This window comes from Triticum urartu, chromosome 5A (genome assembly GCF_056163025.1).
Source record: "Triticum urartu cultivar PI428250 chromosome 5A, HENAU_Tu73, whole genome shotgun sequence".
NCBI lineage: Eukaryota > Viridiplantae > Streptophyta > Magnoliopsida > Poales > Poaceae > Triticum > Triticum urartu.
Window position 1 is genome coordinate 465692476 of NC_141877.1, and position 70176 is coordinate 465762651.

Consider the following 70176-nt stretch of genomic DNA (forward strand, 5'->3'; position numbering starts at 1 on the left):
TTCACCCCTTGCCATGTTAATCAACATTTAATATTGTTGGGTACATAAACGAGATCGAACTATAACTTGTTGTGGTGTTTCGTCAATATGCAACTCGTTGCATATTGGGCTCCATTTAATTTGTAGGATTGCTTGTGCACTTCGCCATGCCATGCCTCATTAAACCGGACATGCATCATACTTGTTGTGCATCATGCCATGATTTTGTGGTGGTTGTTTACTATGTTGTTTGCTCCTTTCCGGTGTTGCTTCTTCGGGTTGGTTCCGATAACATCGCGTTTGTGAGGATCCGTTCTTCTACGTCCGTTTGTCTTCTTCATGGACTCGTTCTTCTTCCTTACGGGATTTCAGGCAAGATGACCATACCCTCGAAATCACTTCTATCTTTGCTTGCTAGTTGCTCGCTCTTTTGCTATGCCTATGTTGCGATACCTACCACTTGCCTATCATGCCTCCCATATTGTTGAACCAAGCCTCTAACCCACCTTGTCCTAGCAAACCGTTGTTTGGCTATGTTACCGCTTTGCTCAGCCCCTCTTATAGCATTGTTAGTTGCAGGTGAAGATTGAAGTTTGTTCCTTGTTGGAACATGGAGATGTTGTTCCTTGTTGGAACATGTTTACTTGTTGGGATATCACAATATCTTTTATTTAATTAATGCATCTATATACTTGGTAAAGGGTGGAAGGCTCGGCCTTATGCCTGGTGTTTTGTTACACTCTTGCCGCCCTAGTTTCCGTCATATCGGTGTTATGTTCCCGGATTTTGCGTTCCTTACGCGGTTGGGTTATAATGGGAACCCCTTGACAGTTCGCCTTGAATAAAACTCCTCCAGCAATGCCCAACATTGGTTTTACCATTCGCCACCTAGCCTTTTCTTTCCCTTGGGTAGGCCTGCCCAAGGGTCATCTTTATTTTAACCCCCCCCCGGGCCAGTGCTCCTCTGAGTGTTGGTCCGAACTGAGCTGCCTGCGGGGCCACCTCGGGGAAACTTGAGGGTTGGTTTTACTCGTAGCTAGTCTCATCTGAGTGTGCCCTGAGAATGAGATATGTGCAGCTCCTATCAGGATTTGTCGGCACATTCGGGCGGTGTTGCTGGTCTTGTTTTACCATTATCGAAATGTCTTGTAACCGGGATTCCGAGTCTGATCAGGTCTTCCCGCTAGAAGGAATATCCTTCACTGACCGTGAGAGCTTGTGATGGGCTAAGTTGGGACACCCCTGCAGGGTTTTTGAACTTTCGAAAGTCGTGCCCGCGGTTATGGGCAGATGGGAATTTGTTAATGTCCGGTTGTAGAAAACCTGAAGTTGACCTTAATTAAAACACATCAATCGCGTGTGTAACCGTGATGGTCTCTTCTCGGCGGAGTCCGGGAAGTGAACACGGTGTTGGAGTTATGCTTGACGTAGGTTGTGCTAGGATCACTTCTTGATCATAGTTTCTCGACCGTGCTTTGCCTTCTCTTCTCGCTCTCATTTGCGTATGTTAGCCACCATATATGCTAGTCGCTTGCTTCAGCTCCACCTCATACCTTTTACCTTACCCATAAGCTTAAATAGTCTTGATCGCGAGGGTGTGAGATTGCTGAGTCCCCGTGACTCACAGATACTTCAAAAACCAGTTTGCAGGTGCCGATGATACCGTACAGGTGACGCAACCAAGCTCAGGGAGGAGCTCGATGAAGATCTTGTCCTTTGTGTTGTTCCGTTTCCAATTGATCAGTAGTGGAGCCCAGTCGGGACGATCGGGGATCTGTGTAGCATTTGGGGTAGTCTTCTTTTATTTTGGCTCCGTAGTCGGGCCCTGATTGTATTTGGATGATGTAATGCTTTATTCCTGTATTTGTGTGAAGTGGCGATTGTAAGCCAACTATGTATCTTTTCGCTTATTGTATTACATGGGTTGTTTGCGAAGATTACCTCACTTGCGACATTGCTTTCAATGCGGTTATGCCTCTAAGTCGTGCTTCGACATGTGGGAGATATAGCCGCATCGAGGGCGTTACAGAGGTCTTGAAGCATGAGGAAGCGCTAATGTTGGAGGCCACAGAGCGCAACCTCGAGCTTGAGCGGTTGGAGACAAGGGAGCGTCAGGTTGCTCAGGCAGAAGATGCCGTCAGCGCACGCGAGGCCAGGATCCAGGAGGAAGTGGACCGTCGGGCGGAGGAGGCTCGCCTGACCTTGCCAAGAGGTACGACCTAAAGCTGAAGCTCGTGGAAGCCGAAACTGAGGGCAGGACCACCGCCCTTAGGTCAAGGTTGACTGAGGCGGAGCAGCGCCAGGCCGCTGCATCTGCTTTGATCTCCGTGCAGGTTGAGTTGGCCTCCGCCCATGCTGAATTGCTTCCGCTTTAGCAGCGAGTTACTGCCGCCGAGTCCCTCGCGCAGCAGAGTAGGAAGGAGGCGATCCACCGACAGACATTGCAGCACAAACATGCCCCCATGCTCCATGACCTCAGGGTGAGGGCCAACCAGGCGCTGGGCATCATCTGCGATGAATACGCCCTCATCCTCATGCAGAAGACTATACCGGCCACCTTCGCTTCTTCACCGACGTCCTGACGCGCCTGGAGGACAGGGCTGAGAGGGCTCGCGAGCTCATTGACGAAAAGAGCCGCGGCCTCCTCGGGCGCGCGTTTTCCTGCGTCTTCAGCCATCTTCAGAATGCCGACCCCAACTTAGACTTCGACGCCGCCATCACCCCAGTGCCCGGGGCTATTCGGGGCAACCTGGCGCGCTAGGTGGATGATAACGTGGATGCTCTGGTCAGAGCTTTCGCTTTCGATGATGATGTTGTGGTGGTCGCGGCGAATGAAGGTGACGTGGTCGATGATGGTGCGGACGACGCCGGCGACGACGCCGGTAGCGTGTCCGGGAGCGATTCGGGAGATGTTGCGAGCGACATGTCCGATTGAGCCCACGCTCCTTGTTCTGAACCTGCGCACAAAAAGCTTGGGCATGGCCCCCGACGATGTGAGTGTATTTTGGAGAGGGGGAGCCCCTCATGTAATCAGACTATTGTTTTATTCCCTGAGCCAGACTTAAGGCGTGTTTTAGCGAGTTCTCAAGTTCCTCCGCGAGCTCGCCATAGTAACTTACCTCAGTCTAGGCGGGCCCCAAACTGGCCTTCTAGTTGTCGATGTGTAGTCCTCCTGAGGGGAGTCCTCCGCGGACTTGCGAGGTTTCAGGCTTCTGCGGAGCCCGCCGGTCCGCTTGAGAGGGCCTTGCGAGAGACGGGGGTTAGATTACGGTGAGATGCATGCGCATACCACGCTCAACCCCCGCTCGGGAGGCACTCATGAGGAAGGGGCAGCAGGTGCCGGTCTCAAAACAAGGCACGGAGCCGGTAAACTCAAGAAATCAACACGAACGAGAAGAGATGCCCCCATGCTTTGCCAATGAAAATACGACTGCGAGTTCAAATCCAAAAGGCGGCGAACCAAGCTACAGAAAAAGGGGTTGAAAGCAAATGGCCGCGTCCGGCACCTACCTAGTCTTCTTGTCTTCTCACCAGCACGGAGCCTAGTGCTTTTGCTGGCCGTGAGCTTATCCATTGGGGGACAGTGTCGACGGCGATGAGCATGGTGCTTCCATTAGGACATGGGCGGGAGCCCCCGAGGCCCGAGGGCGGCTCTCCAGAGACTCCGGGGCGTGTACAGCCCCACTCATTATTACGTGAGAGTGTCATGGACGGAGAACTTCATAGGCGCGAGCCTTGCTTCATATCGCCAGACGAGGGCCTCGCCTTGCGCCGCCCTCGACCACCATTGGGGCTTCCGGAAACCAAGACGAGGCCAAGGGGCAAAGGGGACGCCAGTGGCGCCCTCGGCGACCATGGGCCCTCTGCCGGGGGAGGGCTCGCCGACGCCTCCCCGGCAGAGGACCTACCTCTGGGTGACGCCTTGCCCCGCGCGACACGGGGGAGGGCCTTGCTCCAGACCCCTTCCGTGCAGCCCCAGTGCGCCGCCCCTGCCTGGAGTGGGGCTGCAATGCTGGGGTCGCCGCCCGCCACTGCGGCTCGGTCCACCTACGACCCATGGTTAGCATAAGCCTGCTCCTGAGATATCAGTGGTACCCTGGGGTGGTTGCCATCGGCTGGATCGGCGAGGCTCCTGGGTGGCTTATAGAAGGCCTCGGCCTCCAGCATCTCTTCTTCCCAGCCCGGCTCATGGAATGTGCAGGGGTCGTCCTAAGCTGCCTTGCCGGAACCTCCGCTGAGGCGCCCTGTGCCCCACGCCGCCGAGCCCGGCGCGCCTTTCTGGTGGTTGTGGGGCCGCGCCCGACTGGGACCGTGAGGAGCAACGCCCGCACCTACACCACCCGGGGGAGGCAAAGGCATGGCTGGATGTCCGGTACCGCCGATTGTGCTAACGCTGGCGAGCCCCCTGGTGCACCTGGGAGCACGTGGGCGTAACGAGGCCCGTCATGTGACCTGACCACAACTTGAGATGTAAGTAGGGAGCGGAAAGGCGGCGTACCCCTGGCTGCAGCATCCAACAGCTCGGCGACGCGTTGCGCGGACGCTCTCCATCAACCGGCACCGCAGCAGCTCCCGCGCCACCACGAGCACGACTCGCATGTTCGCCTGTTCTCGTCGGGTGTGTGGCGTTGTTGCTGCCGCGTAGCTTGCGGCGGCCCGCGCATGTCGCGGCGTGAGGGCGGTGGACGTCGATCCGCGCTACCCGCGCCTGCGGTTGTTGGGCGGTGCGTGGGCCGCTTGGAGCGCTGAGTTGAGGTCTTCTGGAGCGGATGGAGGTGCTCGAGCTGGCCGGGCCGCCCAGCGGTCGTCCTCGGTCCTCGTATCGTCAGACATCGGAGGCATGGGGCGACAACAGGTCGGTCGATGGGAAAGAAAACCTCGGTGCACCCCTACCTGGCGCGCTAAATGTCGAATTAGGGTTCCGGCAAACCCTCGAGGTTCAAACACTAGTGTGCGCACGAAGATCTCTCTACCCCTAGCTCACACTCTCGCAATGATCTCAAAGTCTAGCTCGCCGAACCCAAGGAACAAGGGACACAAGAGTTTATACTGGTTCGGACCACCGTTGCGGTGTAATACCCTACTCCAGTATGATGTGGTGGATTGCCTTGTAGCCTGGGGATGGACAAGTACAAGGGAAGAACAACCTCCTGAAGAGAGGTGTTCTTGAGCTCGATGAGCTTGTGTGGTTCGGGATGATCTGAATGATCCATCCCCGGAGAGATCTCTCCTTCGGTGGTGGCTAGCCCTATTTATAGAGGCCTGGGTCCTCTCCTCAAATATTAGGCGGGAAGGGATCCCACAACGGCCAATTCGAAGGGGGACAACGAGTACAAGTTATCCTGACAAAAGGTGGTCTTCGCCTGCCAAAGGCTCTGGTGGTGACGCCGGCGTGGGCTCCGTGGTGACCTCCGTCTTGCCGTCCTGCTGGCCTTGGTCTCGTTGCATCGATATGAAAACATTTACCTGACGCCTCGGGACTCCTCGCCTGCGCCTGCCTCTTTAGCACCAAAGAGGAAACTGGCACTCTGCGCCCGCTGGCGCCCGCCTGACCTTGGTCGTCATGGCTCACGTCACGGAAACCTCGCGAGGTGCCCCTCGCCTTGATCTCTCCGCTCCTCGCGAGCCAGCCTAGTGAGGCTGCCCCTGAGGAGGTCTTGTGTCGTCCGCCTCGCGAGGCTTGGCGCCTCACAAGGGTCTTGAGCTTTGGTTGATGAAGATGGGCCGTACCAGGCCGCTGGTGGAGCCACGCCTTGGGCCACAGGCAGACAAGTCTGGGTAACCCCGTTCTCAGAACGCCGACAACAGGTGATGGCGCTGTTCATGCGCAGGGGGTGCAACGAGTGAAAAAATTCCCACCCCCAGGTCAAAGTTCTCGCCGGCAGCCTTCGAGGAGGCAAAAAAAATGCCTCTTGAAAGACTTAACGACTGAAGATACTCTAAAGCCCCACCTATCTACTAACCGACCGAGGCATCAAAAACTGCTCTTTTTAGGCTCGGGCCTACTTTTCCGTTTTTTCGCTCGGGCCGGGCCAGGCTCGAGCGTAGACTTTGCCCGTCGGGGTTGAGCCTGGCCCGAACCTGGCCTGAGGAATGCCCAGGTTTAGCCACGGCAGTACTGCGCGCCTCGCCGGTCGCCGGCCGGAGTCCGGCTGCACCACCGCAAGCAGAAACAGAGCGCCGCCGCTCATGGGAACCGGAAGTCTCGTGTCGCCGCGCCGGAGTCCGGCTGCGCCAGTGCGTGCACAAACAGGACTCGTGTACGGCAGTACGACCGCGCCCCCCACGTGCGGTCCGACGGAAAAACACACGGCCACCAGAACGCCACGTAAGACGCGCCATTAGCATAAAGCCCCCCCCAAAATTACCAGCCCCGGTGCAAAACTCTTCGCGCGGAGGGAAACCGACCTTTTTCCAGGGGGCAAATCGGAAAAGTCTACTTCCTAAATTTCCCGATCCCCTTGAACCCTACCTGCCGCCCCGCCCCCCGTCGCCCGCCCCAAATCCTCATCCGATTCCACGCCGCAAAACCTTCCCGAATCTGCCTCCGGCGCCCCCAGGCACGCCTCCGCCCGGCCCCGGGCTGCTCCGTATACCCTCGGATCCGTTGGCGCTCGGTCCCGCCGCGCCGTTCGGATCTGGGGGAGGAACTCGGCTGATTCCTAGGGTTCCTCCGTCTCGGCGCGCCAGCCGGGTCCATGAATCCCATGGGGTACCGCCCCTATGATAGCAGCGGTGAGTCGCCTCGAATCTACGTGCTTTTTTGGCCGGGTGAGCTTGGCCGGGCGGAAAAGCCCAATTATTTCGCGCAGCTTGTTGGATTCCTGGAGGAAATTGGCATAAGTTATACGAAATAGTACCTAATTACGTGAATAGACACAAAGTATAAATTTTTACTCTTGCTTTCTAGCAAAGCTGAGCCCATAGATAACTGAAAATCTGTTGAATTTATCGAACAACGTGTACATTTGCACGGCCCTGAAGAGACAGGAGCATAAAGTAGTTCCTTTTACCAAACCCTTGGTACTACAGACTCAGATTAGTTGATAACTAAAAATCTATTCTTCCCTGCGCTGTTGTGAGCTTCTCGAACCTCTTGCCCAATTGTGAATTTGTCATAGTTGCCGTGGCAGTCGCCTGACCCTGTATTGCACAAATTGTTAACAGCATCTTTTATGACCTCTGAGGTGCTTTTGCGTTATGATGACTTGCAGTCAAATTGTGCATTTGATTATTGATCCCTTGCCCTGAATCAACATGTTGTTTTGACTTTGACCCCGTAAACTTGGCCGGGCAGAAAAAATCCATTCTTTTGCATGGCTTGTTAGATTCCTGGAGGAAAATATCTGGAGGAGATTGGCATACGTTTATTGCCAAATAATTGGAATATGCACCAAGTATATATTGTGCCTCTTGCTTTCTAGCAAAGCTGAGCCGATAGATAACTGAAATTTGTTAAATTTATAGAACAATGTGTACATTTGCATGGCCCTGGAGAAGTAGTGCCTTTTGCCTAGCCCTTGGTACTGCAGATTGATTAGTTGATAAATAGAAATCCAGTCATCCCTGAGCAATTGTGAGCTTCTCGAACCTCTTGCCAAATTGTGAATTCTTCATGATTGGCTTGTCATGCGGTTGACCCTGCACTCCACAAATTATAAACATCATTTTTTATGACCTTTTATGAGGTGCTTTCGTGTTATGAGTACTTGCAAGCTTGCAGCCAAATTGTGCATTTGAATATGCTGCAGTACTGATTCCTCGCTCTTGCTTGCAGGGACGGACGATGATCTCCCCTCGTCACAAAATAGAGGACTAAGAGGACGATCTTTCAGTGGGAATGGGAGAGCATCAGCTGGACCGTTTCCTTATGCAAGGCCACACAATGATTTGGAGAGCCAAGTACATCTGGTTGAGCAAGAGGCGTACACTGGTGTTCTTAGGGCATTCAAAGTTCAATCTGATGCATTGTCTTGGGTGATTATCTGCACACTGAAATTAATGGCTACATTTTCAGTAACCACTGGTTGTCCTGTTGCTGATTTCAGCTGAAAATTAATTAATACTCATGCTTTTGTGCAGGAAAAAGAAAGTCTGATTTCTGAACTCAGGAAGGAACTGAGAGTTTCTGATGAGGAACACAGGGAGCTATTAAACAAGGTTAATGAAGATGGGGCCATCCGTGGAATGAGGTCTTTGCATACAGGACCCATTTTTCCGTAACATGTTATACTTAATCGTCATATTTACCTAATCATTTACTTATCTTAATTTTTCAATAGGGAGCTGAGACAGGGAGGTGGGACCCCGAGTGGGCTGCATCGTGGCAGCAGAGTTCTTCACGATGGAGAACCTGGGCCAACTGCTAAAAGGCAACGACCATCTCATTTAATGCCTTCGCATTCTTCAGGCCTCCAGTCCCCTGTTATGTCTTCACATTCTGTCCCCTCTTCGTCAAAGTGGGGACCATCTTCAGCATCAAGGGGGAAAAGAGCAAAGTCGGTATGTTTGGAATGCTGTACGCCATGTTCTTCTGAATTCGGGTCAATTTTATGGCAATCTGTTGATGCATGTACAGACTACGCCACTGGCATTACCATCCATGGATCCGACCTCATTGATTAGCCGGAAAGTTTTTACAAGATGGCCAGATGATAACAACTTCTATGAGGCCACTATAACCCGTTACAATCCTGCTACGGTTTGTTCCAACTTTACCTATTTTTCTCCTTGATGCAGATATGCATCTGTATTAAGTAATATTACCTACTCTCCTGATCCTTTTCAGGGCGAACATGCTCTTGTCTATGACATGGGCAAAACAACTGAGTCATGGGAGTCTGTCAGGCTTTGTGATGTAAGCATCGTTCAAGCCTTTGATGCTATTGTTCTTTATCTTTCTTTTCTTACTCCTTGCTCCTCATTTGTACACTAATTATGTATTTTCTTTAAGAATTTGATCCATTTTTTTTCATGTTTTCAACCCTTTGCTATGAATTATCCACCCTTTTTTATATGCTACACGTGCCATAATGTGCTGACTTACTCCAGTAGTGAAGCAGAGGCTGGTTGCTCATGTGCCCAATACCATATACTCCCTCCGTTCGGAAATAAGTGTTTGAAACTTTGAACTAAAACATCGCACTTATTTCCGAACTGAGGGAATATAAATTAGTGGGGAAATGATTTGCAGTTGAGAGTGGTATCATGGCTTAAAATTTCCCAATATGAATATCTTTAGTATCCATAGGGGCCGATATTCGGCACTCTAGAGTTAATCTAGTTGACCATTAGTTTAGTCTACATGGAGACTTATGCTTTGTTTTTTCACCGGACTATGGAGATTTGTTTAATCAGTTGTCCACTCTGGCATGGAATAATTTTTTACTTGCTTATTTGCTCAGAATGTATGATCGCCACCTTTTAACTATATAATTAACCAATAGGAGGTGAACAATTCTTTCACAGATGAGACCTGAAGATATAAGATGGGAACGTGATGATCAAGGCATCTCAAATCGAGATGGTTGGGGCCCTTCTGGTCCATTGTTGAACAGGAACCAAAGCAACAATGGTAGAGGGAGACTATCTCAGAATGAGCATCCAAATAAATATGGTCCACCTCAAAATGGCATCAACAGGAATATTGGTGAAATTGACGTGCCTAACACTCAGAGTGTCGTGATTGAGGTAAATTTATATTGAAGGATCGGACATCACAGGGTAGTCAGATACTGTTTGTTGCTCACAACTTTATTTTCTTGATGCAGGTCGAGAGGGTATTGTCAAATCCAAGTGTGCATGAAATTGAAAAGGCAAAGAAACTGCTAACAGTGAGTTGACTTGTCTATCTTGAGGTCGTTCCCTGTCGAAAGCAGTGTATGATGGGGAAAGGCTTGCTTGTAATTCCTTAAGTCTATTATTTGAGAACCGTAAGGCAAAGTAATTGTCCTTGCAGGACCAGGAGCAGTCATTACTTGATGCAATTGCCAGTCTTGATGATGCATCAGATAGCGAAAGTGGTAAGTTATTTGCCAATGCTACCTTGAAAAAGCACTGTAAAAGTAATAATATCATTAATGGACAAATTACATTATCTGTATTTCTTTAGAGGTATTCTGGACAATTTCCATGCATTAACTAATGATTACTCGCAGCAATCAGGAATTTATATTTCCATGGATGATACACAAATCAGTTACATTACTACTTTGCCTATTTCACTAACCAGTCTTCATATAACAGAGGATAAGGCCATGGAAGCCCGAATGGGTTCTGGTGGTGATCACACGGGTAGGAACGGCATTGCCTGTTAGTTGATATGAGAAGTATGTTGGAAGATTGCCACCTTCCTGGATCATCACTGGACAAAGAAGCCATGTGATGGAAAACTGGACTACCAAAAGAAGGTGGATTTGGCAGTTGCTGCTCCATGAGATGAGTTTATTTGCCTGCTCAAAATTCGGACCTGGCAAGGATGAATCCAGATGGAACGAAAAAGCTTTAATGGCGCCTTTCCTCTCTGATGGACTAGAAGTGACTAATTTTCTAGAAATTGTTGTTAACATAAATCAGCTGAAGATTCTTTGTGTTCGGTGCCGACAGCTGATTAACCTTGGCCGAAATCTCCGTTTTTCTTTGCCTCTCCTATGCGCACTGAGTTTTGCAGTGGGCATACTGGCTGTACTGTAGTGTACTCCCTCCGGTCCTTTTTACTCTGCACATTGGATTTGCCGAAAGTCAAACTTAGCTAAGTTTGATCAAATTTATATTAGAAATTATTAGCATCTATAATATCTAATAAATATAATATGCAAATATATTCCGAGATGAATCTAATGATATTGGTGTTGTTATGTAAATGTGAATAATTTTTTATATAAACTTGGTCAAAGTTGGATAAGATTGACTTCAGATAAACCTAATATGCAGAGTAAAAAGGACCGGAGGGAGTACAAAATAATGTATTTTTCCCCATAACAGTTCTGTATTTTGGAATAATTAGTAATCAGTAAACTGAAGGTCCTTGAGAAAAACATTCTCTGTATTTCTTACCGGGACGATAACTCTGAAAAGAAATGTTCCCTATCTTTTCTTTTGAAACTGGTGTAACGAGGCGAGCACTTGCCCGATAACAAAACACGCCAACAGGCCACTTGACAGCTCGTTTACGTGTATCCCTCACAAAAAAAACATAGTTCAAATCTGGACAATTTAACAGTACTTGTAAAGATTATATGTGCTACCGAACATGTAAGCGGGGATAGCTCAGTTGGGAGAGCGTCAGACTGAAGATCTGAAGGTCGCGTGTTCGATCCACGCTCACCGCATATTACTTTTTAAAAAAAAATTATGTTCATCACGGATACATCGTTCAATTAAACAAGCTGTCGTTCTTCCAAACGGCTAAACTCGTGACTAAATTTATATTTACAGCTATAAAATTTATTTCTCTTTCTCTGTTGAGGAATTTCTCACGTGGCTTGTCACTGCCATGCAAACGAGCAATGGAATTCTGTGAGCACAACAACGTACAGAGAGGTTTTGACTCAGTGGTCAACTTAATTGCGTGTAGTCTTTGAAAGCAGCGCAACCCTAGGGTGTTTCATAATCTGGCGCAACGTTCAATCATTGCGTTTGTGGTGCAAAACATTAAACGAATTGCTTAATTGAAAGGGTGTGGGTGCAGGATGTCTTAGCTCTTTTGTGAGAGTAGTCTTCTTATTTTCGGTGTGGTGTGTACCTGTAACAATGTTTACAGTGCGGATATGTTCTCTTGTAATTCATAACTTCTATATGGTATGTACTTTACATATTCTCAAAAATAATGATTTTGTGAGCGCTTCACAACATGAGCGATGTGCTCAAGCAACATAGTACAAATCTGGCGCAAGAATGTTAGAGTTTGAGTTGAACGGTTGAATCCATCGAGACGCGCACTTACATGAAGCAAAGTAGGTGGGCCAATTCTTATGACTGGAAACCGCAAGAAACTTATGCACGCAATTATGATGCCTACACCACACTTGTTCATTAGTTGGTTGTTGCAGAGACGAGAGGACGAGGAGCACAAGTCAGAGAGTGTCGAGTATCATGGTTATTTAGGAAAGTAGGATAGCATATGATTTATTCTACACTGCCTTGTACTCTAAATGGTCATGTAATCCTATATATCGAAGATAATTTTTCCTGAGCATCAAAATGGATCCTAACCTCCCAAATGTCATCATACAAACTACAAATCAAAGACAGTTTCAAGTAATTAGTAGGCCTAATCCACAATCTATCTTAACAGAACACAAAAGAATGAACAGTTAACCCTAATCCACAATTTGAATGAACAGTTAGGCCTAATCCACAATTTGAGTTGACACGCAAGGAAGAACAATGATGCCTAACCCTAATCCCCATTTGGAGTTAACAGAAAAAGGAAGAAAGTAAACCTAACCCCAATCCCCATTTTCAGTTAGCAGAGAAGGAGGAAAGGATAACTTACATCACACTTCCGATCCATGCGTCCAATGATGGCTAGTGCTAGGGTTCACCACCCAAATCTGTGCCATCCGCACCCGCTGCTCCATGGACAACGCCGACTCCAAAAAATCATCAGCATCGCTGGAGTAGCCGCCACCGTTGTCGATTCCTCCTGTCGCGGCGCTACCTAAGCTGGAAAGGTCTCCACCGACGTTGCTGCCCTCGCCGCTCGCGCCACCTACCGGAGTCGCCGACGCCATTAGCGCAGAGCAGCCGAGCAGGAGAGGTAGGGTTCGAGGGGAGAGGTAGGGGGCGACTGACTGAACTGGTTCGAACGAGCCAGGTTAAGACCGACCGAGGCGGACTCGTCCGAGTCAACACACGGGCACGCGCGGATTGGCCATCGTGGCACCTGACGGGAGGGCCCCATTGGTCAGTTTCAGCATCAATACCTATTCATACGGCGTTTAGATCGTCCTGTCGCCGCATGCCCTATTCTTGATACTAAACGTGTAAAGATTACATAAAGTGGTACCAATCCGCACGCACTGCCCCAATTGTGGCACCTCCATGCAATTACCTCGGTTATATGAAAAAAAAAATCATGACTTGCAAAAGAGCAAAATGGGCTTAGCTTCATTTTATTTCTTTTCATAGTTGACCGAGCCGCCGCTGAATAGCATAACCCATTATTAAATTTTTGTTTTGCAATAGAAGGCAGCGATTCCCTGATGCTAGACTGCCAGTCATACGCGCAGAAACGCCTCGCTGAAATCCGGCATCGACGTGTTCGGTACTGTTTGAAATTGGCATGTCCCGCCTTGTCTTTATTCTTCTGTCATGGACTGGAAGATGAGGTGGGCCGTGGTGGATATGTGGCTGGTTTGCAGGCCGACAAAAGGGGATCGGCCAACCTGAGAAAAGGCATCGACGATGAACTGACTGTAGGATAGCTACTTTCCCCTTCTCCTCTGCTCTTCCTCCTCGAGTTCCCTGTTGATTTTGTACCCCTTTTACATCCAAAGTTTGATCTGAATCCTCTGTGCGTGGCGCCAGCGGCAAGGATCGTAACATCTTGGTCATCTTATCCGTTCCCAGCCAGCAGCTAGCAATCCTTGGTCATTTCATCCTCCGGATATCTCCACTGCTGCCCTATTCCCTCGGTATGTTGCTTGCTTGCTGCTCCACGCCCTGCTTCAGTTGGCTGTCTCGTACGGCCGTTCCGCTCTCGATCTGCTGTATTTCTCCGGCTCTCTTTGCGTCTGATTTCTGTGGGTGACCAGGCTGATGGGACGGCCTTTCATTTAATAATAGAAGTGGGGAATAGTACAAATTGTTTGCAGCCATTGCTAGCACCGGTCTCGTTGATCTGAATATAGCTTTGTAATTTTGTATTTCTGGCAGTGAACTTTTAGATGTGTTTTGCGGTTTCTGAGTGTCGACAGGGACCCAAAACGACCAGAACTACGACACAAGCTATGAACTCCCCAATGCGTGCAACAAGAAGCGACCCCCTCTAGCTACAGCCTTTTGACCTCCCTCAAATGCAATAGGCTTCATGGCATAATCTGCACGCGTGGCCTGCGGTCCAACAATAGACAGTGGTAGCAATGTGGTTTTGGCTACTTCTTTCTTAGTAGCTTTTAGGCTTTTTTTTTTGGTATTTTTGGTTCTTTCTGGCTTTGTCGGTTTACCCTTGTAAATGTTTTGTCCATCTTTGTGTGTGTACTTCTAATGGGAAACGACACGCATTTCGCCTCATGTTCGAAAGAAAAACAAATTGCCTAAAAAAAGGGCAGCTCCAAAAGGAAGCTATTACTGTATTTTATAGCTCTTTCTGAAGTATAAAGAGAGATTTTCTTTGCAAGGGGGAATATAGGGACATCAATTGAAGTTGAAGCTCTGTATATGTTTAAAAGATGTAATGATGGGGTTCTAGCAGCTAGTTGGTCATGTGTTAAAACTATATTCCGGACCGATGTATGGTTAAATAGATATTTGCATCAGCTGGATGACCTATAACCATTATATGTACCAGCAGAAATGGAGAATAATCTACCAGTCAACATTCGTGAGTATCAAGAACTGGCCAAAAAAGCACTGTCAAAGATGCACTATGATTACATCAACGGAGGAGCGGAGGATGAACACACATTGAGGGACAATATCGCAGCATATGGAAGAATTTTGTACTTTCCTATAGACTTGAATCTTATAGGTAAAATCTTCATTGACCTGAAGAGTTTAGACTTGAAGACTTTCTTGGTGTGTATTCTGCAGGTTACGACCTCGGGTTCTTGTAGATGTCAGCAACATAGACATGTCGACAAGCTTGTTGGGATATAACATGCCCTCTCCCATAATTGTTGCACCAACGGGGTCACACAAAGTAGCAACCCCAGAAGGTCCCAAAATTCTAAAGTTATTTCAGAATGTTAAAATGTGGCATCTAAGCTCTGGTGATATCCCTACATCTCAATGCTTATTTCAGGGGAGGTGGCTACAGCAAAAGCTGCAGCATCATGTAATAGCCTAATGGTTGGTGACATCTGATAACAGGATCTTTCGCTCGACTTTTATTTCTGCTGTGGATTTCTATACATGTTTGTATTTTTCAAGTACAGGTGCTATCCTTCTCATCCAATTGCAGAATCGAGGAGGTTGCTTCCAGTTGTAATGCGATTCGTTTTTATCAGCTATTTGTATGACATCTAGGCCTCAAGCTCCAGAAATAATTCTTTTCATGATAATGTCATTCTAATTTTATTTTTTACAACATCATAGGTGTTTAAGAAGAGAGATGTTTCATCAACATTGGTACGGCGGGCCGAGAGTAATGGATTCAAGGCAATTGTTTTGACAGTTGACACTCCTGTGTTCGGTCGACGTGAAGCTGATATTAGAAATAAGTACAATTCTATTTTAAAAGTTCTTTGTACAACATTTTTTTTCTACATATACTAGAAGAATTTGGAGATAAAATTATATTTTTGTTCTAGAACTTTAATGCTGGCATATAGTTAATAGCTCAAATATATGGCTGGTAAATCTGCATTGTTATAGTTTGAACCCACCAAAATAACAATATGGGAATTTCTCTCTTAAAGTGAATCTGGTGGTTCTCTTACTACCATCTTAATAATATGACATAATCGATTCAGTAAGGTTAAATTTTGATAAGCACACAGATGCCTCAATGCCAGAAATTAAACCTAAACGATATTTATATGGCATTTCAAGATCTTAAACAATCGCTACGGTTCAGACTTCTTATGTTCAATTTGCTGATCCGATTGGTCATGCAGGATGGTTGCTTCTCCGAAGCCAAACCTCGAAGGTTTAATTTCAATAGATGATCTTAATACCGTGAGTAGATTTACTAGAAAATAATTTGTTCGTTCTGGACAAAATGTTCATGCAAGTACAAACTCATATTTCGCATTTCCAGACAGGCGGCTCGCAGATTGAGAAATATGCGCGTGATACGCTGGATCCATCTTTATCATGGAAGGTACTGAAAAATTTGGACCCATATGCAAATTACAGTTGTAGATCCTATATCATGTGCTTCAGTACTTCATAAGACATAACTATATTCAACAGTAGTTTCAAGGACAATTCTGCAACTCTGCATCATCCATAGCCATAGAACATGCTGATATACACGTGGAGACCTACCCGGTATGTCTATATAGGAAGACAGGAACCTTGAACTGCTCCAGTAGTAGGCTGCTGCACTGATGCCCAAAAACAAGGAGCCAATCCTGCAGGAGTATATTAGAAGTTGGAACATGAATTCTGACATTCTGTCTGCGATAATCCTTTTGTGCAGGAAGTGGAGTGGCTGAAATCCATAACCAGCCTGCCGATTCTACTGAAGGGCATTGTCACGGCCGAAGATGGTAAGTCTGTAACCACTGTAAAGCATCTTGACTGGAATTGAGAGAATAAATTTGTGTTAATGTTGCAACTTGTTAATCATCATTTATTTCTCCGTGACACTGAACGCCGTGGGGCACAAACAGCTAGGAAAGCAGTGGAGGCTGGGGTGGCCGGTGTGATCGTGTCCAACCACGGCGGTCGGCAGCTTGACTATGCGCCTGCCACCATATCCGTGCTCGAAGAGGTATACTGAAGCATGCTCATCGGTTTTCCCTTCTTCCATTTTGATCAGCAGGGACAATCGAGTAGATTTTATGTCATATATTCTTAAAAGGGGTGTGCATCAGTCGATGCAAAGGGCGAGCGAGGCGATAAAACTTTCCTTTCAAAAAAGACATTTTAAGGCGGTGCCTCTGTCAGTGAGGCTTCCCTAATGCTGACAGGCATTGCGCCTCGCAACAGGAAGACAAAGGAAGATGCAACCTAAAGTTACAGTATCAATGTGAAGTGTGGTGTCGGTATTTATATGGGCCATGTTGGGATGGGAGTGGGTGAGCTGTTGAGGCCCGTGATACAATCGTTCAAATCTGGTAGCAAATGGATGAACATTATTGGATCCTCTACTCCTCTATTGTTTTTCCTTCTTTCTTGCTCTTTCATGATCCCGAGTTCTCTCCAAGACCTCATTGGATCGTGATCGCTTGGAGTCCAGAACATCACAAGTTGGTACCAGAGCCAGCGTTGATCTGACGCGCTTCATATCCTTGCGATCGTACTAGTAAATTCTTAGGAATGTTGTTGGAGGCCCGAACTAATGTGGAGTTTACGAGAGTATGAGTAATAGAAAGTACATACATGCAAGTTTACTAGAGTATGAGCAGCAGAAACTAATGACACGCTTTAGAGGCAATTTTAGGCTTTTCTAGCAATCTATCAAGCACCGTAAACATGCAAGTTTGCATGTTTACGAGAGTAGGAGCAGCAGAAAGTAAAGACATGCAAGTGAAAGTAACAGGTAGAGTTAGAGATATGCAAACACGGATTGGCTCAAGGAACTAATACCTACTACAAGATTATTAACTATCAAAATCCACCAAGGGGATTAGATGCAGTTTTACATTGCCTTTGTTTTAGTTGTGAAGAAAAATGAAAGTAGGGCCAAGGCGTGTTTATGGAAAATGATAACCTGCTTAGCTATAAGCCATTGAGACATGTGAGCTTCTTTCTGATGAAATGCTAGATGCTATGGTTGCTCAAGAAGCATCAATGGATGAGCTTCAACTTCAGTAAATGTACTGTCAGGAGGTGATCATTTAAAGACCATCACACTTAAAGCTCTCATTAGTAGTCAAGTGGTACCCATTCTTCTTGACTCAGGTAGTTCACATGGTTTATTTGGATTCAGCTTTGTTGCCCAGATTTGTAGTTGAACCATAGTCACTACCGAGCTTTGATAGTAGACAATGGTGTAGTGCTCTCTTGTATACAGAAATCAGGACCTAAGCTACTGAGTCCAAGAGCACACACTCACTTACTCGATGAAGGTGGTGGGCTTAGGAGGCTATTACATGACCTTAGGCATAGACTGTCTGGAGCAGTTGGTGGCTCTGACCTTCCACCAAAAAGGGGAAATGGGTGCAATTTCCTTATAATGGTGTTTTGATCATTCTACATGGAGTGAACAACGAATCTCCTTTTGAAATTCATGTGTTATTCCTGGAACAAGTATTTTGGTGGAGCATACAATAAAAAGATTCTGCAGCCACACATATGGTGGTTCAACCTCTTCTATAGCATTGTGTTGACATTTTCAGGAACCAACTACATTGCCTCCATTGAATGTTCTAGATGATGATATACATCTACTTCCTGGTATCTTTCCTATGAATTCAAGACCATACATGTATTCTCCTTTATAAAAGGATGAAACAGAACGACATGTAGCTTAGATCATTATTGCAAGCATCATTACTCCCACTCTTAGTCCATTTGCTTCACCCGTATTGCCAATTAAAAAGATGGCTCTTGAAGGTTTTGTGTAAATTATAGGAACACTAGTAATCGTGTACGTGCAAATGCACGTATTGATGAGTACACATAACTTTTCAGTTAGATAAAATAGTACAATACTATCAAGCTTTTTGTTCCCTGTTTCTTGCTTCGAAGGTTTTTTCTCGTTACAAGATCCCATCAGATACAAAAGATACTAATAGACAGGCCTTTGGCTGTCAGAGGAATTTACGTAGCTAAAAGTAATATATTGATAGAAACCACTGCGTAGATCATTTTGGCTTATTATAGACTCATTCATACTGTAAGCGTAGTCAATTTATTTCCATTATCATAGACTCATTTTGGTTTATACACTACGATCTAATCACAAATTTAAAACCTGAGAGGCCTTATTGATAGATCATAAGAAGCTCAACCGAAACATGGAAATTGCAAAGTATCATAAAAAACTGTTTTTCAGCAGAAAAAATCTCATATTAATTTAGAAGATTACTCAACATTGTTCAGTTATGGTCATATGTCAATATATATAACCGGTAAGTACAAAAACTCTACCTATTGTTGAATCTTCCTTCAGTAACATCCCTCCAGTGTTTTCAACACAACAATATAAGCTAGAATAAGAGAAAATGGCAATTAGGGAAACTGCAAAAAATAATCACACCGCTACATGATCTTGGAGAGAACAAATGTAAATATACGATTTTTCAAGCATTCCGCTAGCCTCAGTCAATCTATCATTTTTAGGGATTACTAATTGCAACCAGCTTCAAATTACATGCATGTCGTCACGTCACTTAAATCATCTCGAATTATCTGCAAACAAGAAATACAACCAACTGAATCGAGATCGAGAAAGATAAAGGGGGATAGAACCTATGGACTGGAACATTATGATGTGCATCCTATATATGGAGTCTTACATGCACCCAACACATGTTGGCCTGTATAGCGAAATAGATCTAGCACACAAACAAGAGGTTTAATATGATAGACCATGCTACCATGTTGAGAAATCATGCAAAAAAGAAAAGCAGTGAAACCCCCACAAAAAGCATGATGCACAATGAAATTACGACTTGATATCTTTATCCACATCTCTTCAATGGCACTAAACAAAATAAATCATTTTCTTGAAAACTTTAAGACCAAGAGATAGGATGCTTAATAATTAATATCAGAAAGGAATTAAAGAAGACTAACCTCATGTCATATAGATGCATTCTTTGTGCGAGAAATCATATGGATCAAAATTAACACCACGTGGTGAGGAAACTCTCTTGTGAAAATAATACATACTGTTTAATATTAAGATGTCTTCGACAGCGGCAACGGCTCGGGGTTGGTGAGCTATGGCATGGAGCGAATACATGACTCTCCCGGCTATACTTACATGTTCAGGAGCACTCACTGTCAAACAAATATATGTTCAGATTTCATGTCATCAACGCATACATGTAAATTCGAGAAAACAAACTCATGAATTAAATTGATAAAACGATGGTTGATATAAAACGTAGATAATTGCAGTTGTGAGGTAATCAGGAAAAGATGCAAGCAGATCACATACCAGGCCAGTGACTGTAGACAACCTCCCAGGCTTCTTGGCCCAGGCTTTCTTGGCCTATCTTTTTTCCTCACAAGATCGACATAATCACTTCACTGAACAAAGAAATGAGATCACTTATTGATAGTTAAACATGATTTCTTGATCATCAGCTCACTTGCTAGGTAACGGAACAAGCCTGAAAGGTAATCTTGATTAATTCTTAAATGGCACACCATGATGGATGCCGGTGAGCTGCCTAAACTAACGTAAACATTGTTCATCACAAAAATTCAGAAATTTGTCATTCACCAATGGAGCACACACATGCCAGCGATCCAGGCACAGAACCCGCACAAACTGAACACCCACGCAGAGCACGGATGCACACAACGGAAGACACATGTGAAGAGTGGAAGGGGTCCATACCAGAAAGAACAAAAGCGACACTCGTTCAGCTGGTTGGGGAGGCAGAGGTTGAGGCGAAGGTCCGCTGACGCGTCGAGCCGGAGGTCCTTCAGTCCGCCATCGCGTCGGGAAACAAGTTAGGGCGGGAAACATGTTGGGGGCGGAGGTCCGACGGTGCCTCGAAGCGGAAGTCTGTCGGCGCGTAGAGAAGGTGGTCGCCAGTCAGGCGAAGTGTCGGGAAAGAGGTGGTCGGGTGGAGGTCGTCCAGCTCGTGGAGGCGGAGGTCCGCCGGTCCGCCAGCGCGTCAAGTCGTCGAGGCATGGGGCTTTGGCGGGCGGTAAACTGCCGAGGCATCGTGCGAGGTGCGTGGGGAGAGGATAACCGGAGCCAACATTTTTTTCCTTGTCAAAGAGAGAGGTTAAAAGCTAATGTCATGGTGGGTAATTAAAGCATAAAACATATTTAGTATGTTGGAATGATGTAAACCGTCAGATCGCAAGATTGGATGGATATGATGAATTGGTTCTCCGCCCTTTCATTCTTTTATAGTTGTAGTAGATAAATAAGATCATGGTTAAAAAATAAGTTTTCTCTGGTATTATTAGATGAATTGCTTGACCGTAGTTGGTTTTCTAAACTGGACCTAAGACCTCGGTATCACCTAATAAGAATGGCTCCCCTGGATGAATATAAAACAACTTTTAAGACACACATGGACGGTTCTAGTTCAGGGTGATGCCCTTTTGGGCTTGCCAATGCTCCTTTAACATGAAAGTGCCCAATGAAATCCTATTTGATCATATTAGTTTGTCTTAATTTTTTATGGATGATATATTAGTGTGCAACAAACACATGGAACAACACTTAGAACATCTGCAAACAAGGTTCATGATTTTGGGGAAACACCAATTGTTTGCCAATGGAAGTAAGTGCATGTTTGCTCAACCTAAACTTGGACACTTGAGCCACATTATCTCTGATCACGGTGTGGCAACTGACCCTGAAGACCATAGCAATGCTTCAGTGGCCTGTTCCAAATAACATCACTAAATGAACTTGAAGGAACTCCGCCTCCTATTATAGGGAATTATTTAGAAGTGAAATTGAAGTTACGCCTTCGACGCAGTGTGCGTTATTTAGATGGGCCATGTTGGAGCGGGAGTGGACGACCCATTTTGGCCCGTGGTGCGGTGTTATTACTGGCCATGTTTGGATACTTTAACTTAGTTAGAGGTTAGAGTTAGTTTGTAGCTCATGATTAACCCTGAACTAACTCTAGCCAAAGAGGTGTTTGAATGACAGGGTTAGATTGGCAATAAATGCACTAGAAGAACTGACTTCAGTTAGCACCTTGGTGGGATAGTTTTTATGGGCGGGTTAGATGCAACTAGCTCAAACTAGCCCTCATGTTTGGATACTTTAGGGCTATTTGAGCCCAAACTAGCTCAAACTAAATCTAACTCATGAATCCAAACAGAGCCAACATATCAGTTCGAATCCCCCTCATAAAAAAGCATGTCAGTTCAAATGTGGTAAACTTTATGGCTAATGAAAGAATTCTAGGCCTCCTCTTCCCAGTACCCAAATCTCTCCAACTCCCCGTTGTATATTGTGATCTCTCGATCAGAGTCCAGGACATCACGGTGCCGTCGTGTGTGCAGGTAGTGAAGGCGGTGGCGGGGGCGGTGCCGGTGCTGGTGGACGGCGGAATCCGGCGGGGGACCGACGTGCTCAAGGCGCTGGCGCTCGGTGCCCGGGCAGTCATGGTACGTACTCCCTCCGTTCCGAATTACTTGTCACAGGTATAGATGTTTTTAAATGTATTTTAGTTCTAGATACATTCATTTCTACGACGAGTAATTTGAAACGGAGGGAGTACCTACGTCCGCAAGCATTGTGCATGCAAAACCCAAAAAGGTTTTTTATTCAAGTGTTGTGTGCGTGTGGTTTCAGGTGGGGAGGCCGGTGCTGTACGGGCTGGCGGCGCGGGGCGAGGCCGGGGCGAAGCACGTGATCGAGATGCTGAACAGCGAGCTGGAGCTGGCCATGGCGCTCTGCGGCTGCCGGAGCCTCGCCGAGGTCACCCGGGACCGTGTCCAGACCGAGGGCGACCGGATCAGGTCGCTGCTGTGAGCTATTCCTGCGTGCCGGTGGCAAAGGCGAGTTGTTAACTTGTTATCTGCCAGACGCGCCCTTTGTATTCGTGCTTGAAAAATAAGGAGCTTGATGAATCCCGGCTATGCCATTTCTCATCGTAACCACCTCACATCAGTGGGGACGAACGACGGAACGACGGAGTGTGAGGTTTTGTAGAACTTTCAAGCATACTCTTTGGTTTTTTAGATGATCCGGAGTATATTTTTGTTTGATCCATTGGACGTTTGACCTTACTCTTTACTACTACTCCCTTCATTCCGAATTACTCGTCACAGAAATGGATGCATCTAGATGTATTTTCTAGATGCATCCATTTCTGCGACGAGTAATTTGGAACGGAGGAAGTAGTAGACTAGAAAAATAAAAGTTGCATTTGCTTATTTCAGAGGTCGTCGCGTGAACCCTCCACTCTATCCTTTGCTCCAAATCCGGCGCCGCTACCGGATGCAGCTCGCCGCTCACCGTCACTTTGCCCGCATCTTCTGCGCTACGCACGCGAGAGAGAGCGAGAAAGAGAGAGAGAGGGACGTCGTTCGATCTGTCAGTCCGATTACAACATGTCGTCAGTTCAGTGGTGAGTGTCCTAACAGTGCAAGCACACTACATGATTTACACACAGCTGAAGCTATCACACACTTCCTAATACTACTACGTAAGCTCTACCGGCTACATCTAGCTTGCGACTACTTCCTTCCTCCTCGCCTCGACGACGACGAGGACCTCTCCGACCTGTTCACCTTGGCCCTCTTTGCCGGCGGCGGCGTCGCCGGAGCAGCGCCCCGTTTCTGTGGCCGCCCGACGCTTTTCTTCGTCGCGCTAGCCTTGGCTCCTGCCTTGGAGCCACCGCGGCCGGTATTCTTCCTGCCTGCCCCCCTCCTGGCCTTGGGCTCCTCCTCCTCCTCCTCCGGCGCCGGCGCCGACCGCTTCCGCTTCGTCAGCGGCGACCCTCTCTTCTTCGGGGGCGACGACTTGCCCTGGTTCAGCCGCTTCAGGAAGTCCACGGCGATCCGCTTCTTGGGCAGCCCACCGGCGGCCGCCCCGTCCGAGTCCCCGTTGTCCTTCTTGTCAGCCGCCGCCGCAGCCGCAGCCGCTTCCTCCGCAGCTGCCGCCGCCTTCTTGCGGCTCAGAGCGGAGTTCTTGCCGGGTCCCCGGGTCTTCTTCGTCCCAGTGCCCCACGCCTTGCCCTTGGCCGCCGCGGCCAGGGCGGCCTTCTTCTCGCCGTCGCTCTCCGCCTCCTCCTCAACGTCCCGCTTCTCCGCGGCCTCCTCCTTCCTCGCGACGGCCGCCGCCGCGGCAGCCTTGGCGATGGAGCTCCTCTTGCGGCAGAAGATGAGCGGCTTGGCAGCCTTCTGGATCAGCGGCCCGACGATGTCGGCCTCGGCCCTCCGCGAGTCCGGCCCCGCCGCCGGCGCAGGTGGGGGATTAGCGCCGCTCGGCGGCTCCCGCTTGGCCGGGGCCTCGCGGAGCGAGGCGGAGACCTGCGCGGAGACGAGGCGGAGGGCGTTGAGCGCGGCGGCGGCGTGGTCGGGCGCGTGGCGCGGGAGGTAGACGGCGGCGTTGGCGCAGAGCAGCAGCAGGTCGCGGTAGAGCTCGGCGCTGCTGGCGTAGCCCGCCGCGCCGTCCAGCTTCCGGCGCATGGCCTCCAGGTCCACGTGCCGCCTGATCGTGCCCCGGTACGACTCGCTCTCCTGCAGCTCAGCAAAACCAAAGCGGACCCACAGCACGTGAATAAACAACAAAAATTATTAAAAAAACACAAATGAAAGCGTAGAAGAAAAAAAAATATCTCCGCAGCATCTCGAGTCCTCGATCGGCTGCTGTTGAGGCGGCATGCACCCACGGGCCACGGACGGCCGCCCATGTGGTGGTGACCGCAACGCGGCACCCGACTGGCCCGTGCGACAAGGAATCGAATCGCCGGATGGATCATCATCCAGTTGCAGCCCGCAGAAAGCAGCAACTTTTCTCCCTTCTCTTCCGCGAGAGACACGAGCTCGAACGAACAGACGTTATCGCTCGGCTAGAGATGACACTCGGTGGCTTTGAACGGCAAAGAATTTCTCCCGCATCATCACCCAACCCGTTCGGCCGGCGATGGTCCATGCCGGCCGGCTGGGTGTCCTAACGCGGCACTCGAGGCGTGCGGCGTGCGTGCGTGCGTGCACCGCGATGACGCGCTGGCTGTGCTCCGGTCACGTAGATCGGGCCGGCCGGTCAGTGCTCCTAATCGCAGGCCATCATGCCGCGTGCGTGCGTGCGCGCCAGCCTAACCATATCCGTATCATGAGACGGACGAACACCTAGATTAAGCGCGCGAGGGTGGGACCCAGCATCTGACATGCTCCGTGCTCTTTGGTTTTCACCGTGTACGTCTACGTTCTCCCCTCGTTTTCACCCCTGGTAAACACGAGTTTTGACCTACTCCGGCCGACGGTGAGGAGGAGGGACAAGACGGGCAGCGCGGGGGCGGTAACTCTGATGGAGGTTTTTACCTGGCTCTCCTGTAGCTGGTCGAACACGGGGCCGAACCTGGCGGCGACCCTGTCGAGCAGGGCGGCCAGCGGCTCGTCGGCCTCCTCGTCGGCGCTCGCCTTCCGCCGCCGGCACTGCAGGCTCACCGCGCTCTCCTTGGACTCCCCGGACAGCTCCTCCTTGGCCGCCTCCTCCGCCGCCTTGGCGGCGGCGCCGGGGCGCTTCAGATCTGTGGAGTTGGACTCCCGGCACGACCGCCCGGGCTCCTCGCTCGACACGTTCTCGTCGCGGGTCACCCCCTCCGGCTTCGCCTCGCCGCTCGACAGGCTCCGCTCCCGCTCCTCCTTCATCAGCTCCACCTTGCTCTGCAACGTCCTGTCACAAGTAAAAACAAAACCAACAAGTAAATAAATAAACATCGTGCTCTGGAAAAATGGCGGCCGCAGGATCCGCCATCGGACGGGCCACGAGGCGCGCGGTGAATGGTTTCCCTTCAGTTCAAACGGTGGTTTTATCGGTTCGGGTAAACTACTGGAGTATAATCGTTTTACCCGATGGAGAGATCGCATCGCTCGACCTCGCGCCGGAGCTCGGCGACGCGGAGGCGCCGGAGCTCGTCCAGCCACCCGTCGGCGGCGGAGGCCTCGGCCTCGGCCTCAGGGCCGACCTCCCCCTCCTCCTGCTCCTCCTCCTCCGCCCCGCCGCCGGCGGAGAAGCGTCGGTGGAGCTGGTGGAAGCGGAGGCGGCAGCTGCCGGGCGTGAGGCGGGGGCGGGCGGCGAGCGGGCACCGCGCCTGCACCTCCGTGGCCACCGAGTCCCAGCTGGCCGTGCCGTGCCGGCACACGGCGAACGCCAGCAGCAGCTCCTCCAGCGTGCCCCAGATCTCGCCGCCGGCCGACACGTCGGGGCCGTCTGATCCGCCCGCCATGCGCCCCAGCCCTCTGCACCGTGCCGTGCTCTCTCGCGAGGAAGCCGCCGGCGGTGGTGGTGCCGTCTCAGGCTGGTAGGTTCCCTCCCCCACGCCCTCCTCCGTCAAATTTTTTTCCCGTCGTCAGCCTTTTCCTTTTCCTCCTCGTCCCTCCCTCGCCTCCGATTTGATTTTTATCGGAAGGACGGATACGGCCCAGAGTTCATAGCCGCGCGCGCAGGCGATTTCCTGGTTTCTCAGGGGCGTTTTCGCCATTTGGGCAAATAGAAAAGAGGTGGGTGGAGCCGTAGAGGGAGGGCCATTTTCAAACCGGGGCCCACCGCGGGCCAATTCCTGCGTAATGCCCATACTGCCCCCCCTGATCACTGATCGGCCACGCCACTACCGCTAGCCTGACGTGCCAAAGCGCGCAAGGTTACAAAGCACAGTTGAACTGTTGCAGCGCGTCACTGAGCTAAACTGATCCAAAGCAGTGGTAGTATCTGACCGTCGGAACGCCTGATGCTCAGAGTACACACTGCAAACTTCCAGGGCATGGAAATTATTTGAATCTGGCCAGCGGTGTCCATTTGGTTCGCTGGCTGACAGGTGGGGCCTGACTGGGTTGCAACCTCCTGTTTCACTGCAAATGAGTCTACGAGTGCATATCTACCGTCAATCTTTGTTCTGGATGAAAGAGTGATGGAAGTATTTTTTTTTTCAAGTAGTGAGTTCAGGATTCTAGCACACCAAGTTTTAAACCAACTTGTTTCTAAAATAAGAGGTTTTAAACGAGCCGCCCATGTCAGACCAGTATTTGCATCAATTTTGTATTTCAGGAGGAACCTTCGTTACTGGAGGAACTCTTTGGATGCCGGATGCAAAGGTAAGTTTCAGATTTTACCAGCAAGCGGATGAAGGCGACAGGAGCATCGACTCCTTAAATACTACACTCATCAAAGCATAGCAGCACACAAAGAAGCATCTTACTGTTGAAGACTGTTACATAACTCTTCTACTTATCTTCTAGTAGTACCACTGAGGACCATTCCCTAAGTATTTTGAAAGTGTTTACTGTGGAGTCAGATCATTCATTTTCCCTGTTCTCGCTTTCAGGCTCCTTGATTCCTGCCACTTTCTGAGGCAAAGCAAAAGTTGGCCCCAGATTTTAACTGCAACTAGGCACACTTGCACATAGATGCCGGATCAAGATTACCAAAATGCCTCCACTTGCACAAAGCTATCACAGCAACCAAGTTTACCAAAATGCCTCCAGAATGGCATCTGGTCAACAAAAGGATTCTGAACATCACAATAGAATTTGAAACCTCTACTAACAGGAAGTTGCAAAGACAGAAAACAAAGGTTTATACATGATGGCATATCCTAACACGAGCGACATGGAAAACATGGAAAATTACTGAATCACCTTATGAGAATGTCGTTTGGTTCCACTCAAGGATGCAAACTGCCTACCGACCTACATTATTAAGATCAAAATATATATGTAAAATTGCAGAGCTTGCAATGTCAGCAAGCACTAATGCAGTAATGGCTCACTTCCTCCGGGCCTCGAGTGCCTTCTTCAGCTCCTCGCTCGCATCATTCGGTCCACCGGCCGCCAGCTCCTTCCCATTTCCATGGAGATCAGGCTTCACAGGGAAAGTAGTCTGCAGAGGCGGCGACAATGCCGGCATCCTTCGAGCGTCGCCTTTGCTGGGAACTGAGATAGCTCGGTTGACCCCAATCTCAGCACGCAGGCCCTCCACAGTGTGCCGCAGCATGATGCTCTCATCGTTCAGGGCCTCCAGCTGCCTCTTCAGCAATGAGAATTCCTCTCCCTGGGCTACAGGCGCGCTCTTCCCCTTCTTGTCCTCTTCAGACTTCGGATGCTGGCGTGGTGTCTGTTCAATTGTGATCTTGTTCATGACGAGCAGCGGCAGCTTGCTGACAGCCAGGCTCCCCGCCTTCCGCCCATATCCATCGTCTGCGAGTGCGGCCTTCAGCTCTGGTGGCACACGCAGCCCCCACTGGAACCTCAGACTCGCCCTGTTCCACAGAGGCAGCATGCTCCTGGTGGTGAGGCGCATCCCGGACAGCAGCATGCCCACCCCTCCGCCGGTGTTCCCGGCGGCCGTGGTGTTCGCCGCGAACCCGTTCCCGTTGAGGGAGAACTCCTTGTGGCCCTCATGGTCGTGGTCGTCGCCGTTGGTGAGGTCGGACAGCTTGTGGGACAGCGGCAGCGCGGGGGGGTCGGGGACGGGCGGCGAGCGGACGGAGTTGGCGAGGGAGAAGTCGCCGAGCCGGGGCTTGAAGAGGAGCGAGAAGGCGGGCGGGTTGGAGGAGAGGAGGTTGAACTCGGCGGAGAGCGCCAAGGGGGCGCGGATGGGGGAGCCGAGCACGCCGAGGCCCGTGCGGATGGAGAGCGCGAAGGGCTGGAGCGGGTCGTTGGGGCGGTAGGACAGGCGGAGCCCCGGGCCGGAGGGGAAGGCGGTGGAGAGGTCGAAGCGGAGGTCCTCGGAGTCGCCGCCGGCCGAGACGCCGGAGAGGAACGGCAGCCCAAGCACGCCGATGGGCACCTTGGCGCGCAGCAGCGGCCGGTCGTCGTCGCGGAACTTGATGGAGGCCTTCATGGTGGGGGAGGGGGTGGCTAGGGTTAGGGTTCGGGGGCGCCGGGATGCGGGGATCTCCGCGATTCAGGGATGGGGGGTGAGGGGTCGCGGTGGACGGGGAGGTATTTGAACGGCGGGGGGCGAGGGGAATCGAGGGCGGGGATCACGCCATTTCGGGTGCCGGAGGGGGAGTCGTCGGCGGCGGCGGTCGCGGCTGGTCTTAATTGGGGAGAGGACCGGAGGAGGATGAATGGAATTGAAACGAAATGGGTGGAGGGGGAACAGGATTGGGTTGGAGCTGGGACGGGCCGTTATTTTCTCTCCGTTTTACTCACCCACACGTTTTTACCGCTGATTACGTCGATTTTTCTTTTCCTTTCTCAGTCAGGTAAATCGGTGGAGCCAGTACCTTTTTTTTTGCTATGAATGTACCAGATCAGTACTGCTCAGCATGGTATGAATGTGTAACTGATCGTCCTCGATCTCCTTGGATCCAACCTTCTGCGATGCAATTGGTCTGACATTCACTAGCTCCACTGACCTGGGCACGCCCGCGGGTATTTGCGGGGCCGGATTTGCAAGATGTGGGTGTACTATGGGCTACTATGGACGAGTTTGGTTGCCCACATCGAGCCCAACCAGGCCTGTGCAGTGCAGTATCTTTTTGAACCTCGGTTGTTTCGTTCCTCGCATACACTGTTGAGCCCGCACCCCTCGTTGGAAACGACCGAATCGGCAGTTTCCCGAGAGCCAGGCCCGAGCGATGCTTCGAGGCGCACGTGGGTGGCTCTATGGAGACGCGTGTCTCGAGTTAATCCATCTCCCCTCTCTCTCTCCCCCCTAATCCTTAATCCCTTGAGGGAGCTGCTGGTCGGCGTGTGCGCGCACTGCCTCTGGGAGCGCCGCTCCTTGCCGCCAAGTCCAACAACGGCGGCGGCCGCGCGCGCCCGCCAGTCAACGACGCGAGCTACTTGTCGACGTGGCCCTATTGCCGGGCGCTCGGCCGCCGGACGGCAACATCTCCAGCTCGCTTCCCAAGGTGTCCGTGCTCGGGTCCTTCCTCCAGCGCCTTGATTCCTCCCGCCGCCACCACCACCCCGACGAGGTCGTCCACGACCATGATGGCGGCGGCGGTTGTGAGGACAAGGACGCCGAGGGCGACGCCGCCGCCTCCGTTGCCAGCCTCGACAGTAAGTTGCCACTCGTACGGCGTACAGATGCAATAATTGGTTGCGCTTTGGCTCACGGGCGGATTGATCGGTCTGCAGATTCCTTCATATCAATCAAGTTCGAGGAGAACGGCACAACAACGTGGGTGGACAGCCAGCAGACGTCACTAAAGCCGGTGCACGAGGCCACGGCGACAACGAAGACGACGGCGTTGGTGGTGGAGCAGGCGAGCCGGCGGGGCGACGTGACGGCTCCGGAGGTGCTGCCGTCTCCTTAGGCGCTGCCAAGGTGTGTTTAGCTGCCACGGCCGGAGCCGGCGCCACGCCCGAGTTGGACCGCGACGCGATTTCCGCTGTTGCTGGCGACGACGACGAGAGCGCGGGGGGAGGCAGCGAAGACGAGGCGGCCAGCGCAGAGGCTCTCCGAGAGGCGACGGGCGCGGCAAGATCCTCAACAACGGCCAGCTCTAGCTTGTCCACGACCGCGACGAGCCGGGTGCGGCCACGACCACGGCAGCGAGTCGGGTGCGTCCACGGTCGCCATGAGCTGGTGGTAGGCACGATGGGCAGTGGAAGCTCCGGCACGCTCAAAGTGTTTGACGAAATGTCAAGCCCAACATGGTGGCTGTTAAGTTTTGTTGTTAACGCTGGTAATATATGCATGTATGCAACCAAACGCCGGGTGAAAATTGCATCTCAATGACAAGACGCCCAATGCAGGCAACCAATCAACTGGTCATCTACATTTTTTACCCTATTTTTGCTTACCCAGGCCCTGCTCAGGCTGACTCGTTTTTCCCCTCTGAGCCAGGCCCGGCAGCGAAAGCAACCAAACACGCCCTATGTGACTACTCCGCTCCCTAAAATTTAGCTCCACTTTAGAAAATGCCATATGCATGTTGGTACGTATCGAACGAGATGGTTCATGATAAGGTACCTCCAACCATTGATGTATCTCAATAGTTTTTTTGCAGTGACCTCAGCTTGCTCATGATGATTGATCGACATCCAGAAGAAGGTGTGTTAAAAAAGAAGGTTGTTTTATCATATGTGTCATGTTTGTCCGCCATAAAGAATGTCCATAAGAGAGCTATTGTCAATGCAAAAGTCCGACGAAAGCCACCTTTTGAATGGTTGGTTAAAGCTAAACGTAGACGTCTCATTTGTTCTTGCTGATGGACTTGATGAAGCGGGTATGGTTTTGAGGGTCGCCATGTTGGGGTGGAGGGTATCTTTAGCTCCTGCTGGTACTTACGCATTTGCTCAACCGCAGTTGAATCATGAATTGCGACGTGTCTTGAAAGTTTATCATTGGCCCTACAATGGTGCACCACTTTGATTTTGATTGAAGCAGATTGTCTGAAATTAGTTAACATGGTTACCAACAATGATTAGGATAGGTCAGTGTATTCGGGTATGATTCATGAAGTCAAATCTTTTATGCTCACTAAAGAATCTTGTATTATTCATATTAAGAGATGTCGGAACAATGTAAGTGGCTGGCCATAAAGGGGAATGACTAGATTGATCCATACTTCCTCACTTTTAAGGGTGTTACAATGGGTGATACATTATCCCCTTTATTGTTTAATATCATTGTTGATGGGCTTGCCATGTTGGTTAACAAAACACGAAGGAGGAGTTTGATTAGTGCTATGGTTCCCAACTTGGTGGGTGATAGTTTAGCATTACTTCAATATGATGATGATACCACCTTCCTCCTGGAAGATAACCTGGAGAATGCTAGAAACTTAAAGATCGTCCTCTGTGTTTTTAGCAAGTCTATGGTCAAAAGATAAACTTTTATAAGTGAGTTTATTGTTTGGGAGAAGTTGTTAGTAGATACTCACTTTAAATGCTAGATTGTTGCTTATGAAATATCTTGGTTTGACATTGGATGCTAAGAGATTGAGCAATTCTCAAGAGAATCTTGTTGTGTGAAAAGTTGGAAAGAGGATGGCTGGATGGAAAGAAAATTTGCTGTCTATTGCGGATAGGGTCCCTTTTGTGAACCCCTATCTTATTAGCATTCATGTGTTCATGCTTTGTTTCCTGGAAGCTCCCAATGGAATACTTAAGAATTTTTATACCTGCAAAGCAAGGATGGTTGGGTAGGAAAGTAACAATAAAAAGAATATTTGGTTAACTGGCCCACCATATGTATGCCAAAAAGTTGTGGTGGATTGGGTGTGTGGACCTAAAATTGATGAATTAATGCTTGCTAACCAAGTGGCTCTGGAAGTTAGAGAATATTGATGGGTTGTGGCGAGAATTTCTATCCAAGAAATATCCGAGTAGGAAATCCTCATCCCACCAGACAGATGGTTTGGATGCTCAAACTTTTTGCAAAGCTTGGTGAATGTTAACCATACATTTCAACAGTTTACGAAAATGATTTTAGGAGATGGGTCCAAAATAATGTTTTGGGAAGATGTGTGATAGAAGATTTATTCCCTAGATTTTACACCCTGAAATTTACAAAAATGGTGTTTATCCAATATGTCAAAATTGAGGGTTTTGAGGCTATCCATTTTAGAAGAAACATACATGGTGAATTGATGCCCAATGATAATTGAAGCGGCTAGTGGATTCAGTTCAAGGATTCCAAAGCTAGAGTCACACGGCCTTTCAATAGCAAGAAGAAGTTTGTGGTGAATAATTTATACTTGCATTTGAAAGCTTCTAGACTAGTTGGATACAAATCAATTAAGAAGATTGAAATACCTCATAAAATAGATCCTCATACGGTTGATGCTCAGGAGTAATATATTGACCAAGGACAATCCGTTGAGAAGAGGCTGAGCTGAGAATGATCAATTCCATTTATGTTTCGAGCTAGTTTGAAATATGTGTTTTCTCCTTCCAACAACCCTCTTGACACAAGTTTTGGGAGAGCATTAATCATCTATTTTTTGAATGTGGCCTTGCTAAATTGGCCTGGTAGGTGATGACTGTTGGGGAACGCAGTATGCAATTTCAAAAAACTTCCTATGCTCATGCAAGATCTATCTTTTTTTAAGGTAACTGGGGATTTTATTCAAGGATCATCCTATCCGGAATACAAGCAATGTCTGGTAGTACCCCTAGCCACACATGGCAGCCCATCGGCAGAGACGCAACTCCTTTTGCTACCGAGTGGGCCTTGAAATTATTCTCTCTACTTTCAAAATGGAAAACAACAAAAGTAAAAAGGTTCCTGGTAAGAAAGATCTCATGCAATATTGGCGCATAAACTGGCGAAGCTTCTCTGTTGATGTTTGTAATCACCTCTAAGCAATCCGAAGCGATCTCGAGATTCCGCAAATTCAAGTCACGTGCAAGGGCAAGAGCCTCGCTGCAAGCTTGCACCTCCAAACTTGACGGGTCGATCAAGCCATCAAAAACCACCGCTGATGCCCCTAGAAATTTTCCTGACCTATCTAGGCACACTACAGCCGATGCTCCTTTCTCCCCCAGAGTAGAGATAGCTCTGTCACAATTTATTTTTGCTGATTCTCCTGTTCGTGGCAACCAAGCTCGCACCTTCGTAGCTGAGTAGCGGCCCGGCTGCACACGTGATGCTTGAATAGTTGCGATGTCTAGTTCCTCCAGAAATCTCCTGATGAAGCTCATGGTTGACAACGGACTCTGGAACTCGTTCTCATGAATGGCTTTCTGGCGAGCCCACCAGATTGCCCACATTGTGATGAGAACTCAGGTAAGATCTTGGTGATTTGTAGTTTCGAACAGCCAGAGCAACCATAGCTTCGCATCAGCATTCTGATTTGATATAACGTGCTCAAGCAGCTCCTCATCACCCAAAGCCCACACACACCTAGCCATACGGCAGCTAAGTAAGGAGTGTCGCCAGGTATCCTCGTTGGTGCCACATATAGAGCATATTGCAGTATCAACCATCTTCCTCTCGTGCCGCACTGCACCCGTTGGAATCGATGTATGCGCCAACCTCCAAATGAAAACTCGGATTTTGGACGGAACCTTCACTTTCCATAGCTGAGACCACGATTTCTTATCTGCTGCAATATTTGAGTGACCCGATCGGTGATCCAGCCAGTCCTCCCTTTGGGCTTTAATAGCGGAGATCATCCTGTATGTAGAACGTACAGAGAACACTCCTCTTTTGTCATAATGCCATGACAAAAATTCATCTTGTGTCCGAGTGCTAAGAGGCATATTTTGTATGACTTCAACATCAGGTGCAATGAAGTGCTCCATGAGGATTTGCTTATTCCACACCCTGGTGATGGGATCAATGAGGTCCGAGACCAACGCTGGTGGATTAGTCGAGCGAGCACAAATGGGTATGAGCTTATAGTCCCTTGGCAGCCAGTTCTCATTCCATATGCTAGTCTGGAGACTAGAACCGATTCTCTTTATTAGTCCTTGTGCCAGCACGTCCCTGCCCTCGAGGATAGACCGCCAGACCTGGGACGGTGCCGCTCCCAGGGTGGCGTCTAGCAAGTGACAGTTCAGATAATATCTAGCTTTAAGTGCACGTGCATTGAGCGTATCCGGTTCCTTCAACAATCTCCATGCTTGACGTGCGAGTAGAGTTAGGTTGAACAACTCAACATCTCTAAAACCCAGACCGTCCATGAACTTGGGTTTCGACATGGTCTTCCACGACACCCAAGCAGTTTTCCTCTGGCCATTCTTGCTTCCCCACCAAAATTTCCGGATTATGCTATTGATGTGATCACATAAACCCCGAGGTAGTTTGAAACATGACATAGAATAAGTAGGGATGGATTGAGCCACCGACTTTATAAGAACTTCCTTCCCTCCTACTGATAAACACTTCTCCATCCACCCTTGGACCTTGTTCCAGATTCTGTCCTTGAGGTATTTAAATGACCCTTCTTTCGCCCTACCCACATCCGTCGGCAATCCCAAGTATTTTTCTGACAACGATTCATTATGGACAGCAAGGATATTCTTGATGGAGTTACGAGTAGAATCAGGTACACCTTTGCTAAAGTAGATAGATGACTTGTCCATATTGATCCTTTGCCCAGATGCATCACAATATGTCCTTAAAAGCTCTTCCACACGTGTATCACTCGCCTCACTAGCCTCGAAGAATAGTAGGCTATCATCAGCGAAGAGAAGATGGTTCACCGAGGGGGCGTTTTCTGCCACTGAAATCCCCCGAATTCCTCCTTGGGCCTTCAACAAGCACGACAACCCTTTAGCCACGAGCAAGAACAAATATGGAGAGATGGGGTCCCCCTGTCGCAACCCTTGCGTTGGACTGAAAGCATCCAAGCTGCCAGCATTGAATAATATGAAGGAAATATGCCCCAGAGGCAATAATAAAGTTATTATTTATTTCCTTATATCATGATAAATGTTTATTATTCATGCTAGAATTGTATTAACCGGAAACATAATACATGTGTGAATACATAGACAAACAGAGTGTCACTAGTATGCCTCTACTAGACTAGCTCGTTAATCAAAGATGGTTATGTTTCCTAACCATGAACAAAAGAATTGTTATTTGATTAACGAGATCACATCATTAGTTGAATGATCTGATTGACATGACCCATTCCATTAGCTTAGCACCCGATCGTTTAGTATGTTGCTATTGCTTTCTTCATGACTTATACATGTTCCTATGACTATGAGATTATGCAACTCCCGTTTGCCGGAGGAACACTTTGGGTGCTACCAAATGTCACAACGTAACTGGGTGATTATAAAGGAGCATTACAGGTGTCTCCAAAGGTACATGTTGGGTTGGCGTATTTCGAGATTAGGATTTGTCACTCCGATTGTCGGAGAGGTATCTCTGGGCCCTCTCGGTAATGCACATCACATAAGCCTTGCAAGCATTGCAACCAATGAGTTAGTTGCGAGATGATGTATTACGGAACGAGTAAAGAGACTTGCCGGTAACGAGATTGAACTAGGTATTGGATACCGACGATCGAATCTCGGGCAAGTAACATACCGATAACAAAGGGAACAACGTATGTTGTTATGCGGTCTGACCGATAAAGATCTTCGTAGAATATGTAGGAGCCAATACGGGCATCCAGGTCCCGCTATTGGTTATTGACCGGAGACGTGTCTCGGTCATGTCTACATTGTTCTCGAACCGTAGGGTCCACACGCTTAACGTTACGATGATAGTTATTATGAGTTTATGCATTTTTGATGTACCGAAGATTGTTCGGAGTCCCGTATGTGATCATGGACATGACGAGGAGTCTCGAAATGGTCGAGACATAAAGATTGATATATTGGAAGCCTATGTTTGGATATCGGAAGTGTTCCGGGTGAAATCGGGATTTTACCGGAGTACCGGGAGGTTACCGGAACCCCCCGGGAACTATATGGGCCTTAGTGGGCTTTAGTGGAAAGGAGAAAGGGGCAGCCCAAGGTGGGCCGCGCGCCTCCCCCCTCCCCTAGTCCTATTAGGACAAGGAGAGGTGGCCGGCCCCCTCTCTCTCTTTCCCCCCTTGAGGAATCCTATTCCAACTTGGATTGGGGGGGGGGGAATCCTACTCCCAGAGGGAGTAGGACTCCTTTGGCGCGCCCTCCTTGGCCGGCCGCCCCCTCCCCCTTGGCTCCTTTATATACGGAGGCAGGGGGGCACCCTAGGACACACAAGTTGATCCTCGTGATCGTTCCTTAGCCGTGTGCGGTGCCCCCTGCCACCATATTCCACCTCGTTCCACCTCGGTCATATCATAGCGGTGCTTAGGCGAAGCCCTGCGACGGTAGAACATCAAGATCGTCACCACGCCATCGTGCTGACGGAACTCCTCCCCGAAGCTTTGCTGGATCGGAGCCCGGGGATTGTCATCGAGCTGTACGTGTGCTAAGAACTCGGAGGTGCCGGAGTAACGGTGCTTGGATCGGTCGGATCGGGAAGACGTACGACTACTTCCTCTACGTTGTGTCAACGCTTCCGTTGTTGATCTACAAGGGTACGTAGATCATACTCTCCCCTCTCGTTGCTGTGCATCACCATGATCTTGCGTGTGCGTAGGAAATTTTATAAAATTATTGCGTTCCCCAACAGTGGCATCCGAGCCTAGGTTTTATGGTTTGATGTTATATGCACGAGTAGAACACAAGTGAGTTGTGGGCGATATAAGTCATACTGCCTACCAGCATGTCATACTTTGGTTCAGCGGTATTGTTGGACGAGACGACTCGGACCAACATTACGCGTACGCTTACGCGAGACCGGTTTCCCCGACGTGCTTTGCACATAGGTGGCTTGCGGGCGACAGTCTCTCCAATTTTAGTTGAACCGAGTATGGCTACGCCCGGTCCTTGCGAAGGTTAAAAGGGAGTCAAATTGACAAACTATCGTTGTGGTTTTGATGCGTAGGTGAGATTGGTTCTTGCTTAAGCCCGTAGCAGCCACGTAAAACTTGCAACAACAAAGTAGAGGATGTCTAACTTGTTTTTGCAGGGCATGTTGTGATGTGATATGGTCAAGGCATGATGATGAATTTTATTGTATGAGATGATCATGTTTTGTAACCGAGTTATCGGCAACTGGCAGGAGCCATATGGTTGTCGCTTTATTGTATGCAATGAGATCGCGATGTAGTGCTTTACTTTATCACTAAACGGTAGCGATAGTCGTAGAAGCATAAGATTGGCGAGACGACAACGATGCTACGATGGAGATCAAGGTGTCGCGCCGGTGACGATGGTGATCATGACGGTGCTTCGGAGATGGAGATCACAGGCACAAGAAGATGATGACCATATCATATCACTTATATTGATTGCATGTGATGTTTATCCTTTATGCATCTTATCTTGCTTTGATTGATGGTAGCATTATAAGATGATCTCTCACTAAATTATCAAGAAGTGTTCTCCCCGAGTATGCACCGTTGCCAAAGTTCGTCGTGCCCAGACACCACGTGATGATCGGGTGTGATAAGCTCTACGTCCATCTACAACGGGTGCAAGCCAGTTTTTGCACACGCAGAATACTCGGGTTATACTTGACGAGCCTAGCATATGCAGATATGGCCTCGGAACACGGAGACCGAAAGGTTGAGCGTGAATCATATAGTAGATATGATCAACATAATGATGTTCACCATTGAAGACTAATCCATTTCACGTGATGATCGGTTATGGTTTAGTTGATTTGGATCACGTGATCACTTAGAAGATTAGAGGGATGTCTATCTAAGTGGGAGTTCTTAAGTAATATGATTAATTGAACTTAAATTTATCATGAACTTAGTCCCTGATAGTATCTTGCTTGTTTATGTTGATTGTAGATAGATGGCTCGTGCTATTGTTCCGTTGAATTTTAATGCGTTCCTTGAGAAAGCAAAGTTGAAAGATGATGGTAGCAATTACACGGACTGGGTTCGTAACTTGAGGATTATCCTCATTGCTGCACAGAAGAATTACATCCTGGAAGCACCGCTGGGTGCCAGGCCTACTGCTGGAGCAACACCAGATGTTATGAACGTCTGGCAGAGCAAAGCTGATGACTACTCGATAGTTCAGTGTGCCATGCTTTATGGCTTAGAATCGGGACTTCAACGACGTTTTGAACGTCATGGAGCATATGAGATGTTTCAGGAATTGAAGTTAATATTTCAAGCAAATGCCCGAATTGAGAGATATGAAGTCTCCAATAAGTTCTACAGCTGTAAGATGGAGGAGAACAGTTCTATCAGTGAGCATATACTCAAAATGTCTGGGTATAATAATCACTTGATTCAATTGGGAGTTAATCTTCTAGATGATTGCGTCATTGACAGAATTCTCCAATCACTGCCACCAAGCTACAAGAGCTTCGTGATGAACTATAATATGCAAGGGATGAACAAGACTATTCCCGAGCTCTTCACAATGCTGAAAACTACGGAGGTAGAAATCAAGAAGGAGCATCAAGTGTTGATGGTCAACAAGACCACTGGTTTCAAGAAAAAGGGCAAAGGAAAGAAGAAGGGGAACTTCAAGAAGAACGGCAAACAAGTTGCTGCTCAAGAGAAGAAACCCAAGTCTGGACCTAAGCCTGAGACCGAGTGCTTCTACTGCAAGCAGACTGGTCACTGGAAGCGGAACTGCCCCAAGTATTTGGCGGATAAGAAGGATGGCAAGGTGAACAAAGGTATATGTGATATACATGTTATTGATGTGTACCTTACTAGAGCTCGAAGTAGCACCTGGGTATTTGATACTGGTTCTGTTGCTAATATTTGCAACTCGAAACAGGGACTACGGATTAAGCGAACACTAGCAAAGGACGAGGTGACGATGCGCGTGGGAAACGGTTCCAAAGTCGATGTGATCGCGGTCGGCACGCTACCTCTACATCTACCTTCAGGATTAGTATTAGACCTAAATAATTGTTATTTGGTGCCAGCGTTGAGCATGAACATTATATCTGGATCTTGTTTGATGCGAGACGGTTATTCATTTAAATCAGAGAATAATGGTTGTTCTATTTATATGAGTAATATCTTTTATGGTCATGCACCCTTGAAGAGTGGTCTATTCTTGTTGAATCTCGATAGTAGTAACACACATATTCATAATGTTGAAGCCAAAAGATGCAGAGTTGATAATGACGGTGCAACTTATTTGTGGCACTGCCGTTTGGGTCATATCGGTGTAAAGCGCATGAAGAAACTCCATACTGATGGACTTTTGGAACCACTTGATTATGAATCACTTGGTACTTGCGAACCGTGCCTCATGGGCAAGATGACTAAAACGCCGTTCTCCGGTACTATGGAGAGAGCAACAGGTTTGTTGGAAATCATACATACAGATGTATGTGGTCCGATGAATATTGAGGCTCGTGGCGGATATCGTTATTTTCTCACCTTCACAGATGATTTAAGCAGATATGGGTATATCTACTTAATGAAACATAAGTCTGAAACATTTGAAAAGTTCAAAGAATTTCAGAGTGAAGTTGAAAATCATCGTAACAAGAAAATAAAGTTTCTACGATCTGATCGTGGAGGAGAATATTTGAGTTACGAGTTTGGTGTACATTTGAAAAATTGTGGAATAGTTTCGCAACTCACGCCACCCGGAACACCACAGCGTAATGGTGTGTCCGAACGTCGTAATCGTACTTTATTAGATATGGTGCGATCTATGATGTCTCTTACAGATTTACCGCTATCGTTTTGTGGTTATGCTTTAGAGACGGCCGCATTCACGTTAAATAGGGCACCATCAAAATCCGTTGAGACGACGCCTTATGAACTATGGTTTGGCAAGAAACCAAAGTTGTCGTTTCTTAAAGTTTGGGGCTGCGATGCTTATGTGAAAAAGCTTCAACCTGATAAGCTCGAACCCAAATCGGAGAAATGTGTCTTCATAGGATACCCAAAGGAGACTGTTGGGTACACCTTCTATCACAGATCTGAAGGCAAGACATTCGTTGCTAAGAATGGATCCTTTCTAGAGAAGGAGTTTCTCTCGAAAGAAGTGAGTGGGAGGAAAGTAGAACTTGACGAGGTAACTGTACCTGCTCCCTTATTGGAAAGTAGTATGTCACAGAAAACTGTTTCAGTGACACCTACACCAGTTAGTGAGGAAGCTAATGATGATGATCATGAAACTTTAGATCAAGATACTACTGAACCTCGTAGATCAACCAGAGTAAGATCCGCACCAGAGTGGTACGGTAATCCTGTTCTGGAAGTCATGCTACTAGATCATGATGAACCTACGAACTATGAAGAAGCGATGGTGAGCCCAGATTCCGCAAAATGGCTTGAAGCCATGAAATCTGAGATGGGATCCATGTATGCGAACAAAGTATGGACTTTGATTGACTTGCCCGCTGATCGGCAAGCAATTGAGAATAAATGGATCTTCAAGAAGAAGACTGACGCTGACGGTAATATTACTGTCTACAAAGCTCGACTTGTCGCAAAAGGTTTTCGGCAAGTTCAAGGGATTGACTATGACGAGACCTTCTCACCCGTAGCGATGCTTAAGTTTGTCCGAATCATGTTAGCAATTGCCGCATTTTATGATTATGAAATTTGGCAGATGGATGTCAAAACTGCATTCCTAAATGGATTTCTGGAAGAAGAGTTCTATATGATGCAACCAGAAGGTTTTGTCGATCCAAAGGGAGCTAACAAAGTGTGCAAGCTCCAGCGATCCATTTATGGACTGGTGCAAGCCTCTCGGAGTTGGAATAAACGCTTTGATAGTGTGATCAAAGCATTTGGTTTTATACAGACTTTTGGAGAAGCCTGTATTTACAAGAAAGTGAGTGGGAGCTCCGTAGCATTTCTGATATTATATGTGGATGACATATTACTAATTGGAAATGATATAGAATTTCTAGATAGCATAAAGGGATACTTGAATAAGAGTTTTTCAATGAAAGACCTCGGTGAAGCTACTTACATATTAGGCATTAAGATCTATAGAGATAGATCAAGACGCTTAATTGGACTTTCACAAAGCACATACCTTGACAAAGTTTTGAAGAAGTTCAAAATGGATCAAGCAAAGAAAGGGTTCTTGCCTGTGTTACAAGGTGTGAAGTTGAGTAAGACTCAATGCCCGACCACTACAGAAGATAGAGAGAAAATGAAAGATGTTCCCTATGCTTCAGCAATAGGCTCTATCATGTATGCAATGCTGTGTACCAGACCTGATGTGTGCCTTGCTATAAGCTTAGCAGGGAGGTACCAAAGTAATCCAGGAGTGGATCACTGGACAACGGTCAAGAACATCCTGAAATACCTGAAAAGGACTAAGGATATGTTTCTCGTATATGGAGGTGACAAAGAGCTCACCGTAAGAGATTACGTTGATGCAAGCTTCGACACTGATCCGGACGATTCTAAATCGCAAACCGGATACGTGTTTACATTAAACGGTGGAGCTGTCAGTTGGTGCAGTTCTAAACAAAGCGTCGTAGCGGGATCTACATGTGAAGCGGAGTACATAGCTGCTTCGGAAGCAGCGAACGAAGGAGTCTGGATGAAGGAGTTCATATCCGATCTAGGTGTCATACCTAGTGCATCGGGTCCAATGAAAATCTTTTGTGACAATACTGGTGCAATTGCCTTGGCAAAGGAATCCAGATTTCACAAGAGAACCAAGCACATCAAGAGACGCTTCAATTCCATCCGGGATCTAGTCCAGGTGGGAGACATAGAGATTTGCAAGATACATACGGATCTGAATGTTGCAGATCCGTTGACTAAGCCTCTTCCACGAGCAAAACATGATCAGCACCAAGGCTCCATGGGTGTTAGAATCATTACTGTGTAATCTAGATTATTGACTCTAGTGCAAGTGGGAGACTGAAGGAAATATGCCCTAGAGGCAATAATAAAGTTATTATTTATTTCCTTATATCATGATAAATGTTTATTATTCATGCTAGATCTGTATTAACCGGAAACATAATACATGTGTGAATACATAGACAAACAGAGTGTCACTAGTATGCCTCTACTAGACTAGCTCGTTAATCAAAGATGGTTATGTTTCCTAACCATGAACAAAAGAATTGTTATTTGATTAACGAGATCACATCATTAGTTGAATGATCTGATTGACATGACCCATTCCATTAGCTTAGCACCCGATCGTTTAGTATGTTGCTATTGCTTTCTTCATGACTTATACATGTTCCTATGACTATGAGATTATGCAACTCCCGTTTGCCGGAGGAACACTTTGGGTGCTACCAAATGTCACAACGTAACTGGGTGATTATAAAGGAGCATTACAGGTGTCTCCAAAGGTACATGTTGGGTTGGCGTATTTCGAGATTAGGATTTGTCACTCCGATTGTCGGAGAGGTATCTCTGGGCCCTCTCGGTAATGCACATCACATAAGCCTTGCAAGCATTGCAACCAATGAGTTAGTTGCGAGATGATGTATTACGGAATGAGTAAAGAGACTTGCCGGTAACGAGATTGAACTAGGTATTGGATACCGACGATCGAATCTCGGGCAAGTAACATACCGATAACAAAGGGAACAACGTATGTTGTTATGCGGTCTGACCGATAAAGATCTTCGTAGAATATGTAGGAGCCAATATGGGCATCCAGGTCCCGCTATTGGTTATTGACCGGAGACGTGTCTCGGTCATGTGTACATTGTTCTCGAACCGTAGGGTCCACACGCTTAACGTTACGATGACAGTTATTATGAGTTTATGCATTTTTGATGTACCGAAGATTGTTCGGAGTCCCGGATGTGATCATGGACATGACGAGGAGTCTCGAAATGGTCGAGACATAAAGATTGATATATTGGAAGCCTATGTTTGGATATCGGAAGTGTTCCGGGTGAAATCGGGATTTTACCGGAGTACCGGGAGGTTACGGGAACCCCCCGGGAACTATATGGGCCTTAGTGGGCTTTAGTGGAAAGGAGAAAGGGGCAGCCCAAGGTGGGCCGCGCGCCTCCCCCCTCCCCTAGTCCTATTAGGACAAGGAGAGGTGGCCGGTCCCCTCTCTCTCTTTCCCCCCTCGAGGAATCCTATTCCAACTAGGATTGGGGGGGGGATCCTACTCCCAGAGGGAGGACTCCTTTGGCGCGCCCTCCTTGGCCGGCCGCCCTCTCCCCCTTGGCTCCTTTATATACGAAGGCAGGGGGGCACCCTAGGACACACAAGTTGATCCTCGTGATCGTTCCTTAGCCGTGTGCGGTGCCCCCTGCCACCATATTCCACCTCGGCCTTATCATAGAGGTGCTTAGGCGAAGCCCTGCGATGGTAGAACATCAAGATCGTCACCACGCCGTCGTGCTGATGGAACTCCTCCCCGAAGCTTTGCTGGATCGGAGCCCGGGGATCGTCATCGAGCTGTACGTGTGCTAAGAACTCGGAGGTGCCGGAGTAACGGTGCTTGGATCGGTCGGATCGGGAGGACGTACGACTACTTCCTCTATGTTGTGTCAACGCTTCCGTTGTTGATCTACAAGGTTACGTAGATCATACTCTCCCCTCTCGTTGCTGTGCATCACCATGATCTTGCGTGTGCGTAGGAAATTTTTTGAAATTACTGCGTTCCCCAACATAATACTGAGAAGGAAACCGAAGAAACAAACCTCATGACTATTTCAGTGAACCGAATACTGAATCCCATCTTAATCATAACTGATCTTAAGTAGGACCATTCCAAGCGTTTGTATGCCTTCATCATATCAAGCTTAAGGGCACAAAATCTATTTCCTTTCACCCTCTTGGTCTTCATATAGTGCAAACATTCATAAGCAATAATAAAGTTGTCTGTAATTAGGCGTCCAGGAACAAAAGCCGACTGCTCTTCAGAAATGATTTCGGGGAGAATAATTTTCAACCTATTTGCTAACACCTTTGATGTGATATTGTAGATCACGTTACAAAGGCTTATCGGCCGAAATTGTCCTAAAACTTTTGGACTAGCTATCTTTGGAATTAAAACAATGAACGTGTTGTTTATCTCCTCTGGTGAATCGACTCCATCAAGCACTCTGATAATCATCCATGTGACCTCATCTCCACACAAATCCCAATGTTTCTAGAAAAAATGCACGGGAAAACCATCGGGTCCCGGAGCCTTAGTCGAAAACATCTGAAACAAGGCGTCTTTTACCTCCTCCTTGGTGTATCTTTCATTCAGTCTGCCATTCATGTTGCCATCCACCCTCACTGGGATATGGGATAAAACTTCTTCCATACCTATAGTACCTTCAGAGGTGTATAGATTGGAGTAAACCTCTGTGGCCATCCCTGCCAGTTCATTTAAGTCCGTGCATGTCGATCCATCAACACGGTTAAGCATTATAATTCTATTTTTTGCACGGCGAGCATTCGCTTTCCTCTGGAAGAACTGAGTATTGCTGTCTCCCTCAGACAGCCATGAAATACGTGAATGTTGCCTCGCCATAATTTCCTCCCTATACGCAAGTTCAACCATGCGATACTCAACTCTTCTCTCCTCATTGCTCGGTCATGTTCTCAGCGGGTCAGCTCATAGCGTTGCAAGTTGGTTGCGTAGCGAACGCAGCTCTTGGCGAACCGAACCAAATCCCCCGTCGCGACAATGATTTTGAAACAGATTGGAGTTTGCTAGCCAACTCAGCAAGCGATGAGGCCGGGCCATCGCCATTCCAAGCTGCCTTGACTATATTCTGAACCGACCACCGGTTTCCCAAGCACAGTCGTGCCGAAAAGGCTTCTTCGCAATACGGAGATATCCCGCTTCTAGTTCATTCATGAGCAAAATTGGGCTATGATCACTTTTAACTGCTGTTAAGTGCTCAACACTTGCAAAAGGAAAAATGTTTGACCAGCTTGGCATGGCTAGAGCCCGGTCCAGCCGGACCCTGCAAAACTGGCCTCCTGTTACTCGCTTCTTAAAAGTCTAGTCCAGCCCCTGTACCCGATGTCAGATAGACCGCATAGATCCACCGCCTCTCTGAACCCAGCCATTTGAGCACTATCCCGTGGAGTAGGCCCCATCAGCTCCTCCTGACGGAGTATCTCGTTAAAATCCCCTATACAGAGCCACATCAAGGTACTCTCTCCTCTTAATCTCTTTATCGTGTCCCAAGTTTTATACCTTAGGTTTCTATTGGCTTCTCCGTAGAAGCATGTGAGGCGCCATTGAACATTCCCTGGCTCCAAGACCCACGAGTCAATGTGATACTGAGAAAAGTTCTTTATTACCAAGTTAATCTCCGATTTCCAAAAGATACATAAACCTCCACTCCGACCACTACTAGCTATTGCAAAACTACTTTGAAAACCTAACGATGCCGCCAATCCTTCCACTCGATTCTTTGCTAATTGAGTCTCCAAAATGCATAGAACCGATGGCGCACTAGCCCCCACGAGATCGCGGAGCTCATGAACTGTCGCAGGATCACCAATCCCGCGGCAGTTCCAGCACAGAGTCCTCATCAGGCCCGGCGGCCCTCCTCGAGGGAGGCCGCCTCCGTAGTTGGCTCCATGTCCTTCCCCTCATCACCTTGCTGCCTCCTCCTCTTAACCAGAGGATTCTTCTCTGGTGTAGATACCGGAGCACTGTTACTTGAAATTGGAGTCGTGCCCTCCAGTAACATGACCGTTCCAGCAACTTTACCAGCGAGGTTTGATATCAGTTGTCCCCTGATAGTGAGAGATCCATTGGCATTAACCAGCCGCTTACGAGCCCCTTTTCCAACATCCAAGTCCATATGTTGCGCCGGCTGTGAACTATCTTCTTGTGCTCCGCCTCTACCTTTATCCACTGTCACCCCCTTCCACCTCTGCCCCCATGGTCACCCCTACCAGGCTCTGTCCCCTTCCTCTTCTTGCACCATATCCTCTCCCCCTCCCGCCATAAGGCTGGGCAGCAGGGATCTCCGGCTCCCACAGCAGCCAGTCTCCCCACTCGAAGGTTCTGGGATCATGCAACCCATCCCCACATTCATCAGCCAAGTACCCCATTAAGCCACATGCAAAACAAAAGTCTGGGAGTTTTTCATAGTAGACACTATTTTTTTGCGTTCCTTCAGAGTGATATGGACAAAACGGACCAGCGGTGTGTCTACATCCACAAAAACACGAGAACGTAGAATGCTTGCTGGATTGATTCTCCCCTCATTTACGATCACCGTGAAGGGAGGCTCACCCACCTTTGCAGCAACCTTTTCAGCCAACTCTTTCCTCTGTGTTAAGCCATCTGGTAAGCCCTTCACACGAGCCCACAGCGGGATCTTGTTGAGACTGTACTCATTCACAGCGGTGTGTGCGAGGCGTTGCGCTCTAACTGAACCTGAGCGAGGCGTTGGCCTCTAACTGAACCCGAGCGATTGCACTAGCTACGTTACTGAACCCGAGCGACCGATCCCTTGATGTTAACTGAACCCGGGTGATTCCTTCGCTACTGCTGCTAACCAAAGCCGATCGATGCTGCCTCTGGATGAACATCGAGTATTGTTTGGGGGGGGGTGGATGAACAGTTCCTGGTGGGGGATTGGATGAACAGGACCCCGTGGTAGTAGAGGCCGTTGCCACTGGATGAACAGGACCCCGATCGAGCCGGTTGGGGGTGGATGAATAGGACCCCGTGGAGAGCTGGATGAACAGGACCCCGTGGAGGGCTGGATGAACAGTAGCCTGTGGAGGGGTGGTTGAACAAGACCCCGTGGAGAGGGCTGGTTGTAACAGTCCCAAAATTGGGTTATCAGTTTTTGTGCTCTTATTCCTTCCTGGCACTCATTTTTCAAAAATTTCTCCTGAGTTTGCTGGATGACTCTGACAATTTTTGTCATTTTCAACCTTTCCAAAAACCTTGCTCATGTATGTGTCAGTGGGCAAGCCCTCATTTGGTTCATCTCAACCCTCTCAAACCCTAATTCCAAATTTTTGGAATTTGGATATGCCCTTTGTGCATACAAAGGAGCCATCATTTTCCTTGATCTATTGATCCTCCCAATTGTTCCTAGAGATCCTCCTTTCTTTCTGATCCTTTGTATGCACCCAAACCACGTCTACGAGCATAGCATAGCAATATAAGCAATTCATAGAAGTAACTCCCGAGGGTTTGAATATAACAGGGCAATAGGTTCTACCTCATCAACTACTTCCCAACCCACATGTTAATCACGTCCTAACCATGCAATGTTTGAGGATTGGAACTAATGCATAAAAACTGGGTGATAAAGGGATATGATCAAAGTGTTACTTGCCTTGCTGATGATCCGCGAAACCTAGGGACCCCAAATAACATGCTTCGCACTCCGGGAATTCTATCGCAAACAAACAATAGCATACATAAGCAATCAAGCAAAGAAGCACGGGTAAATCTCAAATAAGAAGATCTAACCAGAAAGTTCAACTTAAGAACTCCGCTTTGCGGAAAGAATCAAATCAAACGGAGCAACGAAACTCAAACGGCGAAAGAAACAAGATCCGTTTACTAATATGAACTAAGGTCAAATTTTACAGTAGAAAAATCTTGTTTAAGTTGACTAAACAGAAAGAGGGTCTCGTGATGAAGATCTAGGCGCTTGAATCGCCTGATTCCGATAAACGAGCGAAAAGATAAACTGAAACGGAAATCGGATCAGAAATAATCGCGAAAAAATCCGATAAAAGAAAGCCGACGAACAGGCTAACAAACGAGTGTTCGTTGTCTGTAACTAACGAGCGAAAACCGTTCGTTAAAATGAACGTACGGACGGACATCCACTATAGAGAAGAACCGGGAAAAACCGGCGAACCAAAAAAAAATGAACTAGGTTTTTTTCAAAAAAACTGGAACGGTTTTCTTAAAAAAAACCGGCGGCGAACGGCTACCTCGTCGGGTCCAGCGAGACGCGGGAGCGGCGGCGGGGCGAGGCGGCGAGGTGGCGGCGAGGCACGGTAGAGGTGGCGGCACGGCTGCGGTGGCGGGGCTGCGGGCGGTGGGGTGGGTGGTGGTGCCGGGGGGGGGGGGGCTTCGGTATTTAAAGAGGGGAGGGGGAGGTGGCTTGGGGAGGGGGCAAGACGTCAGGGAGGCGGAGTCCGGCTCGGACTCCGTCCGAGTCGGCGGCGGCGGCGCTGTCCTGGTGCGGGACGAGGCAGTGGGGAAGATGGGCCGGCCCGGCTGGGTTTCGGCCCAGTCGGCGCCCGAAGACTTTTTTTAAACAATTCCGTCAAACAGAAAAAAAATCCTAGAAAAATAAATAAAAATCTAAAAGTGCCAAAACAAATTTTCACCGTCTAAATAAAATATTTAGAACGAGATGAACATTTTCTTGGCTCTAAAATGCAATTTTGAAAACGTACAATTTTTCTAATGCAAACAAGATTGCAGTAAAATCCAAATAAAAACAAATATTTGATTTTAATATTTTTCCTCCAATATTTCAATTATTTTGGAGAAGTCATATTATCTCCTCTCATATACTTTAATATGAAATATTTTTGGAGAGAAAAATAATTAAAACCAAAAATCCTCGTTTCAAAATTTGATAAAAATCATATTTGAAAACCGGGGAAATCCCCAACTCTCTCCGAGGATCCTTGAGTTGATTAAGATTTCGAGGATCGCGAGACGAAATACAATAAAATATAATATGCAAGAATGATCTATGTATAACATTCCAAATTGAAAATTTGGGATGTTACAAACCTACCCCCTTAAAATGAATCTCGCCCTCGAGATTCGGGTTGGCTAGAGAATAGGTGTGGGTGGTCTTTGCGAAGATCATCCTCTCGTTCCCAGGTGACTTTATCTTCGGTATGGTGGCTCCACTTAACTTTGCAAAACTTAATAACCTTGCTGCGGGTGACTCGACTGGAAAACTCCAAAATCTTGACTGGCTTCTCCTCATAAGTCAAATCATTGTCCAACTGAATCGCTTCCAAGGGTACGGTAGCTCTTAGCGGTATATCGGCCATCTCAGCATGGCACTTCTTCAACTGGGAAACGTGAAACACATTGTGAACTCCTGACAGTCCTTCAGGTAACTCCAACTTGTAGGCAACTTCTCCCATCCGTTCCAAAACATGATACGGTCCTACAAATCTCGGGGCTAACTTTCCCTTAACTCCAAAACGTTTCACTCCTCGCAAAGGTGATACTCTCAGATATGCTCTGTCTCCAATTTCATAGGTTACCTCCATGCGTTTCGAATCTGCATAACTCTTCTGTCTGGACTGAGCTATGTTCAGTCCATGTCGAATCAGTTTAACCTTCTCCTCAGACTCTTTGATCAAGTCTGGTCCAAACAACTGTCGGTCTCCAACTTCATCCCACATCAATGGTGTTCTGCACCTTTGTCCATGCAGGGCTTCAAATGGTGCCATCTTCAGACTGGCTTGGTAACTATTGTTGTATGAGAACTCTGCGTAAGGCAGATTGTCATCCCAACTAGATCCATAATCTAGCGCACAGGCCCTCAACATGTCCTCTAGAATCTGGTTGACTCTCTCGGTCTGTCCATCTGTCTGCGGGTGAAATGCTGTACTGAACTCCAATCTCATTCCCAAAGTCTGGTGCAGCTGATGCCAAAACTTTGAGGTAAACTGTGTTCCTCTATATGATACGATGGTCCTTGGAACTCCATGCAGACATACGATCCTGGTCATATATATCTTGGCCAACTTTGCACTGGTATAAGTTGTTTTCACTAGGATAAAGTGTGCCACTTTGGTCAAGCGGTCATCTACTACCTATATAGAATCATAACCTGATTTGGTCCTTGGTAATCCGGTGATAAAATCCATGCCAAGTTTATCCCACTTCCATTCGGGTATCGGCATAGGCTGTAGCAATCCTGCTGGCTTTTGATGCTCTGCCTTCACTCTCTGACATACATCACATACAGCTACATACTCGGCGATATCCTTCTTCATCCCTGTCCACCAGAAACGTTCCTTTAAATCCAAATACATCTTGGTGTTTCTGGGGTGTATCGAGTATGGTGAGTCATGAGCCTCCTGAAGTATTAATTTCCTGATCTCTGTGTTATTGGGCACATAAACACGATCCTCAAACCATAAGGTGTCGTTCTCATCCTCATGAAAACCTTTGGCCTTTCCTTCGCTCATTCTCTCTTTTATCTCCGCAATCTCTTTGTCATCCTTCTGAGCTTCTCGAATCTTTCCTAGCAATGTAGACTAAACCTCCATTGTTGCAACAAAACCTCTAGGAACAATCTCCAATTGAAGTTCCTGGAGATCCTCTGCTAACTCCTTCGGCAATCCCGTGCTCTCTAGGATATTAGCATAACTCTTTCGGCTCAAAGCGTCTGCTATGAGATTGGCCTTTCCTGGGTGATAGTGAAGCTTCATGTCATAATCCTTTATGAGCTCCAACCATCTCCTATGCCTAAGGTTCAGTTCCTTCTGTGTGAAAATGTACTTCAAACTCTTATGATCCATGTAAACATCACAATGGTTTCCAACAAGGTAATGTCTCCAAGTCTTCAATGCATGCACTGTGGCTGCTAGCTCCAAATCATGCGTGGCATAATTCAACTCGTGTGGTTTTAGTTGTCGTGAGGCATACAAAATAACTCTTCCATCCTGCATAAGCACACTTCCAAGTCCTAGGAGATAAGCGTCGCAATACACTTGGAAACCCTTACGTATATCTGGCAGTGTCAGCACTGGGGCTGTAGTCAAACGTTTCTTCAGCTCCTGGAAACTTCCCTCACAATCTTCCGTCCATTTAAACTTGGTATCCTTCTTCTATAATTCTGTCATTGGCCTCACAATCTTGGAAAAATTCTCCATGAATCTCCGATAGTATCCTGCAAGTCCAAGAAAACTGCGGATCTCACTAACTGAAGTTGGTGCCAACCATTCAGTGACTGACTAAACCTTGGTGGGGTCTACTGCTATACCTTCTCCTAATATAACATGTCCAAGGAATCCGACTTCCTTCAACCAAAATTCGCATTTGCTGAACTTGTCATACAACTGATGTTCCCCGAGTTTCTCGAGAACTAAACGCAAATGCTCCTTGTGCTCCTCTTCATTCTTCGAATATACCATTATATCATCAATGAACACCACAACAAACTTATCCAAATATTCCATGAACACCTTGTTCATCATGCTCATGAAATAGGCAGGGGCGTTAGTCAGTCCAAACGACATGACCGTATATTCGTATAACCCGTACCATGTGGTGAATGATGTCTTTGGTATATCCTTCTCTCGTATCTTCAACTGATGGTATCCCGATCGTAGATCGATCTTCGAAAACACCTTAACTCCTTGCAGCTGATCAAACAGATCATTGATCATCGGCAATGGGTACTTGTTATTAATCGTCACTTCGTTCAAGGCCCGATAATCAACAACCATTCTTAGGGATTTATCCTTCTTCTCCACCAAAAGGACTGGGGCTCCCCATGGTGATGAACTCCGTCGAATGTAACCTTTCTCCAATAACTCCTTGATCTGTTTCTTAATCTCCTCCAGATCATTCGTGGGCATCCGATAGGGTCTCCTGGATATTGGCCTGTGCCTGGCAATAGCTCTATCAAAAACTCGATATCGGCATGCCTGGTAACTCCTCTGGGAAAACATCCGGGTAATCCTTTACTATAGGCACTTCCTCCTGAACAACTCCCGTGAGGGTATTTACTTGGCTACTTCTTGGCGCATGCCTAGATACATACTTGATCCTTTTTCTCTTAGGGGTGGTGAGGCAAATTGATCTACCAACACAGTCAATGCTTCCTCCGTACTTTGACATCCAGTCTATTCCTAATTTCACATCCAATCCTTGTGACTCCAAGATAATTAGGTCGGACGAAAAAACATGGTTGCCAATGGTTAAGGGTATCTGGTCGCACCATTGACTAGCCATATACTCTGCTCCAGGTGAACTTACTAACAGAGGGGTCCTAAGGGTTTGGGTCGGTAGTTTAAACTTATCCACGAATTCCCTTGATATGTATGAATGCGATGCACCAGTATCAAAAAGAAGAAGAGCGGTAAATGACTTAACCAAAAACTTACCTATAACCGCGTTTGGCTGCTCTTCAACCTCCTCCACGTTAACGTGGTTTACTTGTCCTCTATTGAATGGATTAAGATTCTTCCCAGCGCTCCCATTTCCGTTTCCATTCTTCCCTTCAGGGCACTCCGTGGCATAGTGTCCAGTCTTCCCGCACTTGAAACAAGTAACGTGGCTTAGGTCTCTCTTGATGGGTGTGGCTGGATTGGGGCGGTTCTGATTGTTGCTTGCTCCATTCCCATTCCTTGGGCTAGTATGATTATGGTTACTTCCTCCATTATGGGTGTGGCCTCCATGGTTATGAACAAGTCCTCCCGAGTTCGGGGTTAGGCGAGGCTTCTGCTGAGCTCCTGAGGTATACCTCCCTTGTCCATACTTCCTATTATGGTTCTCAATCTGCTGCTGCTTCCCTTCAATCATAAGAGCATCATCTACCAACTCCTGGTAGTTGTTGAATGTTGCCACCATCAACTGCATGCTCATTTCATCATTTAGCCCTTCCATAAACTTCTCCTGCTTTGCGACATCTGTGGCCACATCATCAGGGGCATAGCGAGATAACTTGCTAAACTCATCTGCGTACTGAGCCACAGTACGGTTCCCCTGGCGTAAGTTGCGAAACTCACGCTTCTTCATACTCATAGCTCCAATTGAGACACAGGCTGTATGGAAGGCTTGCTAAAACTGGTCCCATGTCACCGTGGCTATAGGGTAGGTGATAGTGCAATTCTCCCACCATGAGGCTGCTGGTCCATCCAACTGATGTGCGGCAAAACGCACCTTCTCAGCATTGGTACATCCTGCAGTGGTTAAGTCCCTTCCAATCCTGCGGAGCCAATCATCTGCTACTATAGGCTCGGTGCTACTGGAAAACACCGGCGGTTGCAACCTCAGAAAACAGGCTAAGTTGTCAACTGGTGGTGGTGGTGGATTGTTGTTGTTGTTGTTGCCTTGGTTCTGGACTAACAACTGCATCAGGGTATTTTGCTGCTGGATCAACTGAGTGAGCTCGGGTGGGAAAGCGAATCCGGGGTTACGTCTCGGAGGCATCTGATCGGTTTAGAGGGGAGAGATTAGAATAGAATGAGGTCTAATGAGAAAGCACTACCCATATGCACATGAGACAAACACAATCATTTCACTCAATCAATCAAGCAAGGGCATACAATCGGTCTAGAACTATCGTGAAAGTGCTCAGACTACACTATTTACATGGTGGAATACTACTACTGATGTGGTGGTCTACTAAAAATATTCCTCGGTTGAAGACTCCATTATATCTGCTCCAGCTTCGTCTTCAAAGTCATCATCGCTAAGGTCGGAGTCGGTTTCGTCGATGATGATGTAGTCCTCCCGACGAATCTCCTTGGGTTCTTCGTCTTCTTCTACTGGTGCGGGGTCTCCCATGAATACTCTGATCTTCTTAATCAGGTCATCATTCTTCTCCAATAGTGTCGCAATTTCCTCCTCGTATCCATCGCGTGTAGACTTAAGTTCTTCTTCTAGTTCGATGATCCTTGTCTTCGCCTTCTTCAGATCTATCATGCCTGCACACATTTGATTCTCCTGGCGTCGAATGTGCTGGTTTAGTTCCTGGATGAAAGCTGCAATTGTTCTATCTTTCCTGGTGCTGATCATCTCCCATTGCTCATCTCGGCGCCCACAGATCTGGTAGATAGTATCCTTAAGCTCCTTTTGGTAAACTTCTCCAATGCATCCCATAGTGATGTGAGCTGCCATACTCTTTCCTAGACTCCAGGTTGGTGCATCAAAGGAAAACTCTATGGGTTTAGTGACTGGCGTGAAGGTCCTTCCTGGAACTTGAACTTGAATCATCCATCGCTCCTCTTCTGGTAAAGTGGCGTTGTAAGTCCCGGTGAAGCTTGGTATTCCTATGTTCAGGTACCTAGTGACTTCCTTCAAGTGGCATCCAAAAGGTGTGTCTTCATCCGGTTGTGCAAACTTGTTCCTTGCATCCGCCATCCTAAAGAGTGGAAAATGGAGAGGAGTCAGAAATGAGAAGAGAATAGAGATCTATGGCTTTAGCTTAATGGTCGTGTCCTACACTCAGCGTGTGCTCTGATACCATCTTGTAGTGACCCGACCTCAAACGGTCAAGTCTCTATGCTTTAGTGTCATCCCTGGATCGGTAATGCTGACACACACAGTACTCAAAGGATTTATAACAGAGTAGCAATCACACACTTATTACATTGAATGTCTCAAAAGAGAACTTATTACAATAAATATGGCTTAAGGCCATCTAAGACGATAACAGCGGAAGGCTTGGAAGATAAAGTGAGTCCATCAACTCCAACGGCATAGCTGAGCTGCACGGCAATGACCTAACGAACCTTACTCCTCGTCTGAAAAGTCTGCAACATAATATGTTGCAGCCCGAAACGGGTCAGCACATGGAATATGCTGGCAAAATAACATAGTAGAGCAAGAACAGAATAAGGCTATCACTACATGCATATTTGGCTGGTGGAAAGCTCTATGGTTATTGTCTTTGCGAAAAGCCATTTTTCCCTACAACAAAGGAATAGATTTTAATTTAACTATCATGGTAGTTGAAACATCATTGAGAAGGTTCCTCCAACTCAATCCCAATTAAAGTAATTATCAACCCAACAATATTAAGTTAAAAAGTGATGAGATACTTAAGATACTCCAAGTACTAGATACTCAAGATGTCCATAACCGGGGACACGGCTAACCATGATTAATTTGTACACTCTGCAGAGGTTTGCACACTTTTCCCCACAAGACTCGATCGCCTTCGTTGGATTTCTCGCACTACATGGTGTTTGAGAAATGGATGACCGAGACAGAGTCTTTCAGGAACATTAACTCTCTACTCCGGGCAGACCATACCAAACCTACAACCCACTACCTGCTGATCCACCTCTTCAAGAGCTTCACGCAACTTACTCAACTATGCTAGAGCCCATAATAGCTTGTGGCTGCACACGGAAGTTTCTAGAATGAATCATCTCAATTCCCTTTGAGCCTGGGTGGCGGTCCATAGGAAAATCACATGGAACCCCGGGATTTCCAAAAATACAGGCAACACTGGGTTCTCCAGGTGCCTCAATCCACCCAGATGTGTATTCAAGTTGCCACCTTAAGTTGAACCATTAATTAACAATCTCACATCTGTCATGGATTTCACTCACCCAAACCACGTCTACGAGCATAGCATAGCAATATTAGCAATTCGTAGTAGTAACTCCCGAGGGTTTGAGTATAACAGGGCAATAGGTTCTACCTCATCAACTACTTCCCAACCCACATGTTAATCACATCCTAACCATGCAATGTTTGAGGATTGGAACTAATGCATAAAAACTGGGTGATAAAGGGATATGATCAAAGTGTTACTTGCCTTGCTGATGATCCGCGAAACCTAGGGACTCCAACTAACATGCTTCGCACTCCGGGAATTCTATCGCAAACAAACAATAGCATACATAAGCAATCAAGCAAAGAAGCACGGGTAAATCTCAAATAAGAAGATCTAACCAGAAAGTTCAACTTTAGAACTCCCGTTTGCGGAAAGAATCAAATCAAATGGAGCAACGAAACTCAAACGGTGAAAGAAACAAGATCCGTTTACTAATCTGAACTAAGGTCAAATTTTACAGTAGCAAAATCTTGTTTAAGTTGATTAAACAGAAAGAGGGTCTCAAGATGAAGATCTAGGCGCTTGAATCGCCTGATTCCGATAAACGAGCGAAAAGATAAACTGAAACGGAAATCGGATCAGAAATCGCGATCAGGAATAATCGAGGAAAAATCCAATAAAAGAAAGCTGACGAACAGGCTAACGAACGAGCGTTCGTTGTCTGTAACTAACGAGCGAAAACCGTTCGTTAAAATGAATGTACGGACGAACGTCCACTAAATAGAAGAACCTGGAAAAACCGGCGAACTGAAAAAAACGAACTAGTGTTTTTTTTTTCAAAAAACCGAAACGGTTTTCTTAAAAAACTAGCGGCGAACGGCTACCTCGTCGGGTCCGGCGAGACGCGGGAGCGGTGGCGGGGCGAGGCGGCGGGGAGGTGCGGTAGAGGCGGCGGCGCGACTGCGGTGGCGGGGCTGCGGACGGCGGGGTGGGTGGTGGTGGCGTGGGGGGGGGGCTTGGGTATTTAAAGAGGAGAGGGGGAGGTGGCTTGGGGAGGGGGCAAGACGGCGGGGAGGCGGAGTCCGGCTCGGACTCCGTTCGAGTCGGCGGCGGCGGCGGCGCTGTCCTGGCGCGGGACGAGGCGACGGGGAAGATGGGCTGGCCCGGCTAGATTTCAGCCCAGTCGGCGCCCGAAGACTTTTTTTAAACAATTCTGCCGAACAGAAAAAAATCCTAGAAAAATAAAATAAAAATCTAAAAATGCCAAAACAAAATTTCACCGTCTAAATAAAATATTTAGAACGAGATGAACATTTTCTTGGCTCTAAAATGCAATTTTGAAAACATGCAATTTTTCTAATGCAAACAAAATTGCAATAAAATCCAAATAAAAACAAATATTTGATTTTAATATTTTTCCTCCAATATTTCAATTATTTTGGAGAAGTCATATTATCTCCTCTCATATACTTTAATATGAAATATTTTCGGAGAGAAAAATAATTAAAACCAAAAATCCTCATTTCAAAATTTGATAAAAATCAAATTTGAAAACCGGGGAAATCCCCAACTCTCTCCGAGGGTCCTTGAGTTGCTTAGGATTTCGAGGATCGCAAGACGAAATACAATAAAATATGAGATATGCAAGAATGATCTATGTATAACATTCCAAATTGAAAATTTGGGATGTTACATCTTTGCCTCTTGCATATCTTCAGGACTGAGAAATAGAATACCCCTTTTCTTTGGAGTTGGCTTAGGAGTTGGTTCAGGAATTGGATCAGGAAGTGTCCAATTATTTTCATTAGTCAACATATTGTTTAATAGAATTTCAGCTTCATCTGGTGTCCTTTCCCTGAAAACACAACCAGCACAACAATCCAGGTGGTCTCTGGAAGCATCGGTTAGTCCATTATAAAAGATATCAAGTATTTCATTTTTCTTAAGAGGATGATCAGGCAAAGCATTAAGTAATTGGAGAAGCCTCCCCCAAGCTTGTGGGAGACTCTCTTCTTCAATTTGCACAAAATTATATATCTCCCTTAAAGCAGCTTGTTTCTTATGAGCAGGGAAATATTTAGCAGAGAAGTAATAAATCATATCCTAGGGACTATGCACACAACCAGGATCAAGAGAATTAAACCATGTCTTAGCATCACCCTTTAATGAGAACAGAAATATCTTAAGGATATAATAGTAGCGAGTTTTCTCATCATTAGTGAACAGGGTGGCTATATCATTTAATTTAGTAAGATGTGCCACAACAGTTTCAGATTCATAGCCATAGAAAGGATCAGATTCAACTAAAGTAATTATGTCAGGGTTGACAGAGAATTCATAATCCTTATCAGTAACAAAGATAGGTGAAGTAGCATAAGCAGGATCATATTTCATTCTAGCATTCAGAGTTTTTTGTTTTAGCTTAGCTAATAATTTCTTAAGATCACTCCTATCATTATAAGCAAGAAAATCTCTAGTAGTTTCTTCATCCATAACATAGCCCTCAGGCACAATGGGTAATTCATATGTAGGGGGAGAATCTTCATCATCACTTTCATCAATATGATCAGTTTCAATAATTTCATTCTCTCTAGCCCTAGCAGGTTGTTCATCAAGAAATTCACCAAGTGGCACAGTAGTATCAAGCATAGAAGTAGTTTCATCATAAGTATCATGCATAGTAGAAGTGGCATCATCAATAACATGCGACATATCAGAATTAATAGCAGAAGCAGGTTTAGGTGTTGCAAGCTTACTCAAAACAGAAGGTGAATCAAGTGCAGAGCTAGATGGCAGTTCCTTACCTCCCCTCGTAGTTGAGGGATAAATCTTGGTTCTTGGATCTTTCAAGTTCTTCATAATGATAAGCAGATATAAATCCCAAGTGACTTAAAGAATAGAGCTATGCTCCCCAGCAATGGTGCCAGAAAATAGTCTAGATAACTCATAAGTATAGGGGATCGCAACAGTTTTTGAGGGTAGATTATTCAACCCAAATTTATTGATTCGACACAAGGGGAGCCAAAGAATATTCTCAAGTATTAGCAGCTGAGTTGTCAATTCAACCACACCTGGAAACGTAATATCTGCAGCAAGGTATTTAGTAGCAAAGTAATATGATAGTAGTGGTAACAATAGCAAAAGTAATATTTTTGGTGTTTTATAGTGATGATAACAGTACCAACGGAAAAGTAAATAAGCAAAGGACAATATATGGAAAAGCTCCTAGGCGATGGTGTCGGCGTTCTGGGAACGGGGGCCCCCAGACTTTCCTGCCTGCGGCCTGCGGCGTGGCTCAAAGGGGGGCCCAGCACGGCCCATCTTCACCAACACAGACCCAAGACCTTCACGAGGGGCCAAGCCTCGCGGGGCGGATGACGCGGAGCTTCCTCAGGCACGGCCTCATCAGGCTGGCTCGCGAGGAGGCAGAGAGATCAAGGCGGGGTACCTCACAAGGTGCCCGTGACGCAAGCCATGACGACCAAAGGTGCCAGGCGGGTGCCATCCCGCGCAGCGTCCTCCTTTCCTCTTTGGTGCAAAGGGAGCAAGCGCAGCCGCGGAGTACCGAGGCGTCAGGCAAAGGTTGCCATTTTGGTGCAACAAGACCAAGACCAGGAGGACTGCAAGACGGAGGTCATTGTGGAGCCCAAGACAGCGTCACCACCAGAGCTTTATGCAGGCAAAGACTACTTTTGTCAGGATAACTGGTACTAGCTGTCCCCTTTCAAATTAGCCCACCATTGTTGGCTCCCTTCCCGCTCGATATTTGGGAAGAGGACGAGGGCCTCTATAAATAGGGCTAGCCACCCCCCGGGGAGGGAATAAGAATCAGAGGGAGACGAAGAAGAGACGAGAGAGGATCAGAATCAGAGAGAGAAAGAGAGAAGGGTGACTGAACTCCTCCCAGCAGTTCATTGCCCCAGCCAAGAGCAGACCCTCGCGAGGCTGTTCTTCCTTGTATTGTTCATCATCATAACCCCAAGAGGCAATCCACCACACCACACACTGGAGTAGGGTATTACACCACAACGGTGGCCCGGACCAGTATAAACCCTGTGTCATTCGTGTTGTTCTTTCCATAGCTTAGATCTTTGCGTGGCGGAGGGGTGCAGGTAGGTAGGAGGCGAAATCTCCGCACGCACCACAGTGTTCGAACCTCAAGGGTCTGCCGGAACCCGAAATCCGACATTTGGCGCGCCAGGTAGGGGTGCTCCGGAATCCACCTTCTACCGCTTCGTGCCCCGTCGCGTCGTCATCACCATGTCCGGTGACCAGGCGGGCAACCCAGATCCATGGGCGGCGTGGCCCACCCGCGCAGAGCCGCTCGCCTCGGGCGACCCCGTGCCCCAGGCAGCTTGCGGTCCGCAGGGCGCTGCGGGCCGCGGGCGACGCGGACAGGCTTCGACAGCTCTCACACCGCGGCAGGCGCGGTCGGCAGCAAGGGCCTCCAATCATGCCGCGACCACGGCACCGTACACCCGCCGGGAGCAGGCAAACTCGAGGGCCGCGCTCATGGTGGCCCGAGAGCTGCTGCAGTGCAGGCTGCTGGAGGGCGGCCGCGACATGCTGCTGGAGCGGGTGGCAGAGCTCCTGGGCTTTGCCGCCTCGGGGGCTCACCCCTTCTGCACCCAGCTCCCATCTCAAGCCCAGGGCGGCCCGCGCGGGGGCTCCGTGCGCGCCCGCAGGCTCCAAGGCTACTCCAACGCTAGCGAAGCTGTCAGCACCGGACCGGCGGCGGCGCTGCCCCCGCTCCCGGTCCGTGAAGAAGAAGGACTCGACGCGACCCGCGGCCCCAGTGGACAGCCGCGCTGCCACCCCACGGTGGGCGCGTCAGGCAGGACTGCGTGGCACGCGGAGCACTACGGCATGGCCTTCGGGATGACGGCGCCAGAGGAATACGTGCCCCTCATGATGGACCAAGGACACCCTCACGAGAGCAAACAAGGCTCGCTCCTCAGCCCAAGCTGGGGGGACGAGGCACTAGAAGCTGAGCCTTTCCAGGAGCCCCGGGACGGTCGCACTGGCCACGCTGGAGGCAACGATTATCGGGTACTGCTAATTCTTTAGGAGCAGGCATACGCTAACCATGGAATGCAGGAGGTGCAGGTCGCCACAGCGAGCAACTGACCCGCTCCCACAGTCTCCTACCCCTCGGGAGGAGGGCGCAGGGGGCTGCAGGAAAGGGGCCGGGATCCGACATCACCACCGCGGCGTTCGGAGCAAGGTGTTCTCAGGAGGTAGGCCCTCTGCTGGGGAGGTGCCTTAGGGCCGGCCCCTGGCGGAGGACCCGTGGTCGTCGGGGGAACCGCTGGCAACCGCTCTACCCCATCGGCGGCGTCCTGGTTTCCGGCTGTCGTTGATGGCACTAGAGTGTGGCGCAAGGCGGGGCCCTCATCTGGCGATATGAAGCAAGGCCAGTACCTGTGAAGAAGGCCCAGTGCCTATGAAGCTCGCCGCCCCGTGACACTCTCACGTAATAATGAGTGGGGCTGTACATGCCCCGGAGTCTCAGTGGTGCCGGCCTCAGGCCCTGGGGCTCCCTCCCACGCCCAGTGGCAGCACTTAGCTCCGCGCTGGTGAGAAGACGTCCAAGACTAGATTAGGTGCCAGACGCGGCCTTTTGTCTGCTTTCGTTGCTTTTCCCTTTGGTAGTCGCTTTCCCCCGCTGGATTCAAGTTGGATTCGAATTTGAGATTTGCGTGTGTTCGGGGAAGGGGTGCTTAGTCTCGTTCGAGCAATTTCTCGCGTTTTGGTTACCACTTCGCCTCAGCTGCCTCCCCTCGTGAGCCCCTCACGAGCCGGGTCAGGCCTAGCTTGCGCGCAGCCCAGACTGCCGCCGCCGCGTCCTCTCAGGAGGGTGTTTTGCTGCAGGTCCTACGGATCCAATCAGGGAACACTCGGGACACCACAACCTCCCACAGGCTACCTCAGGGCCAGCACGGGACCAAGGTAAACTAGCCGACCAGCGCGTTGCTTAAGCCAACCACTTGGCGCGGGTGCATGGGCAATCTAGCGACTACTAATACGATAAACACAAGTTTTTACATAAGGGGCTCCCCCTCCAAAATGCTCTCACCGCCATCAGGCCAAAACCCGAGTTCTATTCATGCAGGGCAAGGAAGTAGGAATGATGCACAATCAGTCAGATAAATCCCCCAATGCGTCCTCAGGAGCACCACCCGAGCCGCTGCTGGCGTCGCTGAACTCGCCATTGCTGTTCGCGTTGCCGCCAGCGGCGTCAGGGCCGTGCATAGCACCGCCCTCATTGGCAGCCACGATCACGTCGTCGTTGTCTGAAGCGAAGGCCCTGATAAGAGCATCCACATTGTCTTCCACCCAGTGCACCAGGTCGCCTCGGACGGCCTGGGGGACTGGGGCGATGGCGGCGTCGAAATCGAAGTGGGGATCCATGTTCTGGAGATGGCTGAAGACGCGAGAAAAGGCACGCCCGAGCAGGGCGCGGCTCCTCTCCTCCACCAACCTGTCAGCCTTGACCGACCGCGCCTCCAGCTGCGTCACCACGTCAGCGAAGAACTGAAGATTGCCGGCGTACTTGACTGCATGCGGCTCGCCGACAGCCGCCTCGCAGATGTTGCCCAAGGCTGTGTTGGCTCTCTCCTGGAGCGTGGTGAGCATGGGGCCGTGCTCATGCTCCAGGATCCGCCGCTGACGTATCTCATCCGCATTCTGGCGCGCGACGGCCTCAACCTCCTCCACCTGCTGGCGAAGAAGGAGCACCTCGTCCTGGGAGGTGGTTAACTCACCTTGCGCCACCTCAAGGGTGGCCCGGAAAGCATCGGCCCGCCATGCCGCCCCCTCCAGCTTGGCTCTCAAGGCAGCAGTCCTGCCTTCAGCCTCGTCCCGGATCAACCCCAGCTTCTCCTTGAACTCGTGCTCGAGGTTCTGATGCGCCATCGCCACTCGATGTCCGACCTCCTCTAGGACACGGGCTTCCTGTGCAGCGACATCATCCTCCGCCTGCGTCACCAAGCGCTCCCTCATCTCTAGACGCTCGTACTCGCGGGTACGTTCGGCGGCTTCTAGCGTCAGCGCCTCCTCATGCTTTTGGAGCGCTGCTGAGTCGCTAGAGGCCACCTTCATCGACGCGAGGGCTGCCTCGCGCAGCTCCACCTGCTCCTCTAGTGAGTGGCACCAGGCCAGGAGCTCCCGAGCCCGCTCCTCCGCCGCCATTCGCCGCCGGTCAGCTTCCCGGGCCTCCTCAGTGGCCCAAGATCGAGCCTCCCGAGAGGCCACCAGCGATGCCTTGGCCTCTGCGTCGTCAAGATCGCGCTGACGGCGCGCAAGGGCGATGGCGCCCTCCAGCTCGCGCCTCTCTGCAGCCAGGCGCAGGCCCTCGGCCTCAAGGCACGCGTCTTCATCAGCAAGCTCCTCACCAAGCAGGCTTACCGCGTCAGCCGCCCTTCGAAGGAATCCTTGGCGGAGAGCGCGACGCTCCCGAGCGCGCTCGAGAACGTCTTCCATGCCATCATCTGCCCCAAGCAAGCGCCGGAGGCCACGAGTCAGCACCCCCCCTCCGGGCTGGGGGCTGGGGGCTGGCACCCTCGTGACGGTCGGGCACGCCGCGCCAGAAGCCCGGCCTGGGGCCAACCCATCCCCAAGTGAAGAGCGCAGGGAGCGCCTCAGCCAATCGCAGTCCACGACCAGGCTGGCTATGCCATGAGAAGGCCTGCGGAAGAGGATCGCAAGGTGCGCAGGGCCACGATGCGCCTCGGGACGGTCTGCCTCTTCGATCGCCCTCACCACAAGGGCTCTGCTGCTCGAGGCGCTTGAGGGCAATGGAGGGGGCGAAGCCAAGGGGGACGGCACCTCAGCCGTCTCCGCAAGCTCGGCTGGAAGGGGCCTGCGGAGCAAGGGTCAGTAAAAGCAACAGAAGGATCGGGAGCTGGGAAAGGAGAAGGCTTACTCATCAGTGGCGAAGTACTTCCTACGCTTCAGCAGGCGACAAGGGTAATCATCGCCCAGGGCCTCCCTTCTCTTCCGGAGGGCCTCAAAGTCCACGCGGAAGCGACCCAAGAGTTGGGCCCAGGGATCAACCTGCGACGAAGACGGAGCGTCAAGGCGATCTGCGTCAGGGGCGCCTGCTTGATGCGCGCTGCCAATCGCCTCGCCAAGGGAAGCAGCCGGAGCCTCAGGGGCCTCAGTCGCAAGCGCTGAGGGCAGCTGCTCGTCACCACCAGCCTTAGCGGCACGGGCCCCGAGAGCTGCTCCCTCATGAGCATCGCCCGGCGCCGTCACCCCGCCGGGAGCCCCCTCGGCCTCTGGCGCCTCATGCCTCCCTGCTCCGCCGCTCGAGGAAGAGCCGCCTTGGCCGACTGGAAGGGCGGTCACCACCACTGGGTTCTCGTGAGGCCCCTGGAGGCCGGCGGGGCGCGACCCCCACTCATCAAAGATAGGCATCTGCTTCACAAAATCGTCCCTGCTCTGGCAGAGGTACAGCAAGGCCCCTCCCTGCTGGATGCTGCCAGGGTTGGGGTCCCCAGTCAGGGTCAAGAGCGCTGTCCTCAGCACTTCAAGAGTCAGGTCCTCTTCCTGGAGCCTCATACGATCATCGCGCCCGCTGAAGGCCCACATCCGACGGGAGTGGCGTTGGAGAGGAGCAACGCGGCGTAGCAGGAACTCCTTCACCACCTTGGGCGCTGTCACGCCAAGCGACCTCAAGAACGCGAAGCGGTGCCAGACGAAGACGAGCCGGGGGCTCTCAAGCGTCTCCTGGCCCCAGCCTGAATTGGGGACAGCAGGTGAAGTTGGCTCCGATAGCAGGGGGCTGGGCACCCCTGCGTCCACATACAGCCACCGCTCGCGGAACCTAGCCGCAGGCGGGGGGAGCTTGAAGTCAATCCCAGAGGCCACAGTCTCAGACGCGGCAACGAAGCTCACACACGCCCAGCATTGGGTAGGGGCGACAAGGCGCAGCGAGAAGAAGTGGCGCAACAAGGCAACCGAAGGAAGGATGCCCATCATAGCCTCACAAACAAAGGTGAAGACCGAAAGGAGGGTGATGGATTCAGGACCCAGATGCATCATGTGGATTTGATAGTGGGAAAGCACGGCATTGAAGAAATCAGAAAAGGGAGGAACCAGACCCGCCCACAGGGAGTCGGCGAAATACGGGACCTCGGTGACTATCCTGTCGATGGAGGAGTGGGACGCGGGCCAGGTCATCGTCCTCCCGCATTCGTTGAAGATAGTGGCCAGAGCCGAGCTGACCTTGCCTAAGCCCTCGGCGGGGGCTGCCAATGGCAGCGGACCAGGCGGAGGCACGGGTTTCTTCCCTCTTCCCTTCTTTGTCGGAGACATGGCGATGGGAAGGGGGGGGGGAAAGTTCGAGATTGGGTTGAAAACAGAAGCTGGAGTTCGAGCGGAGGAAGGACAGTGGGTGCTCGAGCGACAGAAAGGGGAGTGGCTGTGTACAACTACGAGTCCGCCTAGCATGGCGCAAAATCAGGGGGGCGTGGGGGAGCAGTGCCTCCCACGTCCAATCAACCGCCGCGCAGCGCCCAAGGCCGCAGGCTGTTAGGGCCCGCGGCGCTTCACCCTCGCCCTTCCGCCTCCCTGCATGGCCAAGTCCGGGCGCGCCTCGGGCTCGGGGGCTACTGTCGGTGTTCTGGGAACGCGGGTCCCTAGACTTGCCTGCCTGCGGCCCGCGGCGTGGCTCAAAGGGGGGCCCAACACGGCCCATCTTCACCAACACAGACCCAAGACCCTCGCGAGGGGACAAGCCTCGCGGGGTGGACGACGCGGAGCTTCCTCAGGCACGGCCACATCAGGCTGGCTCGCGAGGAGGCGGAGAGATCAAGGCGGGGTACCTCACGAGGTGCCCGTGATGCAAGCCATGACGACCAAAGGCGCCAGGCGGGTGCCAGCCCGCGCAGCGTCCTCCTTTCCTCTTTGGTGCAAAGGGAGCAAGCGCAGCCGTGGAGTACCGAGGCGTCAGGCAAAGGTTGCCATTTCGGTGCAACAAGACCAAGACCAGGAGGACTGCAAGACGGAGGTCATTGTGGAGCCCAAGACGGCGTCACCACCAGAGCTTTGTGCAGGCGAAGACTACTTTTGTCAGGATAACTGGTACTAGCTGTCCCCTTTCAAATTAGCCCGTCATTGTTGGCTCCCTTCCCGCTCGATATTTGGGAAGAGGACGAGGGCCTCTATAAATAGGGCTAGCCACCCCCCGGGGAGGGAATAAGAATCAGAGGGAGACGAAGAAGAGACGAGAGAGGATCAGAATCAGAGAGAGAAAGAGAGAAGGGTGACTGAACTCCTCCCAGCAGTTCATCGCCCCAGCCAAGAGCAGACCCTCGCGAGGCTGTTCTTCCTTGTATTGTTCATCATCATCAGCCCAAGAGGCAATCCACCACACCACACACTGGAGTAGGGTATTACACCACAACGGTGGCCCGAACCAGTATAAACCCTGTGTCATTCGTGTTGTTCTTTCCATAGCTTAGATCTTTGCGTGGCGGAGGGGTGCAGGTAGGTAGGAGGCAAAATCTCCGCGCGCACCCCAGTGTTCGAACCTCAAGGGTCTGCCGGAACCCGAAATCCGACAGATGGATCGGTGATGAGAATTATGCCGGATGCGGTTCATCATGTAATAGTCATAACCTAGGGTGACACAGAACTAGCTCCAGTTCATCAATGTAATCTAGGCATGTATTCCGAATATAGTCATACGTGCTTATGGAAAAGAACTTGCATGGCATCTTTTTTCCTACCCGCCCGTGGCAGCAGGGTCCTATTGGAAACTAAGGGATATTAAGGCCTCCTTTTAATAGAGTACCGGACCAAAGCATTAACACAGAGTGAGTACATGAACTCCTCAAACTACGGTCATCACCGGTAAGTATCCCGATTATTGTCACTTCGGGGTTAACGGATCATAACACATAATAGGTGACTATAGACTTGTAAGATAGGATCAAGAACTCTCATATATTGATGAAAACATAATAGGTTCAGATCTGAAATCATGGCACTCAGGCCCTGGTGACAAGCATTAAGCATAGCAAAGTCATAGCAACATCAATCTCAGAACATAGTGGATACTAGGGATCAAACCCTAACAAAACTAACTTGATTACATGATAAATCTCATCCAACCCATCACCGTCTAGCAAGCCTACGATGGAATTACTCACGCACGGCGGTGAGCATCATGAAATTGGTGATGGAGGAAGGTTGATGATGATGATGGCGACGGATTCCCCTCTCCGGAGCCCCGAACGGACTTCGGATCAGCCCTCCCGAGAGAGTTTAGGGCTTGGCGGCGGCTCCATATCGTAAAATGCGATGAATCCTTCTCTCTGATTTTTTCCTCCCTGAAAGTGAATATATGGAGTCAAGGTTGAGGTCGGTGGAGTGTCAGGGGGCCCACGAGGCAGGGGGCGCGCCCCCACCCTCGTGGACAGGTGGAGGCTCCCTGACGTGGATCTTTCTTCCAGTATTTTTTATATATTCCAAAATAATTCTCTGTTGATTTTAAGGTCATTCTGAGAACTTTTAGTTCTGCACAAAAATAACACCATGGCAATTCTGCTGAAAACAACGTCAGTCCGGGTCAGTTCCATTCAAATCATGCAAGTTAGAGTCCAAAACAAGGGCAAAAGTGTTTGGAAAAGTATATACAACAGAGACGTATCAGCCACGAGGCAGGGAGGCGCGCCCGCTGATGAAGCTATGTACCTAGGGTAGGGCCATGGACCTGTCCAAACTGACCTACCCAAGGACACCTCCAGAAGAAATCACATTTCAATCGACTTGGCGGTGTTTCACTCGACGAACTCGAAGACACTCGACCAAGAAGCAACCACTCGACCAAGATCCAACCACCCAATGGCTAGGAGACCTAAAGTCACTCCGCACGCTAACGGTCGGTCATTAAGTAGCTTTTATGGTCATCATAGCACTTTATTAGGGGCGTTACCAGTAATGCCCGACCTTAATGTACTTAAAACCCTGCATAACTGAGGGCCGGAGGGGTCTGGCGTACTCTATATAAGCCACCCCCTCCTCAGTGTAAAGGGTTCGCACCCCGGTAATTCATACTCTCATAATCCAGTCGACCGCCTCCGGGCTCCAAGACGTAGGGCTATTACTTCCTCCGAGAAGGGTCTGAACTCGTAAACCTTGAGTTCTTACAACTTCTCCATAGCTAAGATCTTGCCTCTCCATACTTACCCCCCTACACTACTGTCAGACTTGGAACCACGACAGTTGGAGGGCCTGAACTCGTAAACCTTGCGTTCTTACAACTTCTCCATAGCTAAGATCTTAACTCTCCATACTTACCCGCTACACTACTGTTAGACTTGGAACCACGACAGTTGGCGCCCACCATGGGGCGGGTGTTTTAGCGTTTTGTTGGAGGAGTTGCGATCTTTTCCGACCCGAATCATCGTGGTTTTCGACAGAGTTTTGGTGGAGGGCCGCAAGATCCGTCTCGGTGCGCTCACGTTCATCGCTGACGACTCCGCTTGGCTTCAGGAGGCTCCGCTCGACGTGGACGCACTCCCTATCCGTGGGGCAACGCACTTTAGCGCGTGCGTCCGCGGCGTTCTCCTGCGGCAACCGTCGACCCCCTACCGGTCGGCTCCTGTGTTGTCCTCCCTCCCTGTTTCCTGCCGGCGCAAGCGCTCCGGTCGGTCGAGACTTCAGCGGTGGGTGAGACACGCGGTGGCACGCCAGTCGGCCACCCCTCAAGTCGCGGCGATCGAGCCCGACGAATCCCTCTACGGCCTGTTCGACTGGCTCCGCAGAGACCGCATCCGAGTGCGACAACAGCGATCCGGCGGCGGAGGTTTTGATGGTCGATGGACCGCCCAGTCCTCCCGGTGTTCCCTGCACCGACGGAGGCACGGGTGGAGGCGACCCGTCGCGTCCCCATGAGGAATATCTTCTTGAGCCTCTCACGTCGCTGTAGAGAGAAGAACTTCGCCGCCGGAACATGGATGCACTGCACACTCCTATCGTCGGAGAAACCCCCGAGGCTCGTGCCTTGGAAGACGCGCGCTTGGCAAACTTGGCCGAGCGCACTCGACTGGAGAACCTCCTGTGAGCACTCGACGAGCGTGCGCGACAACGGGTTCCCAAATCCAGTCGACGTCAGCTCTTCCCGCCCCCGCAAGTATATCGAACTCCGATTCAGAATTTAGCAGCTGCAGCCCGTATAGCGGAGTCGATTCAGCCTTCCCAGTCGGAGGCTGGTAGAGGCTTGCTGCAGATCAGAGCGTTACTCCGGGCAGCAGGAGACCAGAATTCCACTGTTTCTCAGCCGCGGAACAGGATTCACAGCAGATCCATTGCCGCGGACACAGTCCAGTCGGCTCACAGCCCGAGATCGCCCCCGAGGCGTGAGGGACGTGGAGACCGGCGTGACCAGTATGGGAACCATGAGCAGTATGATCACCGAGTCGATCGTGATGGTCGACGTCGAGTGCCCACGCCTCCCCCGAGGAGCGGGTCGTATGTGCCTCGCCAGCAGGATGACAGGCGCCCTCATAGTGGTGGGCTGCCGGGGTACTGACCCACGAGCACCTATGGGACCGGCGGACCGAGTCCCTTTCGGTTCGGCGGGGGCGAGGGTCGCACGAAGAGCGGATCGAGGCGAAGCACACGAGCGGTTTACCCAGGTTCGGGCCGCACGGATGCGTAAAACCCTACTCCTGCTTTGTGGTTTGTATTAAGTTCTTGCTCGGGAGCGCGGAGTGCTACAGTACACTCCAGCAGCTAACGAGACTGAGCCTGAGAGTTCTTCCTCCTTTTTGCCGATCCCCTTCTACGTTGCGCATGGGCCTCCTTTTATATGCTCAAGGGGTCACCGACAGGTGGCAATGTAGACAAGGGTAAAAATGGAAAGGTGCTGCGGTTGGTACAGCTACCTGCTATAGTGTATCATACCTAACCCTGACGGCAGGGGACAAGGGCATTAAATGCCCGTCTGCGTCGCCTAAATAGTGCAAAAGGGACCGTCAGGGACGCCACCGCTCGCCATGATGGCAATCTTGTCAGCGCCGCTTGCCACCGCGCACCGCTGGCTGCACAGCCTCCCGCCACGTACGCTTGGAAGGGTCCCAGAGCGACACGTTGGTGGATGTGCTAGAGCACGGACATAGAGTGGTGGCTTGCCGCGGCAAGCGCCTTGCCGCGGTCGTTGTCTTGTCGCGTCCGGGAGCTTGTCGCTCACCGGGCCTTGCCGGGACGCGTGGCGCGTCGCGGCAAGTTCCTTGGGATGCCTTGGTTGGCCTTCCCGGCAAGCTCCTCTTGCCAGGGTCTTGTCTCCTTGGCTTGGATACTTTGTCCTTGAATGGCTCCAAAGGAACCACGGAGGACCTTGGCGGTCACCCGGCAAGCCTTGCCGCGGGATGCTGCGACTGCCCGTGCACAAGTTCGGGATACTAGGGTACCCCTACTCTAGTACACCGATAGGAGCCCCCGGGCCTGGGCCATACACGGTGCCGAGCGCTGTTGGGCCAGGCCCAAAACAGGGCACGGGCACGCGCGGCCTGGGTTATGCCATATCTCTCTCTCCGTATCCACCGCGCCCTCCCCGAACGGCACGCGTTGAATGCGGCGTCGTGGGAGAGATCGTGGGTGGTTTCTTTATTTGGAAATGCGGAACGTCCGCCCCCTCCCTCCTTATAAGCAGGGGAAATAGGGGCAGTTCGCCCATTCGCCGGTTGCTACTCCAATCTCGGAAATCTCCGCCGCTCCCTCGTCTTCCCAAAGCTGAAAGAGAGCAGCGCCCCGCCCCCCATCGCCACCAGTACCACCAACGCCGTCGACCTCCTCCACCACCTCTGCCATGGCTCCGAGAGCCGACAAGGGGAAGGTTGTGAAGTCGACCGAGGCGCAGTGGCTTGCGGCGCTGCGAAAGGAGCGGGCAGTTCCCCCCCCCCCCCCAAAGCTTGCCGTGAGGGAGCTGAGGGAGAATTACTATCTCTTCTGGTCGACAGAGACACGAGCGCATCCGCGCATGAAGGTACTTC

At 49.4% G+C, this 70176-nt stretch overlaps 5 protein-coding genes and 1 non-coding gene across 6 annotated transcripts; 4 read left to right on the forward strand and 2 right to left on the reverse strand.

The window, feature by feature from the left end:
- The first annotated feature begins 6414 nt into the window (after nt 1-6414).
- On the forward strand, nt 6415-10604 carry LOC125509775 (protein EMSY-LIKE 3). The gene is made up of 10 exons (XM_048674809.2): nt 6415-6714; nt 7757-7956; nt 8062-8171; nt 8262-8481; nt 8558-8680; nt 8768-8836; nt 9448-9669; nt 9750-9812; nt 9938-10001; nt 10225-10604. Exons 1-10 carry the CDS (start codon nt 6678-6680, stop codon nt 10293-10295), a joined length of 1179 nt encoding a protein of 392 aa, XP_048530766.1. The 5' UTR covers nt 6415-6677; the 3' UTR covers nt 10296-10604.
- A 632-nt stretch (nt 10605-11236) lies between these two features.
- TRNAF-GAA (transfer RNA phenylalanine (anticodon GAA)) lies at nt 11237-11309 on the forward strand. Its single transcript has one exon. It is a non-coding gene; the product is annotated as a tRNA-Phe (tRNA).
- Nucleotides 11310-13341: 2032 nt separating this feature from the next.
- LOC125509777 (peroxisomal (S)-2-hydroxy-acid oxidase GLO4) lies at nt 13342-22675 on the forward strand. The gene is made up of 12 exons (XM_048674811.1): nt 13342-13616; nt 14495-14642; nt 14734-14858; nt 14945-14991; nt 15078-15155; nt 15238-15362; nt 15759-15819; nt 15902-15964; nt 16286-16355; nt 16479-16579; nt 21964-22068; nt 22256-22675. Exons 2-12 carry the CDS (start codon nt 14497-14499, stop codon nt 22433-22435), a joined length of 1101 nt encoding a protein of 366 aa, XP_048530768.1. The 5' UTR covers nt 13342-13616; nt 14495-14496; the 3' UTR covers nt 22436-22675.
- A 297-nt stretch (nt 22676-22972) lies between these two features.
- On the reverse strand, nt 22973-26065 carry LOC125509776 (uncharacterized). The gene is made up of 3 exons (XM_048674810.1): nt 25483-26065; nt 24952-25306; nt 22973-24147 (listed from the first exon to the last, which is right to left on the reverse strand). The coding sequence occupies exons 1-3, from the start codon at nt 25857-25859 to the stop codon at nt 23143-23145; spliced, it is 1737 nt and encodes a 578-aa protein (XP_048530767.1). The 5' UTR covers nt 25860-26065; the 3' UTR covers nt 22973-23142.
- Nucleotides 26066-27138: 1073 nt separating this feature from the next.
- LOC125509778 (uncharacterized) lies at nt 27139-28743 on the reverse strand. Its single transcript, XM_048674812.2, has one exon. It carries the CDS (start codon nt 28469-28471, stop codon nt 27395-27397), a length of 1077 nt encoding a protein of 358 aa, XP_048530769.1. The 5' UTR covers nt 28472-28743; the 3' UTR covers nt 27139-27394.
- LOC125509779 (uncharacterized) lies at nt 28541-31115 on the forward strand. Its single transcript, XM_087524195.1, has 3 exons — nt 28541-28741; nt 28835-28838; nt 29311-31115. Exons 1-3 carry the CDS (start codon nt 28541-28543, stop codon nt 29895-29897), a joined length of 792 nt encoding a protein of 263 aa, XP_087380321.1. The 3' UTR covers nt 29898-31115.
- Nucleotides 31116-70176: the final 39061 nt, after the last annotated feature.

What these genes read in the sequence shown, in the direction of transcription:
- LOC125509775 (XM_048674809.2), top strand. Translation starts at nt 6,678, where the DNA reads ATGAATCCCATGGGGTACCGCCCCTATGATAGCAGCG. An exon ending in AGTCTGTCAGGCTTTGTGAT is followed by an intron (nt 8,837 to 9,447) that starts GTAAGCATCGTT and finishes ATTCTTTCACAG; the next exon opens with ATGAGACCTGAAGATATAAG. An exon ending in AGGCAAAGAAACTGCTAACA is followed by an intron (nt 9,813 to 9,937) that starts GTGAGTTGACTT and finishes TTGTCCTTGCAG; the next exon opens with GACCAGGAGCAGTCATTACT.
- LOC125509777 (XM_048674811.1), top strand. Translation starts at nt 14,497, where the DNA reads ATGGAGAATAATCTACCAGTCAACATTCGTGAGTATCAAGAACTGGCC. An exon ending in GCAGCATATGGAAGAATTTT is followed by an intron (nt 14,643 to 14,733) that starts GTACTTTCCTAT and finishes TGTATTCTGCAG; the next exon opens with GTTACGACCTCGGGTTCTTG. An exon ending in CATCATGTAATAGCCTAATG is followed by an intron (nt 14,992 to 15,077) that starts GTTGGTGACATC and finishes TTTCAAGTACAG; the next exon opens with GTGCTATCCTTCTCATCCAA.
- LOC125509776 (XM_048674810.1), bottom strand. Translation starts at nt 25,859, where the DNA reads ATGGCGGGCGGATCAGACGGCCCCGACGTGTCGGCCGGCGGCGAGATC. An exon ending in CGATGCGATCTCTCCATCGG is followed by an intron (nt 25,307 to 25,482) that starts GTAAAACGATTA and finishes TACTTGTGACAG; the next exon opens with GACGTTGCAGAGCAAGGTGG. An exon ending in ACCAGCTACAGGAGAGCCAG is followed by an intron (nt 24,148 to 24,951) that starts GTAAAAACCTCC and finishes GCTGAGCTGCAG; the next exon opens with GAGAGCGAGTCGTACCGGGG.
- LOC125509778 (XM_048674812.2), bottom strand. Translation starts at nt 28,471, where the DNA reads ATGAAGGCCTCCATCAAGTTCCGCGACGACGACCGGCCGCTGCTGCGC.
- LOC125509779 (XM_087524195.1), top strand. Translation starts at nt 28,541, where the DNA reads ATGGGGGGTGAGGGGTCGCGGTGGACGGGGAGGTATTTGAACGGCGGG.